This window comes from Ixodes scapularis, unplaced genomic scaffold (assembly GCF_016920785.2).
Source record: "Ixodes scapularis isolate PalLabHiFi unplaced genomic scaffold, ASM1692078v2 PGA_scaffold12__126_contigs__length_90152505, whole genome shotgun sequence".
Taxonomy (NCBI): Eukaryota; Metazoa; Arthropoda; class Arachnida; order Ixodida; family Ixodidae; genus Ixodes; species Ixodes scapularis.
The window spans coordinates 41,062,054-41,134,142 of NW_024609838.1; the positions used below are offsets into that span (position 1 = coordinate 41,062,054).

A 72,089-nucleotide genomic window follows, 5' to 3' on the forward strand; every position below is an offset into this window, starting at 1 on the left:
CTCCAAAATGATGAGAGCAATAAGTTGCCAAAACCTGTTTTTAGGGTTTCAAGCCGAGTAAACAAGACAAATATAATTAAACTTCGTTGTTTGTGTGCAGGAGGACTTATATAACACAACAATACATTTTTTCCAAAACGAAAAAGAAAGTAAAACTTCGTCCGCCGTATATGGCAGCAACTTCTCCACTGCGAAACCTATGCTGGCAACGTAAGCGGTTTTAATATGGCAGCCTCCGCTTTGCGCCGCGTTCCCTTTCCCTCCTTCCCCCCCCTGGAGGCGGGTCAAGTGACCTGAGGGGGGACACGTGACCTGAGGGGGTCACGTGACCTGAGGGGGTCACTTGACCTGAGGGGGGTCACGTGACCTGTGGGGGTCACGTGACCTTGGGGGGTCACGTGGCCTCAGTGGGGTCACGTGGCCTCAGGGGGTTACGTGATCAGGCGGGTCAAGTGACCTGAGGGGGGACACGTGACATGAGGGGGGGGGGTCACGTGACCTGAGGGGGTCACGTGACTTCAGGGGGTCACGTGACCTCAGGGGTCACGTGACTTCAGGGGGTCACGTGACCTCAGGGGGTCACGTGACCTGTAGGGGTCACGTGACCTCGCGGTTACGCCGACGCCGACGCCGACGGCGACGCCGACGCCGCTCAAGCCGGAAACGGGCCCCTAACAGCTGCGCTCTAAAAAGCCGTTTACAACTCCCTGTATCGCCGAATTGGAGCGCAGCTCTTCAGGAGGAGGAGTGAAGGGTACTGAGGGGAGGGTAAACCCCTCCTCCTTCTCCTCCTCCTCCCCTCATTCTTTAATATGCTCCGGGGGGGTCACGTGTCCTCGGGGGGGGGGGGGGGTGTCACGTGACTTCGGTGAGGGGGGTCACGTGACCTCGGGGAGGCGTGACATGCGGGGTCACGTGACCTTGGGGAGTCAAGTGACCTTGGGGTGTCACGTGGGATCACCTTGGGGGTCACGTGACTTTGAAGTGACCTTGGGAGGGGTCACGTGACCTGGAGGGGTTACGTGACCTGTAGGGGTCACGCGACCTTGGGGAGGGGACCACGTGACCTTGGGGGTCACGTGACCTCAGAGGGGTCACGTGACCTTGGGGTGACCTTGGGGGTCACGTGACCTTCAGGGGTCACGTGGGGGTCACCTTGGGGGTCACGTGACCTTGGGATGACCTTGGTTACGCCGACGGCGACGCCAACGGCGACGGCGACGCCGCTCAAGGCGGAAACGGGCGCCTAAGAGCTGCGCTCTAAAAAGAAAAAGTTACCGTTATTTGAAGCGGATCAGAATTTAATGAAGCAATGTTCTGAGGAGGGCTCAAGCAGCAGTCCTGAAGCATCCTTCATATTTCTATCGAATATATCAGAAGTAAATACGGGGTGCGATGATGCCGAGAACAGACTTCGGAGATCTAACTTACTGTTTTCCGGTTTTCGTAAATCCCAAAATGAGCCCTGGAGCCAATCGGAGGCTACTGTTTCGAACTTCTACGGGCGGCAACTGGGAATTGGGGTTGACTCAAATAATATTGATGGGGCACACAGGGTTGGAACGTTTTTGCTTATTATTAAACAACCTATAATTGTCAAATTACTGCATTTTAAAGGTAAACAAAACATTCTTTCGTCGGCAATAAATTGAGAAGCTCGGAGTTTACCGTATGGAAAGACTTGTCGGAATCTGTCCGCTTTGCTCGACATTAACTCTTCTTGTTTGCTAGGTCTCTGAATGAACGTTTGAAATCCGATTATATAAGTTACACATCAATAATAAATTATATAAATATGATGTGCCATCCAAATTTGTTATAGAATTATCTAATTGCTTGAAAGTTTATCTGGACATACCCAGTAAATAAATCCCCAGAAAGTTTGGAAAATATTATCGCCTAGGGAGAGCACTTATTTAATCCTGCTTCAGAATGGAGATGGAGACGATGTTTTTTTGCTACAATGTGCAATCGTATTAAATAAATATTTTTCTTTATTGTTCACCCTTGAAAGCAATGATGCTATTGAGAGTTTGCCCCCGTCTGAAATTCTTCCCATTGACATCTACGCTGCTGGTGTACTTCACCTCATAAAAGTGTTAACACTTGCCTCATGTTACGGCCCTGATAATATTAAACCCAGAATTTTCAGCAACACCAAAGTTATATCTAGTGAGTATCTCAAATTAATATTTCTCTCAGTCATTGCAACAAGGGCGGTTCCCGAGAGGCTGGACGCTGGGGAGGGTCATTCCGGTCTTTAAAAATGTGATCGGGCGTTAGCTATAACTACCGTCTCATCTAATTAACTTGCATCGCATCCAAGATTCTTGAGTGTAATATTTTCAAACGGTATTTCCCGTTTAGAAGACGAGAACTTTTTTCACAGTCATCAGCATGGTTTCCGCGGGGAGGGGGGGGGGGGGGGGGAGATTTTCATGCGAGACGCACCTATTTGAATTCGTTCATGAACTTTTCAAACGATTTAAAAATCAATCGCAAACATATGCTGTCTTCTTAGACTTTTCGAATGCTTTGGACAGAGTTCCTCACCTTCCCCTAATGATTAAACTTTCTTACATCGGCCTTCACCATCCTGTTGTCTCATCGATACGCGATTTTGTTTTGTGGCCAACACATTGTGAACAACCCTGTGGCCAACAACAACAATTCAAAGTCTACAAAATTTATCTCTGGGCTACCTCAGGGATCTGTACTTGGTCCGTTAGGATTTCTTACATTTATTAATGATCTGCCCAAAATCTATTGTGTCCAGCATTCTCCTCTTCGCAGTGTATCAGAAAATAGCTTCTTTTAATGACCATCTCCAACTTCAAAGTTAACTAGATATAATTCATTCACGAAGCTATAAGTGACTGATGTCATTAAATATGTAAAAATGTAACCTAGTTTGCTTCACTCGAAAAAACACTTCCAATGTTTCTTATTCTATTGACTCTGAACAAATTGGCTTTCTGCTTTTTTGATAAGTGTCTCTGCGTTACTCTGACAAGTGATCCAGCCTTGAACAATCACATTAAAATTAAAACGGCAGAAGCTTCACGCATTTTCGGTTAGATGAAACGAAATGTAAGAGCAGCACCCACTCACTTACGTAAACAAGCCTATAAAACATGCTTTGTCAAAGCTAGAATATGCATCGGCATTTTGGAGTCTACATCAAATTTACGTGAATAACCATCTAGTGTCTCTCCAGAAGCGAGTAGCAAGTTTGATTCTTAATGATTACCATAAAAGGAGTGTCTCTTCTCCTAAACGAAAACTTGATATACATACTCTGAACGTACATCGTAAAATGTTGCGTTTAAGTCTTTTAATAAGATTTATTATTTTCACTGAACTCTTCGTTTTACGGTACTGCTACCTTCTAGCACTACATCATAACGACTAAATCATTCTTGCCATTTGTTACGGATCAGCAGACGCACTCATTATTTTAATCGAGCATTTTTCCCCAGAGTGATATAGACTGGAATGACCTGCCGTCTGAAATAGTGGTACTAGATAACCCCTTCCCTCCTTCATTCCGTAATGCTATAACTTACTATTTCAGTTTATGGGTCACGTTAATGATTTTTGGCTTGCATCAACCATTTCCCGCTACTGTTTTTGTCTGTATCATTTCATGTTCTGTTGTTTTTTTTTTAACGCGTTAGCACTGTTAGCTGCCATCCATTTATCAACATGGTGTTCCTTGTAAATATCTTTTTACGTGCATTCTCTTCTCCCTTCATGTACGGCACCCAAAAGCGGTGCTTTTATGGGTATAAGAAATAAATGAATTAATAAATAAACTTCCCATTCTCCGCCATCGATATGGGCAACGAGAACAGCACCGCCGGCCCGGAAGGAATCGGCAACTCGACGATCAAGAACCTCTTTCATGACCACAAAACAAAACTGCTTGAACTAGTGAACAAAATGTGGCGCGAAGGCACAATCCCAGAAGAATAGAGGCTGTCCTGGGTGCGCCACAATCCCAAACTAAGGAAACTGCACGATTACGACGGCAACTTGCGGGTGAAATCGCTGAAACCGATAATCTGCAAGCTCGTTAAACAGATAGTGCTCGCGCGTATAGACTGGATTGTGGCGAAGGAAGGCATCTTTCACCCGGCCCAAGCGGGCTGTAGGAAGAACCTGGGCACGCAAGACACCCTGGCTCTTCTGCACGAGTACCTGCTCGGAACGCACCTGAACGCAGAGCAGGCGAAAGAAGTACAACGGCGACGACGGTTCCTGGTAGCCGTTGACACCAGGAAAGTGTTTGACACCCTGCCTCACGCCCCTGTCGTGGACGCGGCTAGAAAACTGGAAGAGCGAGGAAGACCCTTGAATTTCGTGAAGGCCTTCCTGCGGGACAGATGCTACGTGGTCAACGCCGTAGAACACCAGAGCAGAGAGAAGCGAAACGATAACGGCATGCCACAGTAAAAGTACTGTCGCCAACCCTGTTGAACCTGGCGATGGCGCCGCTTCTCTCTGAGCTGGCGATAATTCTAAACCTTGCGTACACGGTGTACGCAGATGACATTAGCATGTGGACAATGACCAAGACGGCGAACGAGGCGAACCTAACGGGAGCGATGCAGAGAGCGCTGGACGCAGTCGGCGCGCTGCTGGACCAAGCGCAGTCGGACTAAGTCTTCTTAGACCCGAGCGTCCGAGCTGAGCAGAGTGGTCTCCCAGCTTTCTTCTTCTCTGAGCTGCGTCAGTAATTTATTCGCGCAAGCGCCCCTGTCTATGTTACTACACTCCTACACCATGTGTCTGAAGTTTGCCCTCGGCCAACATAGTTTGCAGGCGCCCGTGTATCTGAGCAGGTACCACCGATTTAGAAAAGCCAAACACGGATAAGTGTTCGTTTGGAGACGTCTCTACACCGTGGACTGTCTCTTGTTCAGCGAGTGGTGCGCGGGGGGAAAACCTCGCCCCCTCGTCCGTGTAGTGGTCGAGAATATCTCTGAATGTCACCTGGCTGTCTCTCCCGGACGGCGCGGCGGGGGCCCCAGACGTTGTGCCGGCCCGGACGGTAAGTCCTCGGGCCGCGTCGTTGAGCTTCTTCGTTGCCAGGAAGCGGCGCGTGTCCGGTGTCCACACAAATCTCACTCTTTCTCTCTCACCGAAGCACATCGCACCCCTGAGGACGCACATATTTTTTGGCGACACTCTCTCTTTGGTGAAGTTGCGAACCGCGCTCTGCGATCCGCACACGATTATCTTGACGCCGGGCATGCTTAGCGCGAGCGCCACCGCCACCTCTTCCGCCGTCTCCGGGTCGTCCGTCTTCACGCTGCAGCTCGCGACGAGGTGTCCGTCACCGTTCACCACCGCCGCTGCCATGGCTCCTCTTCCCTTGTACTCGGCCGCGTCGACATACGCGACTCCCTCCTCTTCTTTTAGCATTCTTCCCAGGGCTTTGGCCCTCGCCTCCCTTCTCTTGGCGTCGTGTACAGGATGCATGAGTTTTGGGGTGAGGGAAATCTGCAGCATCTCCCTGATGTGTAGGGGAACGCCCACTTTCTCGCCACTCTGTGTCTCGTACCGGAGGCCGAGGCTCTTGAGGATGTGCCTGCCTGTCGCGCTCCTCGTGAGCCGTTCCAGTTGGGCCGTTCTTTGAGCCTAAATGGGCTCGTCGATGGTATTGTGTACCGCTAGGGCCGCCAGCTTCTCGTTTGACGTCGAGTCCGGCAGCCCTAAGGCTCGCTTGTATGCTTTTCGCCCTATATATTTCAGCTTGGACTTTTCGGCCACTCCGAGTCTCATTAAGGGAACCACGTACGCCAGCCGGCTCATCACGAGAGCTTGTAGCAATCGCATAAGGTTGCCTTCCTTCATCCCATAGTTCCTGTTGGAGATTCTCGCGATGAGCCGGGCGACCTGATAGACCGTCCCTTTCAGGGCCTGTATCACCTCCCTGTTCTTTCCATCTGCCTGTATGCGCAGGGCTAGCACCCTGATGCTCTCGACCTGGGGGATGCGGTGCCCTTGCGCGAAGAGTTCGATGTCCGATTTCTCCTTCCCGCCGCGTTTGGGTCTCAGCAGCAAAAACTGGAACTTCTGCGGAGAGCACGCCAGTCCCCTGGGAGCTACGTACTCTTCTACGACCCAGATTGCCTCCTGGAGTTTTTCCTCTGTGTAGCCGTCGCTGCCGCCAGTCACCCACAGCGTTATGTCATCGGCGTAGATGCTATGCTGCATGCAGTCCGGCTATCTTCTCAAGTTTCGCGGGCAGGCAGATCATCGCAACGTTGAGGAGGTACGGGGACAGCACCGTTCCCTGTGGCGTTCCTTTTCCCCCAAGGCAGATGTTTTGGGACTCGACCCCGCTGACCGCCAATCTCGCCTTCCTCCCGCTCAGGAAGCCCTGGATGTAATCATACGTTCGCTTGCCCACGGCCAGCGCCCTCAGGTTGTCGCGGATTGCGTTGTGTAATATATTATCGAAGGCCTTGTTCAGGTCCAGGCCCAGGATCGCTTTGGTGTCGAGGGGGAAGCTCCCCGTTCCATCCACTATATGATGCTTCAGGCGCAGCATCACGTCCTGAGTTGACAGATGCAGCCTGAAGCCGACCATAGTCTACGGAATGAGCTCCCTCTCCTCCATGTACCTGTTCAGCCTCCCTAGGATGACGTGCTCCATGAGCTTGCCCGCGCAGGAAGTTAACGAAATGGGTCTAAGGGGAGTCCAGCTGCGGCCTCTTGCCCGGCTTGGGGATCATTACCACCTTGGCGGTCTTCCACTGCTGGGGGATGGGGCCCCGCTCCCAGCATGCGTTCATCTATCGCGTTATGCCGGTAACGGCTCCGTCACCCAGATTGCGTACCATCTTGTTCGTCACCCCATCGGGACCCGGGGCCGACTTGGTCTTGAGTCTGAGCAGGACCTCCCTGAATTCTGCTTCGGTGATGGGCACGTCCAACGCCGCGTTCCTCTGGCCGTCGTACTCCGTGGGAGCTCGGGGTGGGCTGTCCCCCATGTACCTCTTGCGGATCTCCTCCATGAGGTCGTCCTCGGTCCCCTCATGGCGACGCAGGATCTCGCTCATGTTGTTCTTCTGGGCCGTCTTGGTGCCGTCTGGATCGAGCAGGTGCCGAAGGATGTTCCAGGTCTTTGGAGCGCCAAGCTGGTGGCCGAAGCCGTCGCAGGAGTCTTGCCACTGCTGTCGCGTGATCTTGTTGGCTTGGGCTTCAATCTCCTTACATAACTTGGCGACGTTACGCCGAAGGTTGCGGTTGTGTCTCTGGATCTTCAACGTCCTCTGCACGCTGGACTTGGCCTCCCACATGTGCAGGAGCTTACTGTCTGCAGTCAGCACGTTCGCCTCCTCTGGCACGGTCTTGGTCGCGTGCTCGGCGCAGCCCCTCAGCTCTTCCGTCCACTCCTCGATGTTATCACTGTCCTCTTTCTCAAACTCTTCTAGAAATCCTCTGAAGGCGTCTCACTCCGTAATCCTAATCCTTCTGCCCTTCGGTTTCTCCGGGCCGGCTATGACCGTCGCGGCCGCCACGAAATGGTCGCTACCCAGATCTTCCCAGGTCTTGATCCACTCCGCTCCTTTCACGTTCCGGACGAATGCTAGGTCCGGCGTAGTGTTCCTGTGCCTTGCATCTCCCTTCCTGGTGGGTTGATCCGGGTCAGTAATCAGAGTCAGTCCTCCGTCATGGGCGTCATTCCAGAGAGAGGTTCCTGCCTTTCATCCCTCGACTGACGGCAACGACAGATCCGGACCTCCTCGCCGGCGCCCCCCCCCCCCCCCCCCCCCTCCCCAACTGCCACCACCCCGAGCCACCAAAACACCCTTTACTACAACGGAGTGGGAACCTTAATCAACAGCAGGGCAAAGAGCAAGCGAGCCACCAGATGAAGACTGGAAGCCAGGGGTGAGCCACCTCAGGAAAATAAACCTTCCTCGAGCGGATTTCGATGCCACAAAACCGTGAAGCTAAGAAGATTGAGAACCGGAGCGGAAATCGGCCTGGTTCGAACTAAGAAGTGGGACGGCGAAGAGAGAAGCTGCCGTAATCCAGACTGCGTGCGAAATCCAGACAGGTGTGTCTATTGCCTTCAATTGGAGTGCCCAATGTTCGGGCAAGAATGACAAGAGGCTCTAAGCGATAAAGCCACAGGATCGGCCTCCAACGCTGAGGGTATGGTGCGAACCGGTCGGAGAAATGAACAAGCGAAGGACCGTCCTGGGCAGCCTGCCCTCGTTCTTGGCAACAACAGGCCTGGACATGCATATCTTAGAGAAGACCCATTCCTTCCTCCCTTCCTTCCTTCTTATTCCTCTTCCTCGACCTCTTCCCCCCCCCCCCCTCCCCCACCTACCTGGTGGTACCCTATAGGGTACCACCAGGTAGGTGGGGTGGGGTTTGGGGGGTGGGGGGAATTCACTACTATAGCAGTAAATCGCCGGCAGTTCTAGGAATGTAAAAGGGCTTCTAAATGCCCTTTTACTTTCGTTAGATCACGCCGTTTTTACGCTTTGAGCCATGTTCGAGCACACCTTTGGGTCTGCCGGCCGAGTACTGGCGACTGTCGCGCCGCGAGCACGGCCAGATGGCGGTCGGTCGGCGGCGGCCCCCGTGTGCAAGCTCGCCGAGACACCGCCGCCGGGGCATCGGTTTGTGCCGTCCGCGAGACGGTAACCTTTGAAAGGAGAGAAAGTATGTTGGGCGAGCCGGTTAGGAAAGGTCATAATATAAACCCCGAGGCACTGAGAGTTGTCTTGTCCATTATTTGATTTATCCTTGTGTTTGTTTGATATAGGGATCACATTAAAAATATCAAGCTTGAGAACTGCTTATTTAAAGAAAAATAAAATATTTTCAGAAGGATTGACTTGGAACGCCCACCCGAATCTATGACGTCGTTAACGAAATGGTGCAATCCTTGCCTTCTTTGATGGCTTAAAACAGGAAGTGTAGTTTAACGTTTTCTCTTTCCATCTTATCGTTCATGGGCACGCCCACGTGCCATTTGGCCAAACTGGAGACTTTCTTCGCGCTCTGACGACGCGTCACTTTTCAGTTCTTTTGCTTTTAGCAGAGTTAGTAGGACTAAAACGATTTTAAAAGGAAAGGAAGAAAACGACGTGTAGCAAGCCTTGGTGAGCGACGAGAAGGTAGATGTCAGAAAGGTTCTCCGTCAAGTTCTGCCGCAATACTACCAAACCCAAAAGTGCCGTGTTAGAGAAGTTTTCCAAAGGGTGAAGCACAAGTTAATGCGTGGTTAGTTGCAATCCTCGGCACTTTCAGGTTTTTGGGTTTTAGAGCGCAGCTCTTAGGCGCCCGTTTCCGGCTTGAGCGGCGTCGGCGTCGCCGTCGCCGACGCCGTCGGCGTAACCAAGGTCAACCCAAGGTCACGCGACCCCAGGACACGCGACCCCTCTCAAGGTCACCCCAAGGTCACGTGACCCCCAAGGTCACGTTACCCTCAGGTCACGTGACCCCAAGGCTCGTGACCCCCAAGGTCACGTGATCCCTCCCAAGGTCACGTGACCCCAAGGTCTCGTGACCCCCCGAGGTCACGTGACCCCCGAGATCACGTGGCCCCCAGGTCACGTGGCCCCCCTCCCCGAGGTCACGTGACCCCCTCCCCCCGAGGTCAGGTGACCCCCCCGGAGCATATTAAAAAGATTGATGGGAGGAGGAGGAGGAGGAGAAGGAGGAGGGGTCTACCCTCCCCTAAGTACCCTTCCCTCCTCCTCCTCAAGAGCTGCGCTCCGATTCGGCGTTACACGGAGTTGTAAACGGCTTTCACTTTTTGTCAACAAACAAGGAGTATGAGAAAAAAGTGAAAGCCGTTTACAAATCCCTGTAACGCCGAATTGGAGCGCAGCTCTTGAGGAGGAGGAGTGAAGGGTACTGAGGGGAGGGTAGACCCCTCCCCCTTCTCCTCCTCCTCCCCTCATTCTTTAATATGCTCCGGGGGGGGTGTCACGTGACTTCGGGGAGGGGGTCACGTGACCTCGGGGAGGCGTGACCTGGGGGTGACCTCAAGGCCACGTGACCCCAAAGGTGACCCCCACGTGACCTTGGGGTCACGTGACCTGGAGGGGTCACGTGACCTCGGGGGGTCACGTGACCTCAGAGGGGTCACGTGACCTCAGAGGGGTCACGTGACCTGGGGGTCACGTGGGGTCACGTGACCTTGAGATGACCTTGGAAGGGGTCACGTGACCTCGGGGGTCACGTGACCTTGGGGAGGCGACCACGTGACCTCGAGGGGACACGTGACCTCAGAGGGGTCACGTGACTTGGGGTCACGTGACCTTCGAAGGGTCACGTGGGGTCATCTTGGGGTCACGTGACCTTGAGATGACCTTGGAAGGGGTCACGTGACCTCGAGGGGTCACGTGACGTTCAGGGGGTCACGTGGGGTCACGTGACCTTGGGATGACCTTGGGAGAGGTCACGTGACCTTGGGAGGGGTCACGTGACCTTGGGGGTCACGTGACCTTGGGATGACCTTGGTTACGCCGACGGCGACGCCGACGCCGACGGCGACGCCGCTCAAGCCGGGAACGGGCCCCTAAGAGCTGCGCTCTAAAACCTCAATGTATCCAAATAGTAGGAAGTTGGATTCCGACCTTAACTGACACGTGCCGCCGTTCCGGCCAACGTTATTATATCAGAATTGGTTCCGACAAACGTTTTGTCCATATCATATTGAGAACATGAAGGAAAATTTCGAGGACACCTAAACACTTCTTACGAGTTGTGAATGCGAAAGCATGAATGCCGTTTCTTCGCGCCACGGCCGCTTCTGATCCTCTCGGCAGGGGCCGGAGCGCCGTGGAGTGTGGGGTGGCGTTCCTTGGAACTATGCCGTGCGCGAGCCAATGAAAGGTTATCCCTCAAACCGTTGCTACAGACTACAAGCTTCGCTCCAAAAAATAGGGGAGTTTAGGTGCCGTTTGGGGTGGCTTCAAAAGCTGATATCGCCGGTTCGCTGCATGGGGCAGTTAACGCTTTCGCATTCAAAGCTAGGAGACGGACGATGTTTCGTCATTAACATCTTTGTCTTTGATTTGTATTTTTTTAAGTCAGTCGTGCAGCGCCGTTATCTGCGTCGGAAAAAGAAGCGTATTTTAGGAATGACAATAATAGCTATTACAGACATGCAGCCTGCGACAATTCATGACGTTCTTAAAAATGCTTTCGCCAATTACATCACAAAATCTAAACAGAATCGAGGAGTAGCTCGAATTAAGGGAGGAAGGAGTACATGAACTTTGACGGACTCTTTGGCGATAATTTGTTTTTGTTTGTTTCGCCACGAGCTTTCGAAGTGTTTGAAACGGTAAAATAAATATCGATCTAGAAATTCCCAGTGGCATTTGAAACCAAAACCTTCTTAACAGGCAGTTTGGGAAAATTATGTAGTTAACATTTTAAGGTTGTTAACACAAAACGTGTTCTATAAACCGATTTTCAATATTTTATTTATCTTTAGTGCATCACAAACAGTTCTTGCTTTTTTAGTGGTGCATTGAAAAGTATTACATCCACTCCACAAAACAAAGGTCTACAATTCAGGCAAAAACAAAGACAAAAAACTTTAAAGCCCTCCCGCAATTTTGTTTCGGGTCCAAAAATGTCCTTACCAAGATTACCCGAGCTAGATTCAAATTTGTTAAAAAACAGTTGCGAACGAGTCACGAAATCGGCTTCGTACAAAAGAAAAGTATATAAATGAGGAGTGAACACAGCTTACCCTCGGGGAGAAAGTGTACAAGTGGGATAACGCGTCTCAGCTTGGAGCCTGGAGCGAAAGCTTGGGCTGGGAACCTCCTGGGTTCGATTGCTCCTGCCCCTTTCGATCTGGATGAGTTTCGTACCGGCACCCGTTCGTGTAATCACTACAGCTTGATGCACGTTAATAATCCCAGGTTGGCGGTTGTACTGCACTGGCTAAATTTCTCATCTACAGCTAAGAGACCGATTACCCGTTGTAGTGTATCTCCTCCATCAAGGCTGTTATAAACATACAGAGCAAACCAATTTTTTGTTTTGTTTATCCTGTGAAGAACACGGAAACATACTCAGTGCAGTAGTTCACCGGTGAGTCTAGACAACCATTCGAAAATTGTAGAACACAAAATCCCGAATCATCTGTCTAGTACACAAAAGGTCTTAAGTCAATCAGAACACAAATTCTAGTATGGCCAAAAAAAAAAAGAAAAAAAAAATTCCCGTGCGTCTACTTTCCTGCACAACACCTCGCAGAGCCAATTACCGCAACTTACGGAGGCAGCTCAGCGAATGAGGATGCAGAAACATATGTTTAGGCGAAATAACGCAGTCTGAGTTGTAACATTAAGCAATGAAAAACATCACGCTTGCTTGCTTAATGTCACAACCCAAACTGCGTTTTTTGGTCTAAACATATGTTTCGGCATCGTCTTTCGCTGAGCTGCCTCTGTAAGTTGCGGTGATTGGCTCTCCGAGTGTTGTGTGGGAAAGTAGACGCACGGGGTTTTTTTAGAGTGTAAAATACACTGGGGTGTATATAACGATCATACAACACACTTCCACATTTTCCTTGGATACGCTTAATACTAGACGATTTGGTGACTAAAAAAGTTCCACACGACTGAGGCAAACTCAAGGAGGCTTCCGGCAAGAAAATAAAATAACTAAAAACAAAGAAAAAGAAAAAACAAAGTGGAAACGAAATAAAATGAAGCGTGTTCTTTACGGAATGGCATGCAATTCTGTCACACTGGCCATGCAAAAACCGTCAGGAGACATATTCGAAGCATAACTATGTATGAAGCAAACCAACACCACCTAGACAGAAGGTCTCCGCATGGTTTCCTCTTCTTCTATGAAACGTCATCACAGTCGGATCGCGCTCGGTCGGCTATTGGACCCGAGCCCGACCTTCGACGCGCTGATTGGCCACGAGCCGCAGCCGAACACTGACGCAGCACTCGTGCCCAATCTCTCGCCTCGATCGATCCGACTATGATGACGCGTGTGGAGGCCTTCTGTCTAGGTGGTGTTGAGCAAACCCGCTTAACTCGAACTTGCTTGACTCGTGTTCGCAGAAAATTTTGTTATCATGTCTGCAGCGGACAGCGTGCCATTTGTACGATGTCTTCGTCCATGGCGCCCGGTCTGCAGTCACTAAGCACCAAAATGGCGGCGCCCACATGATAACCGCAAAAAAAAAAAAAAATCTAATGCCGCCTCTCCAAGCATGGCTTGCTGAATGTCTTTAGCGTGGCTATCAAGTTGATGTCGACAAAGATGTCGTCGCATTGATGGCGTCGTCACTGAAGCCTCGTTCGCTGTCCAGCTGTCGCGCCAGGACTCGCCACTGCTTCGAGTGGAACATGAATTGGACTGAGCACTCGCTTTGCCGGACCCGGCGCAGCTCGCGTTCCAGTGGATCGATGAAGTTCCGTTCTAAGCTTGTTCCGAGCTCGTACTGCGAGGAAGACGGGAGGGAAAGTTGTATTGTGGTTGTTTCGACTGTGGTTCCCCCTGGACAAACACTCGACGAACACTCAACGAACAAGCAACAAACCCTCAACGAACACTTCTCGGAGACGTGCAACGCCCATCTTGTTAGGAACCTGCGACGTGCATCATATTTTAATCCGATAACACGCAAAACTCCTTGATCTGCGGTTGCGTCAAATGGATAATAAAAGCGCGCAACGAGTACATTTCACGGAGGGTCATTTAAAGTAGGTAATGCCGTTAAAAATGGTCTTTTCTTAAATATGAAAAAAAAAAATATAATTCGAAAGATTCTCCTAATCCTTAATTAAAAAACTTTTATTGAGTATCAGGGGAAAAACAACAAGATAAATCAAGTTTCAAAAAAAGTAAAAAAAAAACAAACAGCACCTTAAAAACTTGAGACTTAATAACAAAAAGGGTTTCAAGTTGTTAAAAATTCACTAACTCGCCTGCATGTTTCTGTTATTTCTACGACATACAAGTCATGGGGCACGGCTGATACATTCTCGCCGCGGGTAGAATTGTCGACAATAGGCAGTGAACGATGGACTGAGCTTGAGGATGGAAGCGGTTGGCTTCCTGCTGAGCCTTGCACAGACTTACGCAACCGAATACGAACATCGACGCCCAGCCAAACCTCGTCTCACCCTATGATGAACTAAAGGCCAAAGCTACGGATTGCCAGGCCCTATCACGAGCCGGTTAGGAAGCATATGTTATTCCGGCGTGTGTATCTCTGAGACTCGCGCACTGATACGCACAATAGACCACCTGGTTTCTGACTGGCTCGTGACTGGACCCGGCAGCCCGTAGCTTTGACCTTTAGTTCATGAGGTATAGGCACTCTTTTCGAGAATTCAGAGCTAAGATTTCGATAGGCAACTGGGAAGGAGTTCTGAAACAAGCAGGCTTAGCACTCAGCCGGCGATGGGTAAACGGCTTTGGAGACACCGACATGAACCCAACGTGCGCAGCCGATTGGTCAATCCCGTCGTCTACTACCATAAGGCCTTCTTTGTTACCCATGGGTACTTTTCAGAACTGTGCAGCTTGTTTATCGCTAATGGGTAAAATTTGCGCGTTTGAGACTACCTCGCCTGTAGAAGAGCAAGCGGTCTGACGCCACACGCGATCGCGGGGAACATACAAAGAAACAGCAAAAATAAAACGCAGTTCTTGCAGAGGTCAAAGCTAAGTCGCTGAGATCTCGTGTTAGTGGGTGCCGTTTCACACGTTCTAGAAAAAGAAAAGAAAAAGGAACAGGAGCTCTGCGAGGCTACGTATAGTCTGACGTAACAATTTGCACACAGGAGATGTGTACCCTGGTGGAATGCATTGGGTAATTTTGATTGTATTACAGCGCTAATCTAGTCGAATTCGCGCAAGGAAAGATTTTGTTTACATTTTTTCAGCGCTGCAAAGAGATAAAAGCTTAGCGATAGGGTTGTACCGCGAAGCTCCTCTGGTCTTGATCGGGTGAGCTTTACTACCTAAAATAACTGGATCGTGGGAAAGTGGTGCCATGCTCCCAGTATGGTGGCCGTTTCGGTTCATGAAATGAGCAATTTCTCCTTGGCCTTTAAAGGGATACTTCAACGAAATTTGAAATATTCCCGTCGTATTCAAAAATAGGTTGAATATGATCCACAATATCCGTAAATGACAATCGCACGTTTGTATTTTGATCCTGGTGGCTGTATTTTTTTGTTATAAACGGCCCACTCTGGCAAGCGCTCGGAGAAGGCCCAGCTTAGAGCACGTGACATCCAACGCAATCGTGACGTAGGTCGTCTCAAGACGAGCAAAGCTACCGCGAGGCTGACGTCGAGAGGATGGCCTAGTCGTTCCAGCCACCGAAGCAACTGCTTTTGCACGAATTTTGAGTGACGGGTTTATCTTCTATAATCTTCTAGGGGGACAATAGCGACTTCTGCGACACACAAAAGGGATTCTCCGGAAGAGGGGAGTTCCTCCTTCTCCCCTTCTCTCGTCGTGGCCGGAGACGAGACAACCTCCGTCACTAGCTGTCAAGATTCCTAGACGAGCATTACAAACGAGGCGTTAGCGACATCCACCAGGTGCTCTTTGCTAATCGTTTAATTCGTTTTAAAATTCCTTTTCGAGACTTTTTTAACAAGATATTGGTATGTTTCATGTGATACTGCTTTTTTGAACACATATAGACCAAAAAATGAGCGCCAAAATTTCGTTGTAGTATCCCTTTAAACTCTTGGTGAGCCGATCTAAATTCGCTTGTGGCGGTTAGCTTTATAGAAACGTTTCTTGTATAACGAGGTTTCGCTATCCACACACCGGCAAAACAAGCGTACGTCTTCGCACCACCATCACATGTGGTGTCGGTGCTTGGAAACACTGAAAAATAATTTCCCTCTTTTGAAATACGCAGTAAGAACAATATAATTGCAAAATATCCGTGGAGATGAGCATGATGAATAAGTTGATTGCATACATACTGCCAAATACGCTTATTTTGGCGAGGAACACCGCCAGTTGGATCATGCTTCATGGTGATCTTGGTGCGACTGGATTAGAACGACCCTGTCAAAACATCAAAGGTTTGAAGGGGCCGAAATAGTGATTGCCATAGCAACGGAGACCGATTAGCCAATCACCTTGCGAGGTTTTCGTCGTCTGTATAAAAGGCAGGGAAGGCAATGGCGCTACTTTCCCAGGATACAGTGACTTTTGTGCTGCATAAAGCCCCTTGGTGTGTTTGCGCTTCTCTTGCGAGTAGCATCAAGTGCGTCAGTGCACGAGGCCCCTGTTTCGAGCGGCCCTGGAAGCAAATGACGACGCAGCACTGAAATGAGATGCCCCTGGAAACGAATGGCGGCGGAGCACCCGCTTGTGGTACGTGTCTTGCGTGTTTCCACAACAATGGTTAACGGTGTTTGTAAAAATAAAAAAAAAACTTCTTTATCAAGGGGTTTTAGGGCTACCCAAAACGAAGGCGACACTAGTAGTGCAACGCCAAGGCATTGAGTTGGTACTATCTAAAAACAGGGTGCCACAGTTAGCTCAAAACTTTTGCGCAGAAGGCCCGCTGTAATGGTAAACACTATTGTTAAATTCTTATTATGTTAGCTAGCATCAAACTTCTAAAATAATGCCAATTTTTCAAACAAGAAAAATGTCATCACGTCGCTACGTTCCATAAGGTACTTTCTAGCATGCACTTGTCCAATATTAGTTATGGGGTAGGTTTAGGCACAGGAAATGAAATGATTATTCCCGTGTGAAGGCAGCACGCCTCGAGCACCTTCTGCATGACAGAAAAGACGGCGTAGATGGTGGGCTCCCTGTCCGGGTCCGTAGAGCGATTCCGGTTTCCATGCACCAGTGCAGGTGTTTCGCCCGCGCACGACTTGTGGAACATACAGTTTTCCTTGCGATAGTTCCACCTGCACGTCATTAGAAACAGCCTGTCCGGGTGGAAGCTGAGGAGGACGTTCACCAGGTCCTGGTCGCCCAGAAAGATCCGGTCCTCGTACTCCTCTAGGAGTGGCCCCATGCGCGACACCCAGCCGAAGTTGCGCATGCGCGTGAGGTTCATGGGCATTACGCCGGCGTTCACTCCTGTGGCAGAACAAAAGTTCACAGTTTTTTTTTCGCCCATATCCTGCAAGTGAACTGTGACGACAGCACGCTTTACTGCCCACAGACTACTCACAATCATTCAAAACTACCATTCCAAATTGGATAAACCTGTAAACATTAAATTGTCACGGGACGTCGCAGCTTTCCCACTAAATTTAGCGAAAAATCCCGATGTAATGTGACTTGTTGACGTTACATAGTAAGCAATATGTCTACATTAGCTCAGTTACGGAACTGCCCATAGACGCTTTATTCACGAGCAGTACCCCCATTTTCCCCCGCTTCTCGCCTCCTATCGTTGGACGCAACACCGTTTTTGGAGGACGGCTGCACTGGGAACTGCAGCGTATACTATGGACAAAAGGTAAGGGCGCGAACGAGCTGGTGGTGGTTAAACATTTCGACAAAAACCCCGAGACTGGGACAAAAAGGGACGGACAAACACAAAGACTCAAACACAGCTGAAATTATGGAATACGTACGTGTGTTTCAAAGCCCAGCGTCTAGATGGCGTTTCATCGCACTCTGTGGAACACACAGTTTTGAAACAAAAATCTAGATGGCGCTTCAAACGCCTGAAGGCGGACCGAAGGATTTAATTGGGGTAAAAGAGTACTGACGAATAATTTCGACCACCTGGGGATCTTTTGACGTTTCCCCTGTCAGATCGTGGGTACCTCGGCCGGGATTTGAACCCGCCACCTCGGGATCAGTAGGACGAAGCTTGCCTCGGAGCCACCCTCGTCCATGAGAGTTCCCCAAATAACGTAATCCAATAACGTTCACAGTCCGGAAATGTCATATGACGGCCAAAACGCTTCACGCGATGTCGCAATGTCACGTGACTTCATACGAAGTCCCAATGACGCCTTACGTTATGTTTGATTTTGATGTGACAGCACAATTTCCCGCAAGATATAGCGGTAGAAAGGACGTTCTAATGTGCCCGCTAAACTTGGCGGTCAAATTATTACGTTTTTTGCCGTAACGTGACGCGATCTTGTACTGTGACGTCATAGCTCTACGCGACGTTAATTGCTCGCTAAATTTAGCGGGCCACAACCCAGCTCGAAACACACTTTGGAATACGTTGTGAAATCTCGTCAAGAACGGCTATGACCGTAAAAGTCCCCCGATTAAGCTCGCCGTGCTTTACTCCAGCATTGTATACATGTAGTCCGACCACAGGCCACGTGATGACCCAATGAAGCAAAGCACGGTTTGAACACGTCTCCGCTAAATATTTTTTTGCATTGCCCGGTTGAGCGCACCGGAGCCTTGCATGGGGAGACCAGGTCGGGCATGGCCACGGTTTGCAACACATCTGCGCTAATTCGTTCGTTGCATAGCCGAGGTCGAATTTACCGGAGGATTTAACGTGCAGCCAAATGTAGGGTTTGCCCCCACATCTGCGCTAATTATTTCCTTTAAATAGGCGAGCTTTAATCCACCGGCGAGCTGCTAGGCCAGCCCAAGTTGTGCATGACCATGTTTTGCCTCGCATCTGTGCTAATTCTTTCTGGCAAAGCCGTTGTTGAACCCACCGGAGCATTGCACGCTACCCCAAAACCCAATATAACTCTTTGCTATCTGGATTAGGAAACTCCAAATCTAACTGGAATTGTTACCGGAAACCCGAAATCCGGATTGCAGACAAAGGAATAATTTGTGAAAACCTAAAATCCAGATAGAAGTCAATAAGATAATCCAGATCGCGAAAAGTTATATTGAGTTTTGGGGGGTAAAGTGGCCATCATGGTTAGGCATGCCACGCTTTGCCCCCATACGTGCCAATTTTTTCCCCGCATAGCCGAGGTTTAACTCACCGGAGAATCGGACGGGCAGCCAAAGTTGGAAGTGACCACTCTTTGCCCACATCTGCGCTAATCGTTTCCTCGCATAGCCGAGGTTGAACTCCCCGGAGCATTCCACGGGCAATCCAACTTGAGCATGCAACTTGAGTATGGTCACACATCCCCACGCTGTGACCATGTGGTGTCAATATGGGAATCTTATGGACGGACATTACCCACCTGAGGCCCATGTGGGCCCCTCGTTATCAGCTACCGTGGTTTACGCCGTTTGCTTTAAAAGCGTTATTAGGCTTTTCCTCTTTTGAATAAAATACTCGATGGAGTAGACAAAATAATTTCAGCAAAACAGGAAGCGTCTGTAGGCACATACCAAAAGGATGAACATAGGGGTGCTCGTGTTTCAGCTTGTACCGGTTGTTAGCTTCGTCTTCAATCGCAGGAACTAGGGAAATCAATTGAGTCTCGTTCATCTTCCCGAAGACATCCCAAAGTTCCTCGATTGGGTTCAGAAAGAGGGTGTCCGCGTCCAGGTACAGAACCGCATCCTCATCCGGTAGCATGTCCTGCAAAAAATGCCGCGCTGATCTTGGCATCAAATACCACGTTCGATATTGTAGAAAATACGACGGTAAAGTCGTCAAGTACATAAACCTTTCTACTAACTTTTTAATTCCGATTAGGAACAGTGCTCATGGGTCACTCATATGACCTTTGTCATGTGAGAAAAACAGTCCTCGAGATTTTCTGGTGGTGAACGCCGAAAGCTCTGTATCGACAGGAGTGTAAGAAAGACTTCTGCCCACTCTGAAACGGTCGAGATGGGCTCCAAAGAGGCTTTTTACTTGCTCAAGCATAACAAAAATAGTTAGCGCAAAAGACGAAGGACAAGTAGAAGCGCTTGCCCTGTCCAGTTTTTTACCTGTCCTTTGTATTTCGCGCTAACTGTTTTCGTGATTCTCAAGTACGTGGAACTACATCCCTTGGCTAATTGTTGCTAGACTAAGAAAATAGTTTCAAAGTTTAACATCGGGTGATTTCCTTTCATTATTGGTAACAGGAAATAGAAGCTGTGATGATGGCGGTGATGGATGATGGCGGATGAGACGTGTGTGTTCCTTCTTTGGTGGTCCTGGCGCATTGGTCATGCAAAAAAGTCTGGAGACATGCTGGAAACACACATGTTCAAACCAAATGACCTTCGAACGTCCTTGAGACGTGTCCTCAAATAATTCTGTTAATCTTCCTGAAGCGAACACCGTGTCCTTCTTATAATGTATGAGCAGTGTGACCGTGGTCTAAGGGAGGCATTTAAACGCTTCTACCCCCGAAATAAGAAATGTCTCGCCAAGAAAGAAGTTGGTTGTAGGTATCGCCCGTGCTTGGTAGATCAGCCCACCGGAACCTCGTCATAGCACTGTGCTGTGACACAAACCGAGCACTCACTGGGAGAAAGAGGCGCTGTGCAGAGCAGGGCGCGAAGAGTTTCTTCCACTTTTCGGAGTTCGCACTTGGGAACATGACCAGGCGCAGGTCGTAGGTAATCCGGGCTTGGACACTTGCTGGCCACTGCATGATCTGGATGGACAGATTAACACAATATTATAGTGTATGCATACTGTTCGTAGAGAAATATAAACTGTTCGTAGAGACATATACTGTTCGTAGAGACATATAATTTGCTACATTTGCAGAAGCGCGATGAGGCTTATTCATGACTATCTTCTCTGAAGTGTGAAAATCGATAATTCTGTTTGTATATTTGCCATTTTGCTCTCGTTTGGTTCTAAAGGGACACTATAACGTTTTAAAGTTTTGCTTTGTTTTGCACCTGGTTAGCTTTTGGTCAGCTCAATAGGTAGAGTGTTCTTATCCATGAGAGGTCCCGGGGTAAATTCCCGGATTTGGCGGAATAATTTTTTTTAAACTCTCATCGGTCATTTAGGGATCGGGAGTTGCGCTGCTTTACAAGTAAAAGTTAAAAAAAATCGTTTCGATGATATTTTTTTACACTAACTCACCCTGGCGACCCTAGTCGAAGAATTAACTACAATAATCCGGCGTCTGCTCGACACCTTTCTGTCGATAATTATCATGTCTGTAAATTTCCTAAAATGGGGATTCTATATTGATGCAAAGCTATCGAAAAACTGACTGTTGTTACTATTGATAGGTTTTCCGAAACTATGGATACTGCGAAAACTATCAATAGGTGACTATCGATAGTACTATATATCGATAGTTGGTTATCGATAGTTTGATATTGATAGTACCATTGACAGTAGTACTGATTGTTTACTATCAATAGTACTATCAAGAGTGCAACCAATAAATAGTACTCTCGATAGCTGGCTTTTGGTCGACTATCAATAGTGACAAAGGTCATCTTTCAGAAAACTATTGAGTGTTACGAAAATGAAAGCTCTGACCAAAAAGGGAATGACGACGGATATGTACAGTCGGCACGGAATGAAACGCGAACAGTGGGTGCATGGTTTTCGCTCGATGCTGCACCACCTGAACCAGATGGGAGCTTGCAAGAAGATGGCTCCTCCTTCGATGTGTTAAACTCTTGCTCAGTGCATCCCAACCTTCGGTGTTGCGTCTCTAGGTGACTCAGCGTGGGTCGAAAACCATGCGCTCCTTGTTCGCGTTTCATTCCGTGCCGACTGTACGTGCACACAACAGGTGGCTCTGTAAATAAACATGGAATTGGAAGGAAACAATATAATATTGCAATCTCATAAAATTAATTTAGTGGCAAAACAAAAATTGCGTTTTTCCAGTTTTCCTGCCGACATATTTGGTATATTTAACACTCTAAAAAATGCCTGCGCGTCTAATTACCCTGCAAAACACTCGAAGAGTCGATCTCTGCAATCAACCAAATCAGCTCAGCGAAAGATGGGGTGGAGCATCTTTTTATATTCCAAAATTAGGTCTGCGCTGTGGCATTAAGCAATGCAAGCATGACGCTTTGCATTGCGTAATGCCAAAGCGCAGACTTCATCTTTAGGTCTAGACGGATGTTCCGCCTCAGCATTCGCTCAGCTGATTTCGTAGATCGCAGAGAATGACTCTTGTAGTGTTTTGCGGATAAGTAGACGAGCAGGCATTTTTTAGAGTGATTAAGGGGGTCAGATATTAGGTTTCAAACTATAGTCTACCCGCATTTGTAAAACCATAACCTATTTTTAGTATCCTTTTTGTCTTGAAGCTGGGGAAAACACTCGCTGAAAACATCTAGCATCATAGTTTTCACAAGTTTGTTCCACGCTTCGGTTTCCTATATAAGTTTATTGTAACAAATGACAGGCACAGATGAGCACTCCGCTGGGGATGGTGAATGATTTTTTTTTTTTTTTTCACGCTGATGGCCATTTATAGCGACCTCTCGAAAATCGGATGTTAGCTGTTGGCAGAAGCATATCGGCTTGCATGCCGTGATATATTGCCACTTTTATTCGGTTCTACTTTGCCAGATTTTCATAACGGTAGCTGGGAAAACATTTACTTGTTGGTATAAAATACGAGTTCAAAATACACAAACCGTCACATAATTTATAAATATATTTTTTTGAATCAGCAAGTGTAAAAGGTTTTGTCGTGGAGACTTCAAATTGGATATCACCAGATACGAACGCTTATGTTAAGACAAACTGGTCAGTTACTGATGCTTTTAGTCTTTCTATTGTTCAAATTAAGTTTGGGCACAAAATGTTAACTGGATCAAAAAATGAAAGATAAAGACGAAAATGTCTTGTCATCCAGGAAGAGATATTGTTGGCAATAAAGCATTACTTTAGTGAAAAAAACAACAACAACAACAACGGGTGAATCCAAAAGGCTGTATTGTTTCCTTTCTTTCTCGCCACTTGTTTGGCTCGAAAAAAGCCACACATATTTTTATCCGGGTAAAATCATGTTCCCATATTTGCGCATTTGATCATCATCGCTGACATCATATTCAAGTAGGTTTCTTTATTTATCCAACACGCAGTTTACTTGGAAATGTGCAAGCAAGCTGGACAAGTTGTCCAGCTGACTTGCACCTTTATATAAATTGCGCTATCATCATAACCTTAAAATGCAGGCCGTTAACCTTGTTGGTGTTAGACTGGTGGCAGCTGATAAAACCCGTTTGCTCTGCTGACGCCTAATTCCTGGTTAGCTCAGAGTTATAAGTGATTTTCTGAAAATTTCAATGGAAAAATGGCGGCCGACGGAGTTTTGGAATACATGGGGTTCTATGGCACCAGAAACCGAAAACGGGCGAAAATGGGCTCCATTTTTTATTGAAATTTTCAGAAAATCACTTATAACTTTTGAGTAAGGTATCGTATCGTGCTGAAACTTTGGCATCTGGTTGTGGCCTCTAGCGCTACCTTTGGGCAGAGAATGGACGTTCAGCGATGCCTAGTTTATTTTTGCGGTAAAAAAGAATGTGCAAATTTTGTTTGTGACACCCTGTAAACTCGATAGTTTTACGATAGTCGACTATTGATTGCTCAATCAATAGTTTTTTCACTTTCGATATTTAAAGTTTGCTTCTACTATCGATTGTACACTCTAAGAAGTGTCTGCGCGTCTACTTACCCGCAAAACACTCGAAGAGGCAATCTCTGCGATCTATGAAATCAGCTCAGCGAACGATGGGGCGGAACATCTGTTTAGACCTCACAAATAAGCCTGCGCTGTGGCATTACGCAATGCAAGCGTGACGCTTCGCATTGCGTAATGCCATAGCGCAGACTTCATTTTTAGGTCTAAACGGATGTTGCGCCTCATCCTTCTCTGAGTTGATTTCGTAGATCGCAGAGATGGCTCTTTGAGTGCTTTGCGGGTAAGTCGACGCGCAGGCAATTCGTAGAGTGTATCTATAGTACTAAATATAGTTTTGCACCACTAGGTCACTGCCCAATTTTTTTTTTCTAGAGTCATAATTGAAAAGATCAGAAAATTTAAGATCCACCTACAGCCTTGACTAATACAAGTTCAGCTACTAGTTATTTTTGAATTACGATTTTTCAAAGTTTTTAGCTAATCTTGAACGACGTTCTACTTAAGCTCCTAACTAATATTGAATGACTTTCTGATTAAGCTCTTGTCTAGTCTTGAATTTCAATCTCATTAATCTCATAGCTAATCTCGACTCACTCAATAAGATCCTAGCTAATCTTGATTGACTTTTTGTTAACCTCCTAGCTAATCCCGAATCACTTGTTGAGCTCCAAGCTAGACTGGAACACGTTTACGGGTAACTTGCATTGACTGAAACGTTCGTGTTTTTTTTTTTGTTTTTTTATGGGGTGAGTAGGAGCACTTTGAGGCGCTGTAGTTAAATACCCTGTCTTGAAGAATCTTGATGTTCTCCTCATCAGCGTACAGGATCAGTCTCAGGGGAGTTCTTGAGAAGGCGATGGCTGACTTGAGATTGGTCATGGTCAGTTCCAAGCGGTTCCCACACGTGACCACCACCAACGTCACAGGACCCCTGCGTCAATTTTAAAGCGACTGCATACTTAATATAGAGTGGCTACAAAAGCTACTGCGATCTTTTTAACTTTCACTTTTTGTACACGCTTTAAAGTGTACAATAACCACCCTTTCTTTTCTGATCAGGATCAACATCGTACCGGCGTGCGCTAGTTTAATCACTGCGGAGTTTTCGTAGACCATTTCTGACGTACCGCTGCAGTCTCCGCAACAAAGGCACTGCTACGGCGCATGCGCGCCACTAGCCTCGTCTGCGAAGTTTCCGATCTCATAGCGACTGGAGAAGGGTGTTGTGAGACAGCGTAAACATCATCAGTCAATAAGTCATTTTATTTATGGCGTTGAAGCCAACCTGCGAAAGCTTCATATCACTGCATCATTCAAGTTGAAAACCTCAGGCTAATAGCCGTACGCCGGGCTCACCCTGGTAATACACCACACAAAAGACAGCCTGCAGGCGTTGTCGTAGGCGGGTGTCTACCTGTTTTAATTGTGCTGGGAATATGGGTCATAAAAAATCTATTCTGCAAACAGCTGCACACATGCTTGCTAGAGGCGTTTCCGCAGATAGCTAGGACTGTCATGATGTATGCAGCGAACCAGTGCTCCAGAGTGGCCACCCTCATTTCATTCCAGTCTTATTCTGCGGATAAAAGTTTCCGACAATCTCATTCCTTTCAACTCCTCGTTATGAAGACGCTGGGCCCATTCACACTTCTTAAAATAACTGAACTCCACCATTCTATTCCTTTGACTCCTAAACGTGAAAAAATGGCCATTGGCAGCTACATTCTGTTACTGGACAAAAGCAGCATAAAGCTGCAGATGTTATCAAACTCGCAGACGACGGCAGAAGTATGCAAAAAGCTTTCTCAAGATTCGAATTCTAGTTGTGATCGCACAGGGCGCATCTTGAAACTTGGTGTCACTGCAGATATCGATCGCGCGATAAAGCGTAAAGGGCTCGCAAGAGACGCCCAAAATTCAAACCACACACTACAGGTGCATGGTCAGTGCGCTGTTTGTTTGATAAACCCTTAAAAATCTAATTCGTGCGTGACGCAAGAAGATGCCATCTTGCTCTCTGCTTCGAATACTCGCACAAAACCATCGCCACTACGCTGTCAAAAGCGACGCCGCATATACCTGCTCTAAATTTTCATGCATCCATGCACTGTGGCAAGAACTGAAAACCGCTGACAGAATGAAATCATGATACGGTGCTAGCACAGACGACTGAAGCACCATATTACGGAACCTGCATCAAAACTTTAACTTGTATGCTGTTCGATTCTTGGAGTTTTGTGTTCTATCCAACCCAATTGTTTAATTGGGTGCAACGAAAACGCTAGAAGATCGGCTGAGTTAAATGCAGGGAGTCGAACAGAACAGTTTGGCTCCCTGGGCTCGGGCGAACTGTAGAAGCATTTTCCTGGCGAATTGAACATTCCTTGTGTAGTCTTCGCTAACCGACGCGTTGCTGTCTTTTAGCTTGGATCACGATTTCAGCACAGTTTCTTTGTGTTTAGAAAAATACATTTTACAATAATGGGTTGGTTTTTATTAGGATGAAACCTGCCGATTCGACGGGCCCCTTCAATCGTATCAGGGGTAATCTGTATGGCTAGTTTATCACTGCATACGTCGAGAACTAGTTTTTCGGATTCCGCTCAGAATTACCTAGCAATGTCCTTAAGCCTCTCTCTCTCCCCCCCCCCCCCCCCCCCCCCACCCCCCCAAAAAAAGTAAGTTCGATCGTCGGGAACGACTGTCGGCATCATCGAAGCGCCGCCTCTAAAACGCTATGTCGGAAAGAAGTCATTGGACCTTCGTTTCGATTTCAGTCACCGCGTTTGCTTTGGATTTACAAATTGCAAGATCAGTTTCAATAGTCGTCACACGTGTTGTTAGGGCAGATAATGAATCAGTGGTCCGTTTTTGCTCGTCAGTAATTTCTTCTAGTTGTACCACGACACCTACTTGACCTTCTTGTAATTGAGTTACACAATTTTCAATCCTAGCTAGAGCCTCAGCCTGTGCTACGGTCATGGGACCAGCGTTAGGTTCGACGTCGCCGCTTAGAAGCAATATCCGGTCTAAAAAACGCTTTAGGCACATCCGGGGGCACGCGGTGATCGCTACCTGCTTCGCATTATTATCAAGAGCACTTTATCATCAATTATTTGGTTCGAATGCTTGTTTTGTGGTTGTTTTTTATTAAAACGAATGCTGTGCTTTATGTTGCATGCGTGATATGCACTTTTCGCTTCAATCGCTAAAAATTGTTTTCCGTGAGGACGACGACACGAAAAAATTCCAGAAATCCCAATTGTTTGATTGAGTTCAACGAAAACACTAGAATATCGGCTGAGTTAAATGCAGGGAGTCGAACAGGTCTTTGGTTCGGTTCGGGTTTGGGTTCAAAATAATTTTGCATTTTGTTCCGGTTCGGCTCCGGTTGAGGGATGCTTTTGAAGTAACGGTTGGGTCACCGGTTCCACCAAGTGCGAATAAGTTCAAACATGTTCTTAAAAAGAATAGTCCGTTCAACATGGCGTCATCAGCATTAAAAGATCAGGTCATTAAAAGCCCTGCTGCGGAAACGGGGACAGGAATGCAAATATACGGTTACTTTTGTTTTTGATGTTGACTTTTTTTCGCCAACACCGTTTTACGAAAATTTATGCAGTTATACAGGTGCTCTGAAATAGTACAAAGTACAGTACTTCAATGCGAAGTCAATCTGCCAGAACGCACAGGGTCACCGTGACGGTAGCACACGTACTGCAAACTAACTCACACTGCACGCCCGAACGCTGCCGAACGCCTTGTTCGAACAACTGAGTTGAAGAGGAGAAAGGCAGCGAAGATACCCACACACACGCACGCGCACACCTAACCACCCACCCACCCTCTCTCCCTCACACACACACACACACACACACACACACACACACACACACACACACACACATACACACGCACACACACACACACGCACGCTCGCACGCACGCACGCACACTCACACGCACGCACACACACACACACACACACAAACACACGAAAAAGGCTCGAGGTTATGGTGTACTAGAAGACTGTACACCGAAGCACTTCTTATGAGTTGTGAATGCGAAAGCATGCATGCCGTTCTTCCGCGCCCTTATTTCTTCTGCGGCGTACTCGCGTCGAAAGCGCGCGCTCTGCTCGCCGCGTGGGCGTGGAGAAGTAGAGCCACTGTCTCGCGAACACGCAGCGCCACGGGGTATTGCTAATTGAAACTGACACGCGGCGGCTTCGTATCACTGCCATTTTGCGTGGCTTTCTGCGTGGCTTCAAAGGTGGGATGCCCGGGACCGAGGCTTCGTGAGTTTATTTTCCGTTTGATGCGGCTGATGACGTCGGCTCGCTTTATGGGATAGTTTATGCTTTCGCATTAATAAAAAATTGCGGTGGCTTAGCTCGGCTATGCCAGGATATACGTAGCGTGAGATTATGCGCACAACATCAGAGGCGCTATCAAGCGGCTCCGGTGCAGCGTCAGACTTGGCTACTGCGCAACGGAGGCGCACAGCTGGGCACGCGGCGGCGGCTATGACGTCGCTCCTCTGGAATGCGCAGACCGGCCAGGCGCGCGCGGCGGCGGCGGTTCCGGCGCGCCAGCTGTGCGCCGTGTGACGTCAGTGCCCCTCGCACTTCCGCAGCACGGCTCTTTGGGAGCCACACGAAACTGCTCAACCTCGGCCAGTGTAGCTCACGCTACAAACAAAGAATTACTCAAGCAGCGTTTAAGTCTGTGAGCGGCAACATTTGGCGCCTCCAAATGTTGCCGCCGCGGAACAAACACTCCAGCAACCGTCCACTTTTTGTTTTTATTTGAATACTTACGTTTGTTCTGACTTTCCTTGACGAAGTTTGCTTAGAAGCAAGAAAAGGAAAAGAAAAAACCCAAACAAAAAAAGAAGTTTTTTTTTGTACGCCTCCACGCCGACTCGACGACGCCAAGCTTCCTGCTGTACATGGACGTTAAATATAATTATTTGTTTCATTATTATTGAGCTGTCTCCAAGTCGCTGCCGTTGGTTTAATCAAAAGACGCGAATATTTAATTTACTTCGCGCTTCCAGCCGCTCATATATATTGTACGCCGAACCGTTTTCAATGAACCGATAACCGGCACATGCGATTATGGTTCCGTTCCGGGTAGGGTTCAAGGAAATGTTTGATTTCGATTACAGTTTTGTTCGGGTTCGGTAAAAAAATAACAGTTTTGCTCCGGTCTTTGGTTCAGGTTTGATTCGACAATTCAGAGGCTACATGCTAATCGCGCATGGTTACGACAATCGCTTTGTCACGTCTCGCGGCGCCAGAAACGACACCTTTCCATTCACAACTATTCCGTTTTGATTGCTTCACTGTTAGGAAGCGTTAGGACGCAGAACGCCGTCATTCGGCGTTTGGCTTGCGCGTTAGAACGCGTTCGACGAGATCCCCGGAGACAAAGGCGGCTAGCTTTAGGTCTACCCCCTAATCTTTCCAATCAGAGATCGACGTTCTGACGCCCTCCGCATTCTCGCCTGCTCCTCTACCTCAATTTTTCGGCGTATTGTCCTTTGTCCCCCTTGTTCCCCTTCTCCAGGGATTATTTTCGTCATTCTTGTCCAGCTCGCTTGCACCTTTGCATTTAATTGCATTATAATTGCATTCCCATTCCGTTCCAAGTTCGTGAAATTGCGCGGAATGATTCCGGAATCGTCGCAACTCCGGAGTGGCAACTCCTTAGCACTGCCGCGAACACTGTGTCTTTCGTTTGATGTTCAAGCAATATGACTGCGCCACGATGTTCTACACTGACCAAATCGACCAGCGGAAATATTATAGACAGGATTATAAGGTAGTATGACTTTCTGCTGCCGAAACATCGCTATCTGAAATATATAATCAAGAATTAAGTTTCAAATTTTGCTTTTGGTACACTAACTCTAATGTCTACAGATTGGCTGGCGGTAGAAAAATGAACAAATAACTTTTGTTATAAAACGACAGCTTTCTCGACTGCCTTAAGCCGGAGTCGCCGTACGCCATTCAAAATACAACACTTTCGCTGAAGACATAATGACAACATTATCCGCTGACACGCCTCAAGCCTCTTCGAAGCACGTTTTTTTCGTACGTCTGTACGCTTCAAACATGTCTCCAGACTGTTTTTTATGGCCAATGTGCCAGGACCACCATGCGAGGAAGAAGCACACCTCAAGCAGTCTTCGCAGACTGTTTTTTGTATGATATATTATTGCGGGACCGGGGCTTTGGAGTCCCGGTTCCTTTGCCGCAGGAACCTACCTGCTTTTTGTGAAGCCATTGGCCGCGGGAAGCACGGTCGGGTTTTTCTCGTCTGCGCACCGGCATCTGGTATTAGGCATCTTGGTGTAAAAGAGACTTGCGAGGAGAAGCAGATTCCAAACTACTAGGAGCGTAGCTAATGCAGATCTGCACCAGAAATTTTTAGCGTACATGCCTTCGTTGGTGAAACAGCGGCACTCGAAGCGTCTCTTGGTGTTCGATCTTGGCGCAGATTCTAACTTGGTGCCTAGTCTAATGATTATAATACATCATACGGCCTTGAGAGGGATTCTGTCACATCCACCTCTCGTACTGAGTCTAATCTGAAAAAGAAAAAAAAAAGTAATTTAATTTGGGGTTATCTTCTTTTAAATATGACACACTAGCGTCTTCCAAATATGACACAATGGAACCTTTTTCAGAAGTTCGCGTAAGCGCTTGTCCGCCATTGCTTGATCACATACTCTGAGCTTGAAAGAAAAACGCGGGGCAGGACTTATTATGGTTCGCGCCTCTAATTACTTTATGACCGGTTCGTCGGCGCTTCTATCGTCTTATATCTCAATCTCATTGACTGCGGAGGGGTAATAAGATATGTAACTGACCTTAGGTTGAATGCTTTCTCGTGGTTCAGCGACAAGTTCAGGTTGTTTTAACGGCCGCGTCCCCCCCCCCCCCCCCCCTCAACGGGGCACACCCTGCAATATTTGCTGCTACTGCTAATTCCATGTCACTGGCAGGATGAAACGGCATGGAGGTCCTTCGGTTGCCCCACCCCCAGCGCGAGCTTCCTTCCTCAATAACAGTGGCAGCAGTAGAGACCGCTTTTTTTATATCGGCTTATTCGAATTCGTGCAATATTCAATTTCGAAGACCGAATAACCGGATATTCGAATAAAATGTTACGTTGTTCGGTTATATAAATATATGGGCACTCGATATATTTGTATACATGTTATCATGCACCGGAATTGAAATTGGTGGGCCCATATCAATGTTTGCCCCTGCAGCCATGCATGGCTTTCACCTCTGTCGCCTGCATATTTGGAAAATAAAAAATTGATCTCCAAAGGTCATTCATCTATCCAACCAGCGCGCCTCTAACGGCTAAGCTTGTAACTATACGCCCATGGGGAAAACAGCATGATTAATTTGTTTCCGTTTGGCTGGAGCTTCAGTTCAATTCACCAAGCACCAATTGAAAACGAGTCCTGGAACACAAGTGTCAGCCGAACACTGACGCAGCACTTGCGTAAAATCTCGGATCTGGGTTTGATCGACGCAGATAACGAAACTATTCCTGTCCAGAGGCCTTGTGTTGGATGAATGCCTACTCTGTAGAAAATAAGCTTGACAAAGCGGCGCTCCATGTGCCACACACCGCAATCCCTGAGCTTCGCGTTCGCGTAACTTATTCTCGTAAAAGAGTCGAAGAATTATGTCTTGGCGTGCACAATTTGCACAATTTTTCGCTGAAGGGCTTCGAATACTGACCCAATACATACGAGCGCCATAGGGTGAAAATGCCCGGTGGCACAGCAGGTTGAAAATGATTCAAGAACATAGAAATCGTTCCCCGCCTACGTGCCTCACAAACCGGGTGCGATTTAACACTCGTCCTTCCATTTTGTTGCGGATATCCGGGAATGGGTCCTAGAGTGTTTCGGCCAATAATTGCCTTGCATTCGCAAATGACCTTCAGCTGTCTGCTCATACCTATCGGTTACTTTTGGTTAGCGCCGTATATTATTGCGGTTTCGGCGGATCATCATCTCGGACACGCGTGTAATCCTCTGGTGCATACGAATGATTATACGATGTCAAAAATCGCAATGTATGTAAAAATATTTTTTGCTTTGTCTTCAGCTGATCACTGTATGTTCTTCTTGTATATCTGCGGACGAGTACCGGATAATGTAATTACGCAATGATAATCATCATATATATCAAGGTAAGCGTTACTGGGTAACTCCGGTACCTCTTCCTCCATTTCAGGGCTACGACCCTTTTAATACGAAAGCATTAACTGTCCCACGGAGTGAAGCCGGCGTTGTCTGTCCAGCGAGAATGGCACCTAAATTCCCACTGGCTCTCCGAAGCGTCATATTAGAGAGTTTTAGAATAGGGGGCCCCAAAGCTTTTGGCCCCAAAGAAATAGGGGCTCACCACTGCGCATGCGCAGAACCCAAACTCCGTTTGGGATTTCGGATTGGCGCTTGGGCCCCTAATTGCTTGGGGCCGGGTTGCGTCGGCAAACATGGCGGCGCCCTTTCCGCTCGCTTCGGAGCAAATTCGTCATAGTCGCTGCAGTATTAGCCCATTTCAATGCCAATGAATAGTGCAACCGGTTTTCGCCTTGCTTTATCTCGCTCAAATCACAAAGAATGAGCGGTGGGCTCGCCCCATTTTAAAGATTCTCCCCGATTCTGGCCGTTTCTAAGCCTAAACATACGCGGTAACCGTTGACATGGCAACGTATATTGCTACTCCGTGACTCCGAGTAGATTTCGTTCGTGGCACAATGCATGCTTCTTGAAAACAAGTATTTCAAGGCTTCAAATTGACTCCAGCTCAGATCTAAATAGTGCAGCTGCTCGCAGAGCATGCGCGCTCGCGTTCGTCTCAGTCTCGGCATAGTTGAAGGCCTAAATCTTCGGCTGCAGATGGTCAAAGCGCACACGAATGCCCAAAAAATTCGAGAACGAGCCATACCTAATACAGCGCGCAAGCACAGGAGGAAGAAAAGAGAACATAGGAAGGAGCGCTGACTCCCAACTTATGTATAGTGAAAGAGAAAGAGGAAGCTTCAGACATGAAGCCCACGCGCGGTAAAAAGAATAAGGAATAAAAACAGATACATCACTAAGTTGCATTAGTAAAGGAGAAAACTGACATTATAAGGTCACGACGAAAAAAAGATGAGAAAAAAGAAGAAAGAAAAACAACAACGTGGGTAACGTGGGCTTCATTTCTGAAGCTTCCTCTTTCTCTCTCTTTATCTTCTCCCTGTGCTTGTGCGCTGTTTTACGTATGTTTTCTAAGTACCAGCTAGCTCAACACTCTATGTTACTACGAGAACAAGCGCCAAATTAGAGCGCTACGGATTGGATTGTTTCGGCTACACCCGAGGCGGGATGGCCGAACGAGTCGAGGCCGATCCAAGGTCAGAAGAAAATGGCGGAAGAGAAGGCTCCCGCGCGCGTTCGCTTCTCGATCGACGATGACATTTATGTGCTACGCGAAGTGTACGCCACTAACCCATTCCAGGATTCCAGGAGATGGAGTTCAATTGCCGAAAGGTCTGCGAAGCAATCGGAAGAAATTTCTCCACGCGGGCCATCCGCGACCGGCTCGACCTGCTGCTGGCACAGTTTAATAACCCGGTTTCCCGGTAACTTTTCGTAACGCGAGATAAAAGCGGTGGCAGCACCCGAAGCGGGATGGCCGAACGAGTCGAGGCCGATCCAAGGTCAGAAGAAAATGGCGGAAGAGAAGGCTCCCGCGCGCGTTCGCTTCTCGATCGACGATGACATTTATGTGCTACGCGAAGTGTACGCCACTAACCCATTCCAGGATTCCAGGAGATGGAGTTCAATTGCCGAAAGGGTCTGCGAAGCAATCGGAAGAAATTTCTCCACGCGGGCCATCCGCGACCGGCTCGACCTGCTGCTGGCACAGTTTAATAACCCGGTTTCCCGGTAACTTTTCGTAACGCGAGATAAAAGCGGTGGCAGCATATTTCAGACTTGTTCCTATCTCAGATACTCTACTCAAGATACTGTAAGTACTTTTTGGAGTATGTATCTTGGTATCTTTCAAATACCTTTGATGGAGAGTACGTAATACTCTATTTTAATTACAATTCCGAGTATCTCTTGCTCATTATCTTAAATACATTTTTGACATTCCGCCATTTTCCGAGTTTTTCGGTATGCAGTGGGGTGGGCGTGGCACTAGCAAACGTGAACATTGTTTCGAGCAACCGAATCCTGTTGCTAGCTCCGATTAGCTACGGCGACTTTAACTGAGCTCGTGAAAATATCGCTTTTTTGCCGACTGTGACTCATATTTCAGCCCAAAGTTGGTACAATGAAGGTTCTCCCCTCGCCTTCCCAAGGGCGCCTTTTGTTTCTATAGAGCTCCCCCCCCCCCCCCCCCCCCCCGCCCCAAACCGGGAAACGACCGACGAGAACAATGAAGGCTGCGGTACCACGGCGGCCATCTTGAACAAAACATTAGTTGAACCACCAGGGCGGCGTTGGCTGTCCGTGTGAGCTAGAGTGCCTTCATACACACGCGCGCTTTTGCTTGAGTGGTGACATCTCAGCCATTTTTCCGCCCAGTCGTTTTTTTATGCATTTTGAAGTGCGCGCAATCCGGTGTCAGTCAGCTCGAGCGCGTAGCTTTGGCTAACGTATAGACGCCATTTTACCGCCCAAGTCACGCACCGAGCGCTCGAGAGCGTCGCGCGCTGACACATCCAGGGCAACAATGGATGTCTTCACCCTGAGACAGACAGACATGTAGGCACCCTAGTGTGAGCAAATGCTGCAAAACCTGCGCGCCAATTTCGAAACCCTTTTTCCCGTCGCTTGCGACCTTGAGTTTGCTTCTCCACTCTTACGCCCCTCCTTTCACGTGTTCACCCTCTGGCGCGTCGCGCCCACGTTCATTGTTGGGAGGAGAATGTACCGGATAATCCCCAACTTGAGGCCTCCTGCCAAAATTGTCCGCCTGCCAAGTGATTTGAGCCAGATGGGGTTTTGAAGCGGTATGGAAAAGGGGAACAGGCCCACTCGTCAGAGTCGTCACAGCCAAGTCGTCATAGGAAAACTGGTCATAGGTGAACTGGTCAAAGAGGGCATCTCATTCTAGGTGAACTCGTGGTAGGGAAAGTGGTCGCAGTGCCCTTCTCGTTCTTGGAAAGTTCGTCACAGACTTTTTTTAGGGGGGAGGGGAAGGGGGGGGGGGGGGGGGGCTCATTTTGGAAAGTGGTCGCATCGAACTTGCCGCAGTTTCAAACTTGGCCTCTCCTATTGCTTGTTGGCAGGGGGCGGTTGTGGTCGGCTTTTCGGTATTATGTTTGCTTACGACGCCCCTTTGTTATTAAACCCTTTTTGGAAGCTTTGCAGGTCGGAACTCATTGTGCAATGACAAAACAGGGGTGCGATGCAGACCTCCGCACCAGGATGCTAGGAAATGTAGCAGTTAGGTTTCGTCTTTGAGGGCGTCTTCTCTTTTCTCTATATCTGCTCCAAAAGGGTTTTTCATTTGAAGTGGCTTCGAATACGTATATATATATATAGGGGCGAATTGTGCGGACCTTCAGAGAGCACGACCGCATTTCGTATGATGGACCCAATTAAAACCCAGCGTGACGCTCCCATGCTGTGCGAAGGGTATTCTTATACGCTTAGCCGAAAAGACCCCGACGCTGTGTACTGGGTCTGTAGAGGTAGAAAGCATTGCAAAGGCCACAGCCATCACCCTCAGATGCACTATGACGACTTGTCCTACTTGATGGGTTTACTTATGATGAGTTAGTTGGCTTGTGATCAGTTCTCCTAGACCCAATATTTTCATGTTTCAGAGTGGCTGTTACAGTCGGTCATGGGCTAATGAGTTTGCTTCCCTTGATAGCACGAGCGCGCACGCCCAACCAAAGCACGGCGGAAGCTAACGTGCGCGTTCTTTACTTGTCTCCGATAATATACCATTCTCAGGTACGGCCAAGTGTGCAATATTTACAGCCCAGCACGTGCGTGTTTGTCGCTTCGGAAGGCGAGTAAAGCACGCGCCATACGCACGAACTCTTCGGGATGGCAGCAGAAGCTCTTTTTGAGAAAAATCTATACAATACCATGTCGTGCTTTTATTTTAGTTGTAAATTACTATTTGTCATCAGTTATCGAAGCCGAATAGCGAACGCAAGATCGGAGAAAAAGGTAAATTGTGACGAAATGGACAAGTGCCAAGTTGCCCTCTGTTACGACTTCCCCGTGTACGAGATGCCCTATGACGACTTGCCCTATTTGACGAGTTTACCTATGACGAGTTGGCTGCGACGAGTGGGCTTGTGACGAGTTCTCCTAGACCCATGGAAAAGTGGGACCGTCAATTTTGAACTATACATATGCTTTTTCGATACTGCATAAGTTGTGTACGGGGCTGGCCAAGGCACGGGCGCGAGGACGTAACTGTATACAATGCTTGGGTTGCAGGAGCACTCTCGCGTAGAAATGGTAGGACGCGCTTTCTGAAATCACACGCCTACATTCCGCAGCGTTGCAATCCTACGAGTAAAAAAGAGTACATCTTCGGACAGTGCGTGAGTTCATGAGTGTAACATCTCAGCGGGCCCTGGATGCCGGCCGTACGAAAGACATTTCGCGCTTCCTGTCACCACTGCCTATGCTTGCACGCCCTGCCGATTGGCGGTCCTTTCTTTATTTTGTTTCGTCGCTCTTTTGAAAATACTGAAACAAATATTTTCTCAGACCCTGCTCATCGTACCTCTGCACTACAGTTGTGTAAACACATTGTGATGTAATTTGAGATATGGGACGGAGTGTCTACATTCTTATTTCGTGTGTAATGCCGGCATAATATTCCTTTGCTGCCAGAGGGTCGAAATAATGGTAGGGTCGGCAGCAAAAACTATTTCAATGACCGAATTATGATCAAACACCAGTAAGAACATAAAAAAGAAATCACATGGGGACAATAAAAATATTGCTACAAGAGGATGGTGCGCGGGGCACAAACAATATTCGGAGTGACGTTGAGGGAACGCGACAAGCCAGATCTTTCCTGATGGCAGCCGTAAAAGGAAGCGAGGTAAACGTTGATCTGTTGCCTCGTTTTGATCGGCTTTGCACGGAAACTCGTCGACTACCGACTATCTTGTCAGTGGTGAACATAGTGAACATGAACTGGATGATTTTTTGTTGTTGTTTATGTTTCTGTAGCTAAATGAGAGTATGGAAATATGAGACGTCCGCTGACGCTTGCCTCGGCTAACGGAACCTCAATCGCCGATCGCGGCCGATGTCGTGGGCGTATACAAATACATCAAGTCGTCTGGGCGGGAGCAGTTGAAGCGCCGAACTTTTTTGGCCGGTCAGTAGAGACTCCGCGAATTCTGACCCGAGGCTACTCTGTGCGGAGGGAGCCGCTACTGAGCGCGACCAATCGGAAACCAAGGATGGCTGAAATTTCCTAATTGCCATGAGATTTGCAAATTCGTTCTTCCCGTCGTAGTAAATTCGTCCGAATCGCTATTCGATTTACTAATCGATTATTTGGATGAAAAGATATATTTCAAAATTCGCACGTGGCCCACCAAATGGCAATAAAATTGGTATAGGATTTCAAACCTATATAGTGTCACACCTAATTTACAAACTTGTTTCACTTGAAATTAGAGTTCACGCGCAAGCGAGCTGGTGGAAGCCTGTACCAAAAAGGCCAGAAATGGGAGAAACAAAAAATAAATAAATAAGAGCGGGATAAGCGCAACACAGTCTCAAATCACAGCTGAAAATGGTTGCTTGGTAAGTGCAAATGTCCAGACATTGTATTATATTTCGTTCCAGCTTCGGTCCGAGCGCGCGCGATGTTATGAGCCGAATGGCCAATCAAACAACGAAAGAGGCCCAACGTCATGGCGTGCTCTCTGCAGTTGATAGGACCAGCCGGTATTCGCAGTCTCTCAATGTGTGCTCTTCCGCCGGCTTGTCCTATCAAGCGCGGAGAGCACGCCATGACGGTGCGTTTTTTGCCCTGTTTGATTGGCCCTTCGGCTCATAACATCGGCCGCGCTCGGACCGAAGCTGAAACAAAGTATAGTAAAATGTATATATGTCAAAAATGCGTACTGTCGGAGTTAATAATTCGAAGTTTATTCCGACGTTTCGAGCGGGGACCGTTCTTCATTAGGTGATGAAGAGTGGTCCCCGCTCGAAACGTCGTAGTAAACTTCGAATTAGTAACTCCGTCAGTACGCATTTTTGCCTTTATGAATATGTGCAGATGAATGAACCGTACTTAATCCAATGAATCAAAGAATCAAAGTTTTCAGGGACCCGCCGAAAGCCGAAAAACGGCGGAGCCAGGATTTGAACTCTGGGCCTCCCAATGTCCGGTCGGGTGTGCTAACCTCTACACCACTCCACCTTGGCTTTCTGGCGTTTCCTACCTGTCTTATTAATGCACAAGAAACGAAATGTGTCCAATCGGAGGTGTTCTGGAAACACACGCCGCCGCGTGGAACGCGGTACGACGCTTAGTGTCACGTGGTACGTGCTCGTTTGTGCTCCAGAAATCCTCCCACTGTTTGTGTCGCCCCGTGTACATGTAGTATTCTTTGTTTATGAGCTTTTATATATATATATATATATATAGAGAGAGAGAGAGAGAGAGAGATAGGTAGATAGATATTTTTCACTATTTGCTGACGGCCGAAACTAACTATGCAACACAATTTTCGCTAAAGGCTACCGGTATTTACAAAATATGACGAACGTAGTTATTATATCTGCAATAATTTGATAGCAGAAACGTAATTCGATCAAGTTAGTTGATGAGTTGGTGTTCAATGAAGCGGTGTTCGATGAAATGTCCACTATTCGATGAAACGCCAATCAATAAAACAGAGCTTCATCGGACGAAGATGCGTATAGTCGGATGCAACCTAAGAACAATCTTTTAGCTCCACCCACAAGCGCATTGCGCCCATCTGAAGTGCCTCCGCCGTCGAGAAAGTAGTTCGCTAGCAACGTTGCTTTTTCTTCCTCCAGGAAACGTGTCTTAAACTACTACATTATTTATTTAATTCATTCAGGACATTTAAATAAGTCAGAATACGTTTTTGTCAACGAAATAGCTGTTTAGTAAAGAAAGAAAGTCATGTCCAATGTACCGTCTTCCCAATTCATTTTCTGTCCAAGGTACTGTCTAACATACCGTCTTCCAGCGCCTTCGATTGAGGGAAAGCCGCTGGGGAAAGCGAAGCACTTATAGTTCCTGCAAATAATAAATATTTAGTGATTTACTTAGTTTTGTGGGCTTTGCGCACGAAATGTGCGCCTTTTATTTTGTTGGATGAATAGAAAACAAGAATAATTATACTTTTCGGGTTTTGACAAATCGGCACCCTCCCAAGTCATCGACACCACCACCGCGCCCCGCTCTCTTTGCCTTCCGTCATGGATCCCACTGAGGTGACATCGGAAAGCGGTTCCCCTGATTCTTCTTGGACGAAACAGCCTGGTGCAGCCTTACCGGCGACACCAAAGCGGTTCTTCAAGAAGCACAAGCGAAGCAGACGAGGTCCGGCGTAGCTTCTCACCTCTCAGCAGTGCTAAGCCTCGCGCCCGCTTCGAAATTTTCGTTGGCGATAGCGTCGCTGGATTCTCACGTTGTCGCGCAAAAACTGCTGCAAACGCAAGCCGATACCATTAAGAGGATATCTCAGTAGAATTTCATCTCCGATAGGAACTTTTTCAGAATCCAGATGGCTCTGGGGAGGACGCCTTTCCACTCAACTGCTTACGCGATATAGTGCTGCTTCCAAATAAAAATAAAGAAAAAGCCCGTCTTTTTGTTCCGGTTCTCAGCGGACGGCTTGACCCTGAAAGCCCCCCACCCCACCTATCCCGTCCCACCACCACCCTGCGAGCTCCGAGAATGGCTTTGTTTTTTGTCCGTTCAAAAAGAGGATAGCGGGGAGTGTTGTGGGCCTCCGAGGCCATCGTCAAGGGGGCCCTTTGTCCTATTCTTACCGGATTAGGAAAAAAAGAAAAAAAAAAAAACGCGGTTAGAGAACGCTTCATTTAGCTGCCTGATACTTTGGATTCATTCGGCTCGGTTCTTCGCTTTCCGAGATTTTTTCGTAGGACACAATTTCCATAGATTATGTAGACTGTTGATATCGTCATTACAAAACGAAATGCGCCATGTGTCGTGTCATAATGTTGCGAAATAGTCTACCACAAGTCAGAATGGCGTTGCGTCCTAAATAGCGGCCCCTCAGAGCCTTCTTTTCATTACTGCGAAGCAGTGCTTAGAAAAATAGAGCTACTTACTCTAAAAAGTGTCTGATCTCCTTGTGTGAAGAGAGAAACGAAATGAGCCAGTTCCCGATACCATCAGCAGCCATCAGAGTCCCAACGTTTCTTCTAGAGCACCGGATTTCAACGGTCACCCCGATTCCTAAATCGGTGTGCATTTTCGAAGTGGCACGGTATCAGAACTATATGTTGTACTGCCGAAATGCCAAAAAAATCAATAACCACAAGTTAAGATAGTGTTGTGTTTTATATGCGTACTGATCAAAGCGTAGTTCTAGGGTCGCAAAGCTATGCTTTAAAAAACATATTAAAACAATAACTTTCATGATTACGCGTTCCGATTAATCACTTCGCTAAAGTGAATTGCCACTAAGGCTCTAAAAGAAACGCCTTACGGAGCACCGCACTCGTTCTTGTTTTGTTTTGTTCGCCTGGATAAAACGCCGCCACCGCAAATCACTCAAATAAGTAAACGCTGTTGCACATAGTAAAAGAGTGAAGGTGCGCTGGTTGATTTTCGGGTCATGTGATTCTATTTTTGTACAAAATTATAAATATTTTTTTTTCGAAATGAGCCAATTCTATGTCAAGCGAAACTGAGATAAAGTCGAATGTTTGCGTATCAGTGAGCCATGTACTGCGGCCACCTCCGCAGTGGTCTTCGTCGCATACTATGACCGATTCAAGTTTAAAAACATAAGATCGGTGCACTGACGGGTATAGTTCTTGTTTCAGCAGAAAATACCTTATTTCGGTTCCTAGATTCACCCAATTTAGAAAGAAAAAAAAGCTTTTTAAGTAGAGTTTTAGATTAGTTTCCTATATAGACACACCAAATGTATGGTAAGAAACTTTCGCGACACCTGAGTGCCAGCAACTACTGACAGAATGTGAACACGCCGTGCTGCCACGTACTGGTCGACTCGACAAAAAGCCGCTTTTCTTATACCTACAAGCAATGTCGGTCAGTTCTGAAATCTCTCGAAAGCTGCCTTAGAAAGGAAGAAAAGTGAGTCCACAAAACACGCAACATTTTGTCTAATCCAATCTTTATTTCATATGTAGATATATGCACGGTGCACTCATCCTTGGGAACCTGGAAATGGAGTGAAACTGGAAATGGAGAGAAATGATACACGAAATTCTGTTCGAACCTTCAGTCATTTTAGAGGTTGGAAATATCAATGCAACTGGCACACGGAGCGCTTTACTTTGGCATTACCTCTGCATCATGCCAGGACAGCTGAGGCTCGGCACTGATCACTTTAGATATCACATTAGTCCTAAGGGCGTTTGTGAAAACACAGCGAGCGAAATCACCGAGTTGTTAAAGGTAATTTCAAGTCGCAGTCGTACATGTAAAGTTCAAATACTGCCGGTCGCGACGACCTCGCTGTGGTCCGCGACAACACCGTGTCAACATGTCAGACGTCTCGAGCGGACGGGCATTCGTAGGTTTGGCTCTGCTGCTGCACTCGATATTTTATCCAACTCTTACATCAAAGTCATGTAAGTGAAGGCCATGTGATTGAACCCAAGTGACCATTTGCTATATTACCCAAGCATCAAGGAGAATGCGGGAATGGGTGTTCCACGCGCCACACGCGCACGCCTTCCCCGTATAAAAGGTTCAAAGTAAGTAACCAAAATAAAGAATTAATGAACGTGCGTGAAAGACTCCATTTGTTTTAGGTATCTGTTTTAGAAACGTCACTAATTAATGCTGAGGCCAGCACGTGTTGCGCGTGCAACACCAATCGCTGCATTATCCTTGATGCTAGGGTAATATAGACGATTGCAAACTGGGTGACTGGCCGCCGCCATGTCTCTGCTCGAGCAGACACGCCCGTGCGATTACGAGCTTGCCAAAGCTACGTTCACCCGCGCGTTGCACGCGCTTGCATGCATGGGGCACCACTTGTGGCGCCATGCTTGCAACTGTCTATAGCAATAGGTCTATTTCATCTAAGCCGTTTCGTAAAACACAGTTTCATCGAACATCATGGTTTCTGGCGAGATCGTTTCTCCTTTTTGTAAATAGTGTTTTTTCTTTGCATTCAAAGGATAAATATAACGTCACGAATGACAAAGGATGAGGCGTTAAATAACTGAAAAAACTAAAAAACTAAACGTATAATGGGGCGAAGAAAACAGAAGGTTGGCGTCGCAGGCGTCGATGTCGGCGAAACAGCAGGATCGGGACTGACTCCGGCTCTCCACGCGGAGCTCGTTACGTACACGCGTGGGCTTCTGGAACAACCGCCGTAGAAGGTTCGGCGCGGAACATTCTAACCTCGAATAAGCCAACAGGGTTCTGGAATTCACCAGAACGCAACATTACAGAAACAATAAAAAAAGGTGTATCCGTGGCCAGGCATCGAACCTCGGCTACTTGCGTGGAAGATAAGCACGGTAACCGTTAGGCCACGGGCGCGCTGCCTAGTTGGCAAGCCGCGCACGCGGTAATATTATGTTCTGCTTTTCTTCTGTTTTGTAGTAAACAACGACTTCCTTCGGTTATGAGGCCTAAGACGAACTTGATACTTTTTGGGGGCCAGGAGTCGTCGGGTGCGAGGCGGGGGTCACATTGTTGCTTTTCGTAGTACACAACTTTGATGCAATGCCCTGTCACCATGTAAAAGTTATAAAAAAAAAAGCGCTCCCCATTCGCATTCTGCAAAACTCTAGATTGGTCTGCCTTTTCCCCATTTTTCTTAGAAAGTAAGCTGTTCTTCTGGGGCTGAACGAGAACACTACACTTGGTTTTACAAATATGCGAACACGCGAAAAGCGCGCGAGCGCTGAGCAAAGTGCGGACGTGAGTTTTAAATATAAGCACCGCAATGCGAACAGTAATAAAATATTTCGTAAATGAGCTTTTCTTTGCATTTGTCGATTTTGCAGTGAGCATCTCACTGGTGAGCTTCTCTCCGGTGAGCTTTTCTCCGCCGCCCGTTCTCCGGTGAGATTTTTTGTCCGCCGCTCCATAGTAACAGCCGACCAAGGGCTCATCGCAGCCAAGACAGTGCAATCGACGAACACCATGATAAAAGGCTTGCGGGTTCTAGTCTAATACATTTGCCTCTATTTCATAAAATACTGAATCAAGAGTGTGTTGGTTCGAGTCAAACAAAGACTCTTCAGCGCGACTTTCACAACTTCCACATTGCAAGGTGTCACTCCTACTACCAAAATGCTTGTTCTGTTTCTAGCTTCACTGAATTTTTCTCGCAATGTTTGTTTTATTTGGGTAGAAATCCGCCTCCATAAGCTGACATGCAAAGCGAATGTCGACGAACTCACGTATGTCTCTTCCAGATTTAAAATAAGTAAACATTTTGAATGCATCTCTGCAGAATATTTGAAAACGCCAGATCAAATCACCTATCCTATTTCGAACAGAAAGAAGTGGTAAGACAGTATCTACTCTTTGACCCTTCGGTAGCTTTTGTCTGCCTGCATTTGCTAACTTCAGTCCTCATGCAAGGACCGCTTGAAGCGTGAAATCTTTCACTCCCATTTTCTTGACCCAAAAATGCCAACAAAGATGGAACATCCTCCCAGTAACGCGCTTTGGCGATTGAAAACTAATGACCCTCACCCACCCGCTAAATATCTCCACCGCTAAAAAAAAAAAAAAAAAGAACAACAAGAAACTTTTTACTTGCACTTGTGCGACCCCAAAACACCAACAAAGAACGGAACATCCTCCCAAGGGCGCGCTCGGGCGATGTACAACCTATTACTCACTATCGCGATAACCCGCAAAATATTACTTTATCCGCAAAATATCTTCGCCCCCCCACAAACAAAAAAAAAAAAAAAAAAGAAAACAAAAAGAAAGAAAAAAAATCTGTTTCGAGAGGCATTCTTTCTCAAAATCCCGCCTGTCAACCCAACGACCTTGAAGATGCAAGTAGTCCGGGGCGCAATAACACATTGCGCAATTTCAAGAGCAAGTTTCGCGGACTCACTCATAGATGGCGCCACCTGACAGCTGAATTTTTTGACGTTTTGATAGGCTACAAACTTAGTTAAAGTTTATTACAACGATAATCCCTGGAAAAAAAATCTTGTAAGAGATATATTCAAAAAGTCCTGGTCTTGAATATTGTGGAGCCTAAATTTGTATTTAGATCCCGGTTTATTTTTAAATGTTTATGAAGCACGGAACGAGAAAAAAAGGCTTTTTCAGTCATCTTTAAGTTCCTGTAAAACATTTTAAGCGTACAAATCGAAAAATATAGCGCCACAATATTACTCAGTTTTTTATTATCTTTCTAATAAAACCAATCCCAAGTCAATCCGTCCGGTGGTTCCTGAGAAAAAATACTGAAAAGTTGCTATTGGAATTGCATAGGGCTCGGGAGGTGCGATATCCTCTTAAGATTTCGTGGCGTAACCTCGGGCACGTAAAACACGGTGCAAAAAAGCAGAATAATTGTCACGAGAAACTAGCGTCGCGTTGCTAAGGCCAGCAGCCATGTTGAGCTTTTTTTTTTTTCAAAAGGATCGCGATTGGTCCACAGAATCGTGACGTCAAGAAAACGATTGGCTGGCGTTTCTCGGCGTAGGATTACATTTTCCTCTGAGAGGCATTTCCGGTTTTTTCTTAGCTTGCAACCGACTATAGCTGTTGTGATCCGCAATATTTCGCGCAAAAAAGAGAGACACCAGAATAAACAACAAGTAAAACCACAGAGCAGCCCCGCCTCATATCACCCTCAGTTGGAGCTCGACTGACACATTGCACCGATCAAGCATCACCAACAGCTCAACACCTAAACGCCACGGCGTTCACTATCTTTGTTTGGATGATTCCACCCACTAACATAACAACTCATACAATGCGCCGTTATAAAGTGCTTTTTGTCTTTGTGTGTGTGTTTTCGTGACATCTAACCTCTGTTTGCGCTCTGACTAAGAATGAAACCATGTATACTAAAACATCGATAGTGGTCTCTATTTTTAGCAACGCTCGCACACGTCTTGTCTTTGACGCAGTGGCATTCTCATCTCCCATACACGGACAATTGGACAAAATAGGTTGGTCGCCCTTCACTCATTAGCTGCGGAACGTTTTGACCGTGACGTATGTATAATTCAAAGAAGCACCGACAGGCGGGTGCCCCTTTGAAAACAAATCATGTTCGCGTAGAGATATTTAGCGGATATAGAATAGTCCGTGGGTATTTATTTCTAGGCCAACTCGTCGGCGTCAGTCGGTACGCGCGCTGGAGGCGTGATGAAAATGCTGGCAGATGTCGGCTTGACGAGTCCCACACTCTCCCCTTACGGCAGATGGCAAATAAACCAACAACAATATTTGTCGACGGGCAATTGATTGAAGAGGCCAATCGGTAGTAGGATGACTCGACAAAGGGTAATTCATCAAAAATTCCAACTCGTTGACCGTCGTTGGTCGTCTGTGGGGCCATTCAGTTTCCACATTGCACTCATCTTCTGTGTTAGAACACATACACATGTTAGACATTTTAATATAAGAAAGTTTCGGGCACCGGATATTTTTTTGAAAAGCTGTTTCACCGAATTTCGCATCTCCCAGTTCGTCGAATTTTGATATGAAATCATAATATAATTATTATACTTGTACTTCTTCGATTAGATATGGTTACAGATAATTATAAAATAAAAGTAGGCTTTCGCAAAAATTATGTCGATTATAGGCTATGCCAACGTAGCCGAACAGTAAAAAAAAAAAAAATGTTATGAGGGTGTTTTTGTTTGGGTTCAGGAAAGACAAAGGCGATTCTTCAAATGAGCACTGGTCATACAGGCCGACTGGTAACATAATTAAAATTAAAGCACCGACTTCACAGAACAGGAAAAAACAATTTCATTAGACGTTTCGCCTCCCTTGCGGGAGGCATCTTCAGTAGTTACACAACAATGCCTGTGTAAGCTTCGTGGAGAGGGCCGCGTTTTTTGTTACACACGGATGTGTGTGTCCCTGCGAACAAACCACGATTCTAGGAGTTTTCGGGACCCCCATCTGTCCTCCCTCGCCAAGGTCGTCGCGGCCGGGAAGTCAAAATAATTCCCCATTGTCCACACATAGTACACCAGTTCAGACTTCAGTCGGGTCGCGTGGGATGCGCACGTGACGTCACGCTTGTGTTTACAAAGCAAATGCAAAGTTCAACCTCAAGTCAACGCTATTTATCAAGAATGTCCGTATAAAGGCCCGTTCACACTCTTGCGACTGCTTGCGACCTCTTAAACCTGGGTTCCTTAAAACTTCTTAAACCAGAGAACACACTGGCGCCATCTATTGGGAAGCAGTGTAAACTCGGCGGTCCGGCATATTTTGTTTTATTTCTCGCGCAATATCCTTTCTTTTTTGGCTCGAAAAACTTTTGTCAATGTTATAAACGAGCCTTTCTATGGGTATTACGCACATTTGACCTCGGAAATCCCGCAAAACCTTCGCTTTTGTGAAATGCAGTTCTAGGGTCACCGCATAGATGGCGCCACAATGTCAGTCTGTTCCCTCATTCCAAAAAAACATTTAAGAAGTTGTAAGAGATCTCGTCTCTCTCAGTCGTACTCGGTCGCAAGAGTGTGAACGGGCCTTAAGCTTCGTGGAGAGGGCCGCGGTTTTTCTTACACACGGATGTGTCTCTGAGAACAAACACGATTTTAGGAGATTTTCGGGACCCCCGTCTTTGTCATAGGGTGACTCGTTTATCGGACTGTTCGTCGCAGCGAGAGTACAGGGAAGGATAATAATTCATACCCTATATCGTGCAAAAGAGAATAATATTAAAAAAAAGAAAACGAAGCGAAAATTTCGATTTCCCTTCTTGTGGACAGGGCATTGTAGGTGAACGTTGCTTCCTTGTTTGATTCGCCAAAGTAGCAACAAAGCGGCATTTTACGATCGAGCGAGCACCGTCGGAAACACTGCCCAAATTAATTTTATAGGGAGTTTCACGGCTTTCCACTGCGACATAAGCAAGTGGATAGAAAAACAAATATTGACGACAATAAATGTCGAATATTTTTGGCACGCTCACACCTGCTTTTTCTTCATAATTTGATGACTCATATGCTGATTTTGGTTGCGGAACCGTACTTCTTTAGCGTGCGATCCACTAAAGTTAAATATTTTGGGGTGTCCGAGTTGAAGCGGTGCGTGTTATTTTTCGATCTCTGTCCGAATGATACGAAGTTTCACGTTTTCACCCTGTGAGTGAAGTGAGTTGGTCAGTGCTAGCATCGAAGGCTAACTTCGAACTCTAATTTGGAAATAATGTCTCTGTTGCTGCATCGCGGACAAAGATATATATGCTCTTATCACTGTAGCAAAATAATGTGGCAGGATTTGTGCTCTTGTTATGATCGTGTACCATTGTAGTCGACGTCATCCCAGCACGGCGTATCGTTTTTGTATTTGTTCGGTCCTGAAACTACACTTAGGAAAAAAAATGAAAGCTTGCACCTTGTTTGTTCAATTTTTTGTTATACCGCAGAAACACATCGCGCCCCGTGTTTTTGAAGGCACGGTAGACGGTGGTGACGGTTAGGTGACCGACCCCCATGTCCGCCGGCGTCTCGCTCGACCTCCTCGGAGGACAGGTCGTTTTTACTGGTGACTGGTGCATACATGGAGCAACTCCGCGCGCATTGCGTTCTTCATCTCAGAGAACGCAATACATGACTCAGCTCTATCTCGTCATCGCTCCAAAATGACAAGTGGAATTCGCAGCTGTAGTCGGTGACAGGTCAAGAACGAAGTGGGAGCTCATCCCTCCCTGTTCCACTTCAGCGGAGCGAACGGGGGAGAGGAGGTCGCCCCCTCTCCAGCGTTCGCAAATGGCAAATTTTAGTTTATTAGGCCACTAACTGTCAATTTACGCTCGTTCCTTTACGTCCGCCGCAGCCGATAATGTTACAGACTTGGACGTAGTTCAACTACTCTACTCAAACTACTGTAGTTTAACTACTTTTTTGAGTAACTTGGTAACTTTCAATTACAATTTGATTTGGGTAATTAGTAGTTTAATTTAACTACTTTTTTCAGGTAACTTCTGCTCAAATTACTAACTACTTTCGAAATTATATAGTGCTAATTTTGCCTATCACGAAAGTTTGAGCGCAGAAATGAATAACACGCCGGCAGATGAAGAGGCATTCCCTAACATGGGGCCCCCTTGTTCGGGAAGGCGTCCTTGGGTCAAGGTGGCGACGAGCAGCCAAAACATAACACCGGCACGCACGAATGCAGGAAGAGATGCTTAACAAGCCTTGGTCGGGTATTGACCTAATCCGGTAATGCGCGCAGGCGCCGCGTTTCCAGCTGCAACCGTGAAAGACGGGGACACTCCGAGAGTTGCTGTCTGTCTTTAGAGAGTTCTGACTCAAGCGGTAGGTTCCACGGGAGGCGCCACTGGAATGACCTCGCAGCTGGGCGCCTGTTCCCATGGTCGCCTTGTCGTCAGCGCATACGCCTTTGCAAAGCCGGACTCCCCCGCGCACAAACCCTGGCACGGATAATCCGTTCATGGAAGCACGTTCCCGTTTCCAGCTGCAACTGTATACGAGCGACGATGCTTGTTCACGTAATCCTTCGTGTCCTTCCGACCATCCACGCCAGGGAGACCTCTTTGTTAAAAACGATTTACTTGTCAGGTGTGTCAGGCGCGTCAGAATATTGTAGTCGCCGGCGAGGATTGCGAGTTACCCTTAGGATATTCTTTTGTTGGACCCGGCGTCAGCGGCGAAGTATACTTCGGCTCATCTTCTGTTAGACCAAAACATTTCTTTTTTGAGTAGCGTAGCACTAGCACTACAACGGGACGCGCAGTCGTCCGGATGATCTCATCGTCGTGGCGCGAGACTTGAACCCTTGACGGTCTGGTGCACTCGCTCAGCGTACTCTCAGAACGACGTCGGAATAAAGAGGGGCCAGTCGTAACAATCTCAACTTGACGAAGAAAAAAGAAAAAAAGCAGGAAAGTTTGCTATAAAAGACCCTCTACCCGAGGCAAACCTCACATGTTTCGTCATGGACACCTAAGATGCCGACACTCGCTTACTCGACCCTGCACAGCCTGTTTCTCAGATTCAACGCTGCCGTTCCATTCAGTGCCACGGTGGAACGTCTATTTAGTTTGGCTTGGGACGTCTTTAAAAGGAAAAGGGGAAAACTCTCCTATCAAGAACTTTGAAAGTCAATTGCTTCTGCGAGCGAATAAACTATTTTGGCGAAAACGCAAGCTATAAATAGACTGCATTTATTTTAGGCTCGCACGGTTTTTCATTGATCAAAACTGCTGTTCATTTTGCTACCACAAAAATATAAAAAAGTAACTTTGAAAGTAACTTGAAAGTAACTCGCTACTTTTTAGAGTAGTTAGTAGTTTACTCAATTACTATTACTAATGCGTAATTTCTACTCTACTCCAATTACTTTTGGCGTCGATACTCAGTAACTTAACTTAACTACCTTTTTTGAGTAATTTGTACATGTCTGTAATGTTATCCCCGGGAATACCAAACGTATAATTCCTTTCAGCAAAAAAAAAAAAAAAAAAAAAAAAAAGCATAATAATAAAACGCCCGGTATATCACAGCTTTGACAACGCTTCACGTGTGTAAGGTTCGATGACCGACAGAGATCCACCGCTGGCCGTGCTCCCGAAGCGGGGAAGTGCAATTTATGGAGACCGATCATATTATCAGAAAGGTGCAGACTAGGTTGCCTTCATGTGCGCGAAGCGCACATGGAGGCACTCTAATGCAGACAATCCAGGAAAGGTATTCTTGCAACTATGAGGTTCCAGTTGTACTTACACATGCATTATCGTCAAATTTGACGGAGTTCCTTCCAACACTAAAGAGTTGTCAAGAGTGAAGATTATAAAGGATAATATCAGCAGGAATCTATTTCTGTTTACTGAAAACAAAACAAGCATTAGAAAAACGCATTTGGGCGGCCGGGGCGGCCAGAAGCACGGACTGCGCGCACCCAGCGTGGAACCAGCGAATGAGAGGGCGCTCCTAGCAATCTGTTTTCAGAGCCACGGTATGCCTGCTGCCGGCCAAATGTCCACTTTAATTCTATTATGGCTTTCGAAACGTAAATACACGCTCGAGAATTTTCAACAATATCACGTGAGCGCCGACCGGTCTGTAGATCAGCGCATCGTCACGGCGCGAAGTAGCGATATCAATGACAGTACGCGCGTGCGCAGGAGAAACGCGCCGAAGTCGGCGTCGGCTGCTAAGCTGTTTCCCCAATCACGACCCACCCCTGGCGCGACGCCCACCGCTTGCTCCACCCCATAAGCAGGGGACCTAGTAATCAAAGCGACACACACGGTACGCAAACACGAACAGCAGCCAGTAGGAAGGACACCGACACGAGCTTAGTCAGCGAACGAAAAGACAGACACAAACTTCACTCTAGGCAAACAGAGCAGGGGTAGTTACAAGGATGAGAGGCGTGCGCAGACGGAGGTAAGCAGTGCACAATAAATACGCGAAAACTCGCAGCAACCGAAGAACCACGCAGCAAACACGTACGTGCACACGCACCAGAAGCACGTGCGTCACGCTGCGTATCTACGCGGAAGTGGCGATTTTGGCATTTCGGTACAGTGTACTAGAATACTTGGGTAGTGTTGGGACCGGAGGGGCTCGCGTGAAGCGCGTGGCATTGGGGAGGCACTCACTTGATCGAATGACGTTTTAGCGAACGCCCACGTTTCATCGAACGACACTTTAGCGAATAGTCGGACGCCGCGAAGCGGCGTTTTCGGGTGGGCCAAGTGAGTTCATATTTTTGTAATGAGTTGCCGCAGACTGTCGCCGCGAAGCGGCGTAAAGCGCAGCGCGACGGATGGGTTAACGCGCGCCCCCGTTATTCGCTAAAACGACCATTCGCTCAAATGTCGCCGTTCGCTAAAATGTCATTCGCTCTTGTGATATGGACCCATATGAATCTTTGGTGCCGCTTTTGTGGAGTGCACATACGATTTCTGATAGAGCTACGACCTGCCAGTGGTCATACCGCGGCATCAATTACGCTGTGGCACGATCGTTAGCAACATGATGCTTCAAAGTATTGGACGGTGCAAGCTACATTACTCTTCCTTTACATAAAAACAATTGCGACTTTAAAGAAGGAGATTGCAAGTTGTTTCAGCACAGAATTAGCTGCGACTTTCGGTTTGTCGGATGGTGAGCATTTTAAATGAAATTCACATTTCCTTGGTCGCAAAGGCCGAACATTAGACATTTGAAAGAGATCTCTAAAACTCGGAAACAGTTTTTTTTAAATCTTATTTTATAATGAAACGAAACGGCACGTACTAAAGTCCAAGATTCTTTTAGTGTGTTTTTAATATCCCAGGCTAACTTCTATGTCTTCTTTTCTGCCCATCTTCTTTTTCTTGACCTTAATCAGCTCGCTTCACTTCTCACTCATTCTTGTGTTTATTTATGCGTCGAACCACCCAAGCGACGGTCGCAAAGGGGTGATAGTCTTTTATATCTTCATGGCTGCCACGACCATCCGAGGACCACACGACGTTCACTTGTAAGAAATGGCTTATAAGCCGTTACAATTTTTATCACGCGTTTTAACATTGAACTTAAGTCCAAAAACTGAGACAACGTGGGGGGAACCACTAAAGCTTTATAAGATTAAAAAAAAACAAAAAAACAAGCAACTATTTCACATCATTTTGAGCAGAATACATGAGCACACGTAGATCAGGGAAGGAAAAAGTTGTAATAGTTTACAGCACGGCATTGAAATAATGGTTACAATGTGCAGCGCATCCATGGTTCCAATATGCAGCGCATTATCCTCTTGAGGGTAAACCATCTGAAACCTACACGCTCATAACAATATATTTAACAAACAGCTGCTTTCTGACAACCAGGTGAGTCTCGCCTGAGCTGGGTATTCGAAGAGAAAGACCCATGGTTCGACAGGGGGCGTATCTTGTTCACGCAGACATACAGTGTGTTTTTGTTTTATTCTTTACATAACTTTACATAAGTTTACAAAAAAAAAATGATATGGCAGGTATGTGGATGCCGTCTTTTGTTATCTGTAGGGCTCGGCGGACAATAAATGGGTGAATAACCGTTTGCAGTGTTTAATAATTAACCAAAATCGGTTAGTGAACTTGTTTATTAGCGGCTTAATTGGCCATGGTGCCATTGCAGTTTTAAAAGGAGTCATTATTAAAGGCAAACACAATTTTTACAATTCGCGAAAAGGCAACGAGGTTCGCGAAATTTATCGCAAAAGTTTGCCTTTCTTCGCTTGATTCAGAAACCGTGTTATGAAAATAATACGTAGAATAGTAACTTAGTCGTCTTGATATGTGGCGCCGGCGAGTCCACCGAAGACACGCTGTCGAGTTAGTGACGAGGGGACAGAAACAACCTCTCTCATTCTTCTACGCATCAATATCAGCACGACCGCATTCGCGCTTTCAGCACGCGGTTTTTAATTAAGCAAAGAAAGGCAAAATTTTAGCGATGAATATCTAGGACAGAACGAGCGGGTTGGTAGAGATAATTAAGCTTGAGGAAGAAAACGAGAAGGGACGGACAAACACAACAAAAACGAGCGCCTTGTTGCTTTCGCTCAAAGTTCGTTGTTTGTTCGCGAAGTTTCTAAATTGGGTGGGCCTTTAATAATGGCTCCTTTCAAAGCTGCAATTACAACATGGCCCATTAAACCGTTCATTAAACCTTTGCCTACCACAAAAATTAAAAAAAGAAATTAAAATACCGATTTTTTTTTGATTTTTTTTTATGTGCCCTATACTTTGTTTCACCTTGTGTTGTACCGCAGGAAAGGCTATAAGCGCGAGCTCCTTGCTCTGGGGCACATCTCGGCGGCACAAGCTCCCGCGCACCAAGGGCAGCTGCCAATGCTATAAGCTCGCGCTTCTAGCCTTCGCTGCGGTACAACATAAAGTGGAACGGGGTGTATAAAATCGGGGTACCGACACGTGCACCGCTGAAAGCAAAAACGAAAAAAAGGCGGGCTGCGCGATTTTTTTCCGGGTAACTCGACTACAGCGCCGCCTCAAACTGTCAATACACGCGCCCTCACGAGCTCCCGTTGCCGAGCCGCTCCGGTCCCAACACTACCCAAGTATTCTAGTACACTGTAATATCGGTAATTTGAAACTTCGATATCGATTGCGTGAACGATTTATTCAGCAATCTGAACCGGTGGAGCCTCGCATAAAAAAAAAAAAATCGTTTGACAATATGAAAGCGACTGCAATTCTTCCTAAAAGCTATATTAGAAGAAAGTACCGTGTTATAAAGGACCTCACGAGTTTCGACCAAGTTTTCCAGCACGTTATTTTGCAAGAAACGGAAGAAGCCAAGTGTACAACCAGTTTCCGAAGCTGGCAACCACAGCTGGAATCAGCGCCATCCTCGGCAGTTTCCTGAACCTTCCGTAGTCACATTTCAGCCACCGCCACATAGAGGGCGCAACCAGACAACCAATTTGTGTTTTCTGTATGTTTTATGATTTTTTTTTTATTAAATAGGCTCGATTAGCGAAAATGTGGGCTAATAATCAGGACCTGGAACAGTAATCTCCATTTAATACTAAAAATATCGGCCTAAATCTCTGCCAAAAAGGGTCAAAATACTCGGTTTTGACTATCAACAAATTCGTGATTTCGCCTATATTCAAACTTTTTTATGGAAACTCAAAGGTGAAATTTAGAAAAAGGGCCTCTGTTGACAAAGCAGAATATGTTTTTTCTTTGCGGATCTACAATTTTATTCAAATGTGCCAATCCCTAAGCGCCACTGTACTACCAAATGAAGTTTGCCAAAATTAACTGTTTTTGTCACTTTTCATGTGAGCATTCCGAGAAACGTTTAGGCCATGTTACAGCGAAATTTAGCGTAGCTCTTTCTACCATAGTCGCAAATACATGTGAAAAGTTTCAAATAAAATGACCGAGTAGGCGGCCAAAAATTCGCGACTGAATGTGCTTCCGCGAGGTACATTTTTTAAAGTTAATATCTGTCAAAATAAAATGAAAAACGCAAAAAGGGCCTCTAATGACAATGAACGCACTCTTTTTCTAGAACATTCTAAAATTTGAAATAAATTGCTCCAATTGTGCACCCTGTACCACTGTACTACGAAACCATGTTTTGCCGAAAAGGCCAATGTTCGCGGGTGCCCACTGAATTAGCGTTTTGCACTAGGAAAAGAAATCCTACATCAGAGGAAAGATAATGTTGTACAGTGCAAGATGATATATAACACATAATTTTAGCAAGCTTGAACACGCCACAATCGCATTTTGAAAACGTGCGGAAAGCGTCATATGTCATGGCCGCCGTGGGACCGCAGCCTTAAAGGGGTTATGACACGCCAAAAATAAAATATTACATAACTATACTGCTAGGACCCATTGTATGTTCCTATAATCCTGCTAAATTTGTTTTGAAAAAGGCGCGATAATTTCGTGGATAAATCGATTTATATGCGGGCCCCTCGGAGGGGCAGATCCGGGCGGACCTGGAGGCTGATGACGTAGCCAGCCTCCAGCGTGGTGTCTACTTGCACGCACTCACAGACTTGGCTCTCTTGGCGTATCGAGCCTCAGCTTCCTCGTTTACCTTCCACGTTACCAGCATCCGGTCTGTGACAATTACGTCTACGGCATCGATCGCCTTGTCGAAGTGTTCGACATTAATCACAGCAGAGATGAGAGTGATTGCTATCAAGAGATGTTGGAAGCCGTTCATTTTGACTGCGACCCGCTGGCGACGAGCTCCAGCGACGACGAGTTCGCCGTGGTCACTGTCGTCCGGGAATGTCTCGCAGGCGCATGCAGGGTGGAAGGTCAACCGGCCGGGGGGCGAGGGCGAGATTAGCTTTGAGTTTACCGAGCTGTTTGAGCGGTTTTGTTCGTACCGCGACGAGAAGAGCATGGGCGATCATGGGGGCGCCTAGAATGAGAGAGTGTTCATGGTCACATGGTTTATGGACACCATGGTGTGACTAAGTTGAGCAGTGTTGCCTGGTCGCCAGATGAAAATTATAAAAATTCGTAAATTGAATATTGCAATTATCAGAGCTCTAAAAATTGCGTAACTTGGTGTATATACTAAGTAGCCTATGACCATTCCATTTAAAGAATAATCTATCCGTTTAATTTTCGTGTCATAACCCCTTTAAGTGTCAAGAAATAACAAATAGAAGAAAATGAGAAGTGGACACACAAAAAAGTAGACATTTCTGTTTTGCTTTTTTGTATATTTGACCCCGCAAAAGCAAAACGCCGAGGTTTTTTGTTTTTTTGTGTGTGTTTTCAGTCCGGCACTTATTGCTCTCGCGAACACTGTCTGCAAGGGAACATGATAAACAGATAAGGAAACGAACTGCGAGCTGGACGACCTCTCAAAATCCCAACAAAGCGCCCCCCAACGCTGAGTGCCTTTCTGAACGCAACCTACTTGAAGAAGGTGCGATGACTGCCGTGGCTATTATGTGGGTTCTCTTTGTTATCCATTCACTCATATCCGTGTCCCAAGTTCGTTTATAGTGAACTCCCCGTATAGGGAATATGGATTAGAACGATGACGTCTAAGGTGTGCCGCAGGATGTGATATTCAGCGATGTCACTATTGGCGAAGCGCTCTGACCCGTTTGTCACCCCCACACCTCGGTGTTTGCCCAACGCAAGGCCTATGCACATGCCCACAGGCCTTGTGGGCATGTTCGTGTCATCTTTTTTTAATAGAGCGTGGGGCATAGTGTAATGAAAAAATACCAACAATTAGTGAAGTGACGTTAAGTGCCGGATTTCCCCCGAAAGCGGTCGTCAGAGGAGGCCAACTTGACCCACTTGGGCTTTTGTGCTGAGCTGGGCAGGGTGAAGGCTGCATTGTTCATGCAGGCCGGTGTGGTAACAAAAGAGCCTCTCCTCCTTCTCACCGGAGAACACGAACTCCAGCCGAACGCTGACGCCGCATTCGGTTAAGTCAGCCGAGGGGTGAGCCATTGTATTTGTTGTCCCCATCCATCTAGTTCTAAAGTTAACCGCTTGGTGCGCCACGGCCTGATCTCCTCTCCAATAGCTAAAGCGACCTCTTTCTTGTTGTCCCAGAAATGTTTTGTAACATCTATCAGTTATATTGCCACGTGCGTTACCCAGCGCTGATGAACAGATGTTGAAAGATGCTTATAAACCGTTTCTATGTTAACAGAATCACAGCCAAGTCTGCTATGATTTTTCGTCGTTTGGAAAAGTGAGCAAAGCACCCGCCATGCGCACGAACGCCGAGGATCGAACCGGCCAGAAGCTTTTTGCTTAGGCCCGCTTCAGACGGAGCAATTTCGCCCAGCAACTTGACGTCGCAACTCCAGCAACACGGGCCGCCCGCGTTCACACGCAGCAACCGAATTGCTCCGCCTTGCCATCATCATCATGAAATTGGATTTTTCTTGCACTATTTAGACGCACAGCTACGCGCTAAAAACGTGTTTTTATATGTTTGAATGATGTTGAGAATAGTAACTCATCTTTCTGAAGCAGTTTATTTCCAAAAACGATCCATTTCAAACCAGAACCAAGTTCATAGCTGTCATCATCACCACCCCAGGGGTGTCACGTGAAAATATCGCGTCCCTGATTGGCTGCAGCCGTTTCAAACGTCTTCGAATTGCTCCGAGTTGCTCGCTCGTTCGAGCCGGACCCGATCTCAGCAATTCGTGTCGATCTAGGGAAAGCTAGGGAACAACCCGCCAGCAACCTCAAAATTGCTGGAAAAGTTGCCCCGTCTGAAGCGGGCCTTAGAAAATGCTGGGCTGTGAAGATCGCACTACTAAGTTCACTGCTCCGCATGAATTATTTCGTCGATTTCGGAAGCGAGCTTAGTACGCGCCGTACGTACAAGCGCTCAAAATGGATCATGGTTACAAGCTCTTTTCTATCTACGGCCATACCTCGCACGTAATCTGATGCCACTCATTGCAGGTTCGCATCTCAAGGCTGAACTGAGTGGAGGAAACAAAAAAAAACAAAAAAAAACAGCAAAATCCGCGCTGCTAGAAAATTATTACAATCCGCCGCCGGATTTTCACGGGACACTACATTTTATGCGAGAAACAAGTTTGAACCCTGCCAAAGCCAATACACACGATGCCAAGGCGTCAGCTCAGTGAGCGACTTCACCTGCGCGCACACAAACGACGCACTGGCAAACGCTGAATATCCGAGTGCACTACCAAGGCACGACAACATCTGCAAATAGGGTGTTGACAAAATACGTCTCAATGGTTCGAACGTGGTTCCAACTTCCGAGACAGTCGGAAATCAAAGCCATTTCTTTGACTATATTGCTGGTCCCCCTCGGCCGCCCTTGGCACCTGGCGGTAGTGGCGGACGTCGGGCGAGCAAAATCTATCTCGCCTAGATCGGCGGCGAACAGCCCGTGGCCCTAGCCCACCCCGAGCGCCCACCTGCACGCGCGGCTGCGAGCATGCAACTCGTTTGTTCCGGAAAAAGTCTGCGCCATCTACGAGGAAAAGGCTACAAACGAATTGCGGGTGAATCCCCTATAAGTCCGACGCTGATGATCTGGGAGTACTCGGCAGGCTGCTCAACAGGTCCACCCATGGCGAGAAATACGCTCGTATTTGAGAGAGATAGCCTTCTGTTAGCCGGAGATAATAGAGAGTTTTAGCTTACCGCGTACCGGGCGACCGCCGGGGTTACCGCGACCGCGACCATCGAGCCGGTACCGGACCGAGAGCGTAGCGGGTAAAGAACGTTTTAGCATACCGTAACCGCGCCTGACCGCGCCTATGGAAGTTTCTTCTTTCTCCAACGGCTGGAAAAAGTCATGATGATGATAGTGAATACCGGCGTGGTTCGTTTTTAAAGCGGTACATTTATTTGGACAAATGCCGCATAAAAAGCCACTTTTAAAAAATATTTTCCTCATTACGAGTAGTTATAGTGGTACTTCCTTGGTATACCTTCTCACTACGCGCCATTGCCATGATCGCTAAGACGCTGCAGTCTAGTCTTGGCTAGCTTGCTAAGAAATTGCAATGTAATGTTGGATCCTCTACTTTTCTTTCATATATTTGTTTGTTCCCTGTGATAAAAAAACAAAACAAAAAACATGCGGTTACTTGAAGAGATTTGTGGCAACTGGTAATTTATTGGAGCGCGCAAATGAATAGAAAGCTTATTGGAACGAATGCAAGCCAAAAGAAAAAGTGAAATTGGTCGTTGTGTGAATATTTAAACAGCGCGAGGTTACTCTGCCTGAATTTGGCGATACTGTTTCTTCGCTGTAGATGGGCAGTGTGGCCAGTGCGGTACGACCGAAAACCTGGAGTCTTTAACGTGCACCACCAGTCATGGTTATACGAACGCAGCCGGTACGATGCTCGTCTAGATCGAACCGGGCAGGGACGGGGATTTGAACCCAGTGCTCTGAGTTCTGCAGCGCGAGCTTTCGCTACACGTGCTCCGAGCTGTGGTGCGTTAGCCCACTCGGCCACCGTTCTCCCACGAATGCAAGCAAACAGCATCATCCTGTACGCTGCTTGTTTGCATTCGCAGCTCCATTGCCATCAGCACCAGTCTCTAATGTCGGCTAGGTGGCTCAGGTTGCCGCCCGAAACAAGGGGCATAGCAGTTACCATCCATCTATTCAACCGGCCTGTCCGGCGGCCATGGAAGCCCGGATTTTTGCTATGGACCTCGGGTAGGCGAAAGCCTTTATAGGCCAACCAGAGCCGCTTCACTTGCCCTTTCCCATGTTATGTGGTGCGACGATTGTTTCTAGACGCCTCCCCCGCCATTCCAAAACAGTAAGTGATTAGTCTACGCCGGCCGTCGGAGCCGATGCCCGGCAGTCGCCATTGACGGTAAACGCGGTAAACCGAGTAGCGTGGCATAATTGGCGCATGCGCAGTTCTGCAGTGACGGTCGCGGTAACCCCCCGGTCGCCCGGTAGGCGGTAAGCTAATACTCTCTAATCTTCGTATACCCCTTCTGTATCCACGGATAATTCTCGGTTATCTATAGATAATCCTGAGATGTATGAGGATAATTCTTAAGTGCCCACGATAATCCAACAGTACATGGGGCTCTGCTCTCCAGGTTCACACGTGAACTCCGCCCATATTTAAGTAAGTTAAGTAACTTGGAGGACGCTTAAGCTTCGCCTTTAAGAGTGACATGCGATAGCGAAACTTATGAACATATAAACTTACGCTCGTTCCAAAGACGTGCAAGCGTGTCTGGCTTGCAACCGAAGGGTCGTGGGTTCGAATCCCACCTGAAATTCTTCGAATTTTTCTTTAAGGCAAATGAATCGCTTCGTAAAGTGAAATCATTCGACACATTCGGCGGTTTTTATTTTAATTACACGCGATGGGTTCTAATCACTTTCCTTTCACGCGTGACGTCACGTTTCACGTGAGTGTTGAGCGTTGTTTGAAATTCCTGCGCGAGGTCACGTGACTGTGACGTCATGACCCTATCGACCAATCCTGGATTGTAGCCCGCGCCACCGATACCGGCTTTTATGCGAGACGAGTTCCTTAACGCTATGTCATTAAAATCTCCTATGCTCCTCGGGTAGCCGCGGATAATTCTCGTTTAAACTTAAATTACATGAACGTAATTCTCACATGTATGAAGATAATTCGTCAGTACCCGCGCAATAACCTTTACGTGGGACTCTACTTACCCAGACCACCGATATCGAGAACTCCGTCCGGATCTAAAGGAGACAGTTGGCTTCACAAAGCCGAGTCTTAATTTGAAATACTCCGGGAGGGGATGGTTATGCCTCTACCGCCCTTTACCAACGAAATGTTTTTGCTTGCATGTTGGAGGATACAGGTGAAAAACAGCGTACACCTGTCATACCCCATGAAAAGCACCGCAAGGTGACTCACCTCGGATGCAGAACTAGCTATGTACTTCGCTTTGGAAGGTAGCTGACATTCTTCTTTTTGAATGCATCGTCTAGTATTGTGCGTGGATACAATGGTAAACAGGAAACACGGGACCTTATTGGCGACTCCAGTGAATTCAACGGCACCCAGCGGCTAGAACAGAAAGCTCCGGCGGTGGGTTCGCCCTCCGGCCTTCTTGAGCGAATCAGCTGCTCACTGCTCCTCGCGGTCAAAAAACAAAACCGTGAAAGTGGGGTCAAAAACACGTGAGGAAAATTGTTGAGAACAGTGGTATTGTACAAAACGACCGACCGCTTCTGCGAAAACCTATAAATGATGTAACACAGTACAGGGCTGAAGAAACCATGAAGCGATATCGGGTTCGCATTTTAATATACCAAATATTTCTCCGATTATATTGAAAAATTTCTGAAATTTCTCGATGTGTGCGAAAAAAGAGAAACAAAAAAAGAAAAGTTTTTTTTTTTTCGGAAACACACTAGCAGCCACGGCGAACATCAGAAATAAAAAAAAGAAGCATACTTGTCAGCAGAACAATGAATTAAAGTTTACCGATTAGAGGGCCCGTGCAACGGTATTGGGTAGGAATGTTTCTCAGTTTACACAAGTTTATTGACCGTAGTGGGGCCCAAGTATGCTCGCATGCAACATTACTGACCAAGGGTCTCTTTTTTTTTCCCCCTGTTGCACAATGTTAAGAATAATAGCGGTCGTTTTCTTTCAATCTTTTTCACAAACCTTGACAACAAAGCTGTGGGGATTGCGTTTTTGACGTCGTAAACAATGCGATCCTCTGGGTTTCGTCGTCATGGTTTGGGATCCCCGCGGTGACGATATTTAAATGCGGTTCATATACAGGGTGTCACAAAAGAAACTTTACACGGTCTTTTTTACCGCAAAAATAAACTAGGCATCGCCGAACGCTCATTCTCCGCCCAAAGGTAGCGCTAGAGGTCACAACCAGATACCAAAGTTTCAGCCCGATCCCATAACTTAATCAAAAGTTAAATGTGATTTTCTGAAAATTTCAATGGGAAAATGGCGGTCGACAGAGTTTTCGAACACATGGGGCTCTATGGCGCCAGAAACCGAAAACGGGCAAAAATGGGCTCCATTTTTCCATTGAAATTTTCAGAAAATCACTTATAACTTTTGAATAAGGTATCGCATCGGGCTGAAACTTTGGCATCTGGTTGTGACCTCTAGCTCTACCTTTGGGCGGAGAATGAGCGTTCGGCGATGCCTAGTTTATTTTTTCGGTAAAAAAGAACGTGTAAATTTTCCTTCGTGACACCCTGTACAGCGGACGTTATCATATATACTTCGTTTTAGCTTAAGTCCAGACGCAGACGACGCTACGAGCTAAAAGGACGAATGAAGCAGCCTTAAAAGCGCAAGTCACTGAGCCTTTTGTTGTTAATGACTATTGGTGCAGCGATGATAGACCACGTACATCAATATGACGAATATCATGATGGTGCCCTTATGACGCTGTCTGATTGGTCCCGTCCGCTCGTATACCGTTGGCTGGTTCTGGACTTAGGGTGGAAAAAAGTATAAGTGAGCATTCGATGCGGGTTTGTGCGCAGTCGCTGTGAAGACGGGAATAGGGCGAACTTTGGGAACTCTGCGCGTGCCCCGTGCCTCGCAAACCCCCGCGCGGGACCAGGATTGCCGTTAGGGGCATTTAATCGGCCCCTGATCATGCGGCCGCTCTTTCCGGTTGGAGAGGAGGGAACGGAACGGTGCTCCTTTTTCTCAATTTTATTCTGCGACTAACATTATCTGCACACACACACAGACAAAAAACAACAAAGAAACAACCTAACATGTGTTTTATGGGGCACGAATGCCGAGGAACAATTTTAAACGGTATTTACTGAAACTGCAAAAATTGTTGCATTGCCTCTTTGGCTCGGAGAGGTGGCTAGCGCTATCTATCATCGTGGGCTACTCGGCAACTTGCCCTTTCAGGCGCCCGGTGTCCTCGCCAAAGATCGCTCGGATGATGTGTTGTAGTCGGTTTTTGAAGCGTAAAGAAATTACAATATGGCTTATTTCGCGAATAAATTAAGAGAAGCGTGGCCTCATAACACTTTCTGTTTAAAAATTATCCGCGACTTTTCTGTTTCTCGTTAACGGGCCAATTTAGTTATATATTATTTTCCCAGAAGCCCGACAACTATGCGCTGTTTCATAATAAGAACCGTGTAATCGAAGGTTTTAGTAAAAAAAAAAAAAAAACAACAACTTGAACATGCATACACACACCAAGAATGCAATGCCACGACGGATTTACATTAGTGGTTGGTTTTCTTTAGACAGCTGGAGTTTCGTACGGAGAGATTGTTACTGTTGGAGACGTAGCCTAGGGCTGTAGATAAGACTTTAGTAATCTCCTCTAACCCCGTCGATGAGATAGCGTGGGGTTGTGTATCGCTATGCGTAATTCAAATTGTCTGCTTCGTGCGCAGGAGTTGCGGTGACGTCAGAACGATGCCGAGCTCTGATTGGCTCTGCATGAAAGGATGGTGGGTAGACCTCAATACAGGATGCCTGGAAGTCTACCCACTACTTTGTTTTAGAGCGCAGCTCTTAAGCTACCGTTTCCGGCTTGAGCGGCGTCGCCGTCGGCGTAACCGTGCGATGCTTTATGGGACGTTTCCCGTCATGACGTCACGCGTGAGACGTCGCGTGTAAATTCACGAGGGTCGCGTGTGACGGAAACGGAGGAGAGAGGAGGAGAGGGGAGGATGGGGGAGGAGGAAAGGAGGAGGAGGATGAGAGAGGAGGATGGGGATGAGAGAAGGCGGGGAGGAGGAGGAGAGGAGGCCTCGTCCGCAACCCGCCGACAACCGTCGAAGCCTTGGTCCCTGATGCAACTAACATCGAGCCAGCCCTCCAAGAACACGCTTCCCACTACCGGCGACGTTCAGGCATCGCTGCATCCACCCTGCTTAGCAGCGAAATCTCCCCTGCAACCCCGGATATCCGCGAAATCATCCGGGAAGTCGTCCAGGAGGAACTCCGAGGGTTGCTTCCAGCCGCTAGTCCTCCAGCGACGCTCTCTATCGCCGAGGCTGTGCGCGAGGATGTACAACGGGCGGTCCAACCTGCAGCTCCCATCAACACGGCGACGCCGGAGGAACCAACGTTGAGTTACGCCGCCATGGCCCGACGACCGCCGCAAGGTAACCGCCAAGCCTCGGCGTCTACCCGACGAGACATTTCGATGCCGCAGTATCATCGACGCCAGGAAGAACGATTTTGGAATGACCGTCCAGAGCGTCCGTCACCGAGAAAAACCGACGTGTGGCGAACGGCCGACCGACGCCCGCTTTGCTACCACTGCGGGGAAGCCGCACACATGCAGACACACGTACAGACATTTATTTTATTTCCAGTTTTCAACATGTTACAGTCTGTGCCCACATAAGCCAGTAAGGCTTGTGCGGTGGGCGCGGCAGGTACACCCCACCCAAGTAAACACGAATTCATGTTAAAATGAAATTTGTGGCTCTGGCATGCCGAATAGTTTCATTGTAATAGTACGCATATTCAACTCGTTTTGAGAGTTTAAATTAAAAGCGAACAAAAACTCCTAAAAGATTAAGTGTAATATCAACGTTTCTTTGTAACCTTAAGCTGAACAAATCACATTAAACAACACATCTATAATAATAGACAGGGTTGGAAAGGCGGTCCGCTTCGTTGATTTTCGTTTTCTTTATAATTACTTGCCTTTTTAGTTACCTTTTCTTTTCTCCTCGTTTATCCATTCTTTAGTTCGTTCTTTGTTTATTTTTTGCGGATTTTTACATTAAGTTATGTCTTCGGGTAGTTCGTTAAAAAGTTTCGGTACGTAGTATTTTCTTGTTGCCTCTCCATATTTCGTTTTTATATATGACTCTACATATACCCTCCTTGAACGTAACCTGCTTTCCTTAACTGTTTCTATTTTATGTTTATAGTTTCAAAAATGATCGCCCGTCGATGCCCCTACCGAGAACTGGGGCTGCGCGGGTTCCACACCGACGTCCCACGCCCCAGGTACGGTGAACGTCCTCACGACATCGACGTGTACCTCCGACGTCCGCCATCTCTGGCGCCGTCTCTCCGCCATGAATCCCGCTCACCATTGCCACGGCGTTCATTGGCTCCAGCGCCACGACGTGGATGCGAGTTGCGAAACCTCTCAGTGGTCTGGAAACACTCTGCGGGCGGCCGTCTTGAGTTTCGGTTTCTCCGCATTTCCTTCCAGGGCATGGACGCTCTGCCACCGAGTGCGATTCGGAAATTTTATTGTTTTCTAACTTCCGACCGATCACCCAACGTGGACAAAGGACTAGGCCGTCATGCGCTTCATCTCTGAGGACACTTTGAATTCTTTCCTTTTTTTTGATGCGAATACGGATGAAATCGTACTGTTTAACGGTAGACTGCTCTACGGTATTACATGCGACTCAAAGTTTTTTTTTTTTGGCAAAATATGTTTTATTTTTATTTTCTTTAAAAAAAACTTTGTGTTTTAATGGAAACAAGAGCTTAAATTGGTTTCAGATAGTATTAACCTCAAGCACAGTTGACGGATGTTTCGCTATTAATGAAGATTTGTTCAACCTTGGCAGGATAACTGCATTGACTTTCTTAAGACTAAACAATTATTTTTAGGATGCCGCGAACTTTTTTCGAATCAAAGTTTCGATGATCGAATCAAGCGGTTCGAAAGGTTCGAAAGATTTAGATTTTTCGAATTGTTTACATTGTAAAATTCGACAGAAGTCGAATTTTCGAACTTATTAAGCTAAGAAGTTCGACGTTTTTCGAACCGTCGAAATCATTACGCTAAAAAATCGATCTTTTACGAACTTTCGAACTTATTGCGCCTCAAAGTTCGATGCTTGTCGAACTTCCGAACTTGACTGACCAAAAAATCGATGAATTTCGAACTTTCGACCTTATTTATCAAGAGAATTCGAAAAGCTTCGAACTTTCGAATCCTGAAAAGTCAGAAGTTCGACGAACTTCGAACTTTTAGGGTAAAAGTTCGACGTTCGTCGAACTTCGAATGACCGGCGGACGGTTTCATTTGAATTCAAGTAGTGACGAGGTACATTCGTAATATTTTTTTCTCTAACTTTTACACGCGGTGCTACGTTCCTTACGAAAGACAATGCCGTTTGTTTCAATGTTCTGGCATGCTTAGTTTTAAAGAAATAAATTCCCGAAGAAGCGAGGAAGGACGACGGGTTTTTGGCGATTATCGTTTGTGCCAGATTTGAAGCGCGCTGTAGCCGAAGCTATTTATGGTAGAGATGTTATACTTTTTTAAGAATTATCTATGTATAGCCTAGGTAAGTGCCGTCTTAAGATGTGATTATTGTTATTCAACGTGAGTTTCGAAGAAATGTCCAAACATGTATCTACATGCAATTATGCCCTAAACTTGATATCTATTTTTGTCTAAGTTGTTTGAGGTATCGCATTTAAATTAACACCACATACAGTGCATATCATTGCCATCTGCAGAATACAAAATAATGTATTTATTGTTTTTTCACGTTAAGGAATAAATTAACTTATTTGAGAAGATTTTTAAGAGTGTTCAAGTTCAGCACGTCATTAAAAGAAAACTTTTTTTTTTTTTCGCTTCACGTTCCTGGGACGTGTTTCTTTTAGCCTGTACACATTTTGGTAAAAGAAACTTGTTTCCAAGTTCTGAACCTCTGAATATGCAAGAATACAACACTTCCGGCGAGTTCTTGATAGTTTTTTTTTCAGCTTTTTATTCTTGCATTTATTTTTTTTATTATTGGCACAAGTATTTAGGTCGAAAAGACATAGCTTTGAACTTCCGAACCACTAAGCATGTGACGAGTAGTGCCTTCTGACAACGAGTTTCTAACAATGACCATCTACGCAACTTTTATGCAGTGAAGAGCGACAGTATAGCGATATATATGCATAAATAATTTCAGATTAAAATAAGCTCGACCACGCCCTCTTTCCCGTATTGTTTCCTTTAACAGTCCGAAATAATCTGGAAGGGGGGAAGGGAACTGAAGACCCCCCTCCCTCCCCCCCCCCCCCCCCCCCCCCCCCGCTACCCTCTTTCCCCCCGTTTTTCCTCTTCCGACGCCACTTGTATGGTAGAACGCTCCTCAACCTCGAGCTGTGTCGGCTTTTTTGCGAGGCGATTCCTCCGTCCCAGAAAATAAACCTCCAGGACAATTACAAACTTAACTTACTATATGCCAGCGTCACTCGGGCGGCGTTCGATCGGATTACTAGCAGCGTGCAGGGGGTGGCGAGGTGGTTTGCCAGGTCGCTTCAAAATTTTTCTGAGCCTCAACCTCCTGCTCGCCCCTGGCCGTTTCGAACTGGATGAGTCTCGTAAAACAGTGTGTTCGTGTGATCACTACTGCGTGATGCAGGTTAAAGACCCCCCCCCCCCCCCCCCCCCCCCCCCCGGGCTGGCGGTCCCAGTTACTGATCTATGGTCACAAGTCACTCTGCACTGGCAAATATTCCAGCACATCCGGGACACTCGTCGTCTCATTTAACCCTTTAATGCCTGAATTATCAAGGGCGCCCCAGAAAAAATTATTAGGAAACATTTTGGCTTCGTTTAGTCCGTGTAATCGAATTCAATACATGTTTAGCGCAGAAAAACACTCTTGGGCGAAATTTTTGGCATGTCGCGAATTCGCGACAATGGGCACTTAAGCCGGAAATATTATGCGGTAGTCGCAGGTAAAAAGTTTATTTCTTGAGTAATTTCGAGTGCCAGAACTCCTCGAAAGCATAGGAAAATGTTCGGTTTTCAAGAGACACTGCAACACTTCTCTTACAGCGTCCTAAGGTTGGTGAAAATCAAGAAAGCAGTTGGCATTCTTGTTCGGACAAAGGTGCACTTGGCATTTCGTGCACATGACAACTGTCTGGCCTTTGCATCCAGGTCGCTTGCACCTCTGGCGCACGCTGTCTACAGCTGGCCAGTGGGCTGTGTTGTTCGTGCGGATGCTCGCTACTGGCACCGACTTCATCGGGCCTCTCTTCTTCTTCGTCTCCAGCTGAGCTTCCAGTGATGTTGACGGCCGTCCTCTTCGCTTTGGGGTGGTGTCCTTGCCCTGCTTCAGCAGACATGTGGCAATATAAAACTTGAACTTCAGGAGGTCGAGTTGCCGTCGGGCTGGAATGGCTAGTGAGTCGCAGTCGCGCCTGTAAAGCAGCCACGACACGACAATCACCATGTCGATGAAATGAAAAAAAATCTTGAGGTAAAATTTCTTGGACCTGATGTGTATTCTGTAGAAGGCAATGAGGGCATCATTTTGGTCCACACCACCCATGTGCTTGTTATATTTACGCACCGAGCTTGGGCAGTCGACTTGTACAATCCGTTTTTGCGTGCGTTCCCACCTGTCAACAGATGCCACTGGCTGAACGCCTGCAAAGGTGCTTGCTGTTGTCACGGCGCGGTTGTCATACCACCTGACAATTATGATTTTTTGGCCATCAATGACCGTCTCAAATTCTTCGAAGGTGCCTCGGCCTTTCTTTTTGAGATCCGCATCGCTTGGCAAAGGACAGCCTTGAAGACGGTTTGCACGCGCAGTTCCAAGGCAGTGAACATCCTTCTTGGCCAGGGCAGTGAAAAGCTTGAGAGATGTGAACCAGTTGTCACAATATAGATGATGATTCAGGCCAGGCTGAATCAACTTGTACAGCTTGAGAACCACGTTACCAGACGCACCCAAGTCTGGTTCGCCAGGAACAGCGTCGATCTTCCCAGTGTAAATGTCAAAGGAGTGTACGATTCCTTGCGAATCGCAGAGCAGAAATATCTTATAACCACATTTGTGTGGTTTGCTGGGAATATATTGTTTGAGGCTTGAGCGGCCCTTAAACGGCACCATTTGTTCGTCCACGCACAAAGCTTGGTTTTTTGGAATAGCTTCAAACTTCGGGAGGAGAGAATCAAGGAGTGGCCGAACCTTGAAGAGACGATCCTTTCGCAGGTCATTGGGTGAGGGCATCTCATCGTTGTTGTTGAAATGTAAATTTGATTTAATTGCTTCCCAGCGGTCACGGGACATTGTGTCAGCAATGGTTGGTATTCTGCTCTCAGCAGCCCAGTACAGGCGGGTTCGTGGGAGGCTACAGAAGGACATGAATGTGACTGTGCCCAGGAACTGCTCCAGCTCTGCACGAGTCAAACCCAGTGGTTTGTTAGGATTTTTCTGGATGGCAAAGAGGTTGCTCTGCTCCACGATGTATTCGAAAAGCGCATCATCAAAGAACTCCCTGAAATATTCAATCGGGGTTCGAACGCTCTCACTTTGAGGCAAAGAACCATTCCACGATGGAATCTGGTTCTCTTCTTGACAATTGGTTTTTGTCCACTTAACAGATTGTTTGTTAGTTGTGATGCGCGCAGCCCGCGCAGCCACTGTGCCACACTCGTCATCTTCGTCGCTACTAGACTCTGACGCCATTAGGGAAACACCTTGCGTGGGTGGGTTGTAGTCTGGATCTTCATCACTGTCACTAAGACAACTGTCGTCACTTTTATCCTCAGGTGGAAAGCGCGTCCGAAGCGTTTTCTGTCCATAGAAGGTGCCAGGATTCATTATCTGCCATCAAACAAGAAGAGAATTCGTCAAATGAATAATCACCGCTTATTGTATCATGACACTATCACTGGATCAAATGCTGAATGTCGCGAATTCGCGACAGACCATGTAACCGGCGATCATAGAAAAAGAAACACGTGTCGTGAACTCACAATATGCTGTGGGTAATCTGTAGGATGTAAGCGAAGAAAAGCAATTTGTTTTAGACCTGAACTCACCTTTGTTTTCCAGAAAAGATCGAAGAAAGAAGGTCCGTAGCACGTGTTCTGCTTCTTTCGTAAAGCGGCGGACGAATCTGGTTATAACTTTATACCACTGCCGCTAGATGGCGCTACGCGTCCGTGGCGAAAAACTGGGTTTGTGGCGAATACGCGACAACCGGCATTTGGGCGTGCCAACACTTCGCTGCGGCGCTGGGGGCGTTCTGCCGGTATGGGTCGAATTAGCGACAACCGGCAGTAAAGGGTTAATTGCCTGACCAACTTCGCAGAATCTAGATATCCCACCCTAACTTTTCTAAACTTGATTTTGTGGAAACCAGTAAGTCGTGAAAACGTTATTTGAAACAAACTGTGGAGGAATTTGAAAACTGGACTTCGAACTTTGAAAACGTGGACTAGAAAGAAATTCAAAATCTTCAAAGTTTTTTTTTTTCGTATTTAGCGTTAAAAGAAAATCGAAACCTTCGACCTTTTCGAACTTTATGCAGAAAGAAATTCGAAATCTTCGAATTGTTCGAACTTCATGTCTATAAAAATTCGAAGCGTTCGAAGTTTTCGAATTTTATTTCCAAAGAATTTCGAAATCTTTGAATTTATCGAACCTGAAGTAAAAAAATATTCGAAATATTCGAATCCGAAATTTTAGAAAACGTGAAAGTTTCGAACTTTTCGAATTCGAAACTTCACTGTGATCGAAAGTTGCGAATTTTTCGAATTCGAACCTTGGTCAATACGAAAATATCGAAATTTTTCGAAACCAACTTCAGTTCGCTTCGCAAATATCGAAACCTTTCGAAATCGAACCTGGGGCGGTTCGCGACATCCCTAATTTTTACCTTGTCTGCGACAAAAAAAAAAAAAGAGATGTAAAAAATGAGTTTGGGACCACCCGTGTTGCTCCATTCGACGTCCGCAACGTAAGTTTTCCCCGCCGCGGCCGTCGAATTTTAGCCACTGCGATAGCAAAATCCCTTCTCTAGGAATGTTGAGCAAACAGACACGTAGTCCGTGTCTGTTATGTTTTCTATTCAATAATATTTTAACAACAAACTTCTGTTTTGTTTTAGATGTGTTTTACAAACCTCGTTTAGTGACGCCAGATGAAGTGTACAAAAATCGATGCGAAGCAGGGAGGTTGTTTTACTGGTCCAGACTAAGGTGACACCAAGTATAGGGAGTATTCACTGGCGGCCATATCCGTGTGCGATGCTGCTGAGCGCGTGCTGACGGCGAGCTTCCGCAGTCCTTTTGGAGAGTGCATTGAGCACCATCAAGGTTGCCGGTCTTAGCAGGCTATCAATGTGAGCTCGTTCTGAGCATGCGCTCTGAACATCGCCCTCAAATATGGCGTTTGTGAGTGTGGAAGCTCGCCGTCAGCACGTGCTCAGCAGCAGCCCACACGGATATGGCCGCCAGTGAATACTTTCTATAGGATTTCAAACGGAGGCTGATGGCGCGTGCTCGATTTTTGTTTTCTTGGTTGAAATATTTTTATCCAGTAACGCGCGTGGATAGAGGCTGTAGTGCCGCTGTATGTAGGCACGCTCGCGTCCTCGCCAGACGACACGGCGCCGCTTTAAGTTCCATCGCCGCTCCGCCATCATTACTAAAGTCCCTCTATCCTGGGAAAAATGGTGGCATTCATTTTTGTTGAAATGCTCGAGACACGTGACACGCGCCCCTTCTGGGGAGAACATGGCATCTGAAATCTAGCTCAGTGCTGCGCTGTGCCGCCATGAACTTCCCAAGGGCTGCACGTTGCACTTGCCTCGTGCATCGACGCACTATGGGCTTGTTTTAAAACATGAAGGGGCTTTAATCATTACCAAAGATCCTTCATGTTAAGAACGTAGCGCAAGATGCGTCGATGCACGAGACACGTGCAACGTGCAGCCCTTGGGAAATCATGGCGGCACAGCGCAGCACTGAGCTGAATTTTAGACGACATGTTCCTTCCAGAAGGGGCGCGTGGCACGTGGCTCGAGCATTTCTACAACTTCTCCCAGGATAGAGGTGTGGCTCGCGCTCCCTCCGGCTAGACAAAGGCGCCCCGCAAAAGATTGCAGCACTGGATAGCTAGGTTCGACATTGTACATGTACCTTTTTTTAGTACACGGAAGTGACGTCATCACGTCTGATTGGTTGGAAACAAAAGTGACGTAATTTCCCTAGAAAAATGTGGGCGGAGTCGGCAAAACTGGGCGGAGTCGGCTACCGGACGTGACAACAAAATGACGTTTCATTTTGTACCGAGTACGTTTCAAAAGGTACTTGCTCGGAACTAGGTGTCATTGGCAGCATGTGTTCGGCGGCGAGGCGTCGCCGTCTCGTCAATTCGTCTTTTTCTTTAATAGAGCTTTTTTTTTTCGCCAGAAAGGCTCGGGAACACCGCGATGCATTCGAGCTCCCGGAGGAGATCTTTTGGAAGCAATACCGCCTGCCCAAGATCGTGGTGCGGTGGTTGTGCGACGAACTTCGCGAGGAACCTGAGGTGAGGAGAGTGCGTACCTCGTGGACGGTCATGACTGTGGAGCTTCAAGTGTTGTGTGCACTGCGCTTCTACGGCACGGGGAGCTTCCAAGGCATGGTGGCGAGCGACGAACACGTAGCGCGGGACGAAAAGACAGTCAGCGTTGCGGTCCGCGCCGTGTCCGTCGCTATCGTGCGTCGTCTCGGGGTCCAGCGTGGCTGGATCCACTTCCCCGAGACGCCGAGCGAGAGGTTCGACGCGGAGAAGGGCTTCAGGCTGCTCGGCAGGATACCCGGCGTCATCGGTTGCGTGGACGGGACCATGGTCTCCATCGTCGGCCCGTCCAAGAACGACCCCACCGTCACGAAGGCGGCGTACCGGTGCCGCAAGTACTTCTACGCCCTCAACGTGATGGTGGTAAGTACACTCATGTTACGTTGTCAAAACTCGCCCCAAATCTCTAGAAAAAAAAAAAAACGTATTGCCGATACGGTTTAAGTATGCCGTTTTATGACTGCGGGCTGTGGGGTCTCACGACTGCGCGAGCGTGTGCTCTACGTAGCATGTGAGCCGTGAGACGCTTCTCCCAAAACTAATACTTGTCTCTTAAAACGTGCAAGCTTCCGTAAAAAAAAAAAAAACATTATTTTTGTTTCAAGGTAGTTAGTTGTACCTTGCATCCAGGAAGGTGTGTTGACATGCATGTGCCAGACAAAATAACTTAAAAGGTTCTGAAATTGCGACTGCTTTGTGAACCATAAGTACAATCTACTACTTGTGGATTCAGGTAATTACATGTCAATATCTCTCTCACTTTCATGTGTGTGACGCCGACTGCCGGATAATGTGCATCGACCCACGGTATCCCGGGTCGGTGCACGACTCCTTCGTGTGGCAATTTTCCTGGCTCCGAAACCAACTCGAGCAAGGGCAGCTGCCACACGACGGCCG

At 47.0% G+C, this 72,089-nt stretch overlaps 2 protein-coding genes across 2 annotated transcripts; both read right to left on the reverse strand.

Annotated features, from left to right (window-relative positions):
• Positions 1–13,261: 13,261 nt before the first annotated feature.
• On the reverse strand, positions 13,262–29,939 carry LOC115321102 (glucoside xylosyltransferase 1). The gene is made up of 6 exons (XM_040206897.1): positions 29,767–29,939; positions 24,276–24,423; positions 20,376–20,507; positions 19,303–19,495; positions 16,781–17,097; positions 13,262–13,462 (listed from the first exon to the last, which is right to left on the reverse strand). The coding sequence occupies exons 1-6, from the start codon at positions 29,937–29,939 to the stop codon at positions 13,262–13,264; spliced, it is 1,164 nt and encodes a 387-aa protein (XP_040062831.1).
• A 36,729-nt stretch (positions 29,940–66,668) lies between these two features.
• Positions 66,669–68,730, reverse strand: LOC120837489 (piggyBac transposable element-derived protein 2-like). The gene is made up of 2 exons (XM_040206894.1): positions 68,666–68,730; positions 66,669–68,447 (listed from the first exon to the last, which is right to left on the reverse strand). Exon 2 carries the CDS (start codon positions 68,442–68,444, stop codon positions 66,669–66,671), a length of 1,776 nt encoding a protein of 591 aa, XP_040062828.1. The 5' UTR covers positions 68,445–68,447; positions 68,666–68,730.
• Positions 68,731–72,089: the final 3,359 nt, after the last annotated feature.

Bases quoted from the DNA above. Each gene is read 5' to 3' on its own strand.
- LOC115321102 (XM_040206897.1), bottom strand. From the start codon at position 29,939: ATGTACGCTAAAAATTTCTGGTGCAGATCTGCATTAGCTACGCTCCTA. The intron at 20,508-24,275 runs GTATTTAACTAC...CTGTCCATCCAG, and splicing joins TCAAGATTCTTCAAGACAGG to ATCATGCAGTGGCCAGCAAG. The intron at 13,463-16,780 runs GTGCTCGAGGCG...TCTTCCTCGCAG, and splicing joins TCTTTTCTGTCATGCAGAAG to TACGAGCTCGGAACAAGCTT.
- LOC120837489 (XM_040206894.1), bottom strand. From the start codon at position 68,444: ATGAATCCTGGCACCTTCTATGGACAGAAAACGCTTCGGACGCGCTTT.